Raw genomic sequence first — 72,089 nt, forward strand, 5'->3', positions numbered from 1 at the left:
TGTATAACACTTAATTTATGGCACACTACCTAATGCAACAAAGATACTAGAATCAAGCTAGCAAACTACGGAGGGGGAAATGCTATTGGGGGCAGAGGCTTATGAGGACCAGCAAATACCAGATCCATTAAAGGGGTGTAGTCCACACTGTCAGTTATAAATGGACAACCATTCTTCAAGCCCATGTAATCTGACTGCCAACCTTCAAGAACCGTTTGACTCGGAGAACATTCACCAGTCTGCGCATCATTGTATCCACCAATCTGCTGCAACCATGGTTCGAAGACTCGGCCGAGACCGAGACGACTCGGCCGAGTCGTCACCGTCTCGGCCTAGTCCGAGACGAGACCGCGACGAATCGAGACCGAGATATTCATCTCGCCGAGAAATCGGCCGAGACGTCACCGCGATGGATTGACTCGGCCGAGTCACACCGAGTCACTCCGATTATCCCGAGTCAAGACGAGAAATCGGCCGAGTTACACCGCGACGGATTGATTCGGCCATTTCTTTGGCTATTTTTTATTATTTTTGTTTAGCATACTTTTTTTATATTATTAATAATTTTTAGAATATTAAATTCTTTAAAATTTGCGTCTCACCGAGACCGTGACCGATATGCCGAGACCGATGTGGAACGTTCCAAGCCGCGGCCGCGACCGCGACCGCGACTTTGAACCATGGCTGCAACTGCAAGCCATTTTCCATAACCGGATTGAAGTTGATCTGCTCAACGTCAGATGCTTCAGTCAGCCCAAATGCCATCTCCTGTGGTGGACCTGAAGGCTGACACATTTGATTATATTGTGGATCAAACGGTGCCTGGTTTGGATTGTAGTAGAGGCCCGAGTCAGTGAAATCGCGGTTTTCTGGGAAAGGTGGAAGCTGGCCTTTGTCATTGGATAAGTGGTTTCCCGGGAAAGGGGGAAACTCAGTCAGAGCTGGACCAGTTAAAATGGGGCTTCGAATCGGGGGATGGGCTGATGGAGATGGAGGTGGAGGAAAATGGGCGCCATTGCCATAAGGCTCGGCATCACCAGGACTCCTAGATGGGCCACATTCATCAACAGCATTTTGATTTTTCTTCTCCTTATTAGCAGTGCCTCTACTTCTTGTATATCTGGACCAGTACCCAGTCATCTAACTGCAGGGAAAGTATGCATGTTTGCAAGTGAGGAGAAGGAAATTAACAGCAAAGTTTCTCCGTCTCTGCATAGAAAGCTGGAGGCTGTTTGTACCCAACTGTGTTTTCGTGCCTATCAAGGATTGGTTCATCCGCTGCCGTTGGTCTCCAGTTTCCACCGCGAGCATTTCGGTCTGGTCTGCTCCCATTGGCGTACTTTTTATACCATTGTATCCCTTTCTAGTTTGTGCTTTTCTGTTGAAAATTCAGCCAGGGAAAAATTAATAGCAACAGCAACTCTTAGTGATTGCACGTCCAATTTGTATGCATGCATAGAATAAAAAGTGTGATAATTTGCATCTATGCTTGTCACTTTTTTTTTATAAAAAAGGGCAAATTATACTTTATTCCCTCGTGGTATAACTAATTTTCATATAACCCCTTATAATTTTAAAAGCTATATATAGTCCCCTTATAGTTTGGATTGAAGTGTCAAAATGACAGAAATGATCATCCGTAACGGAACCTATAAAAATATCGAAAATTACTCTTGTTTAAAAATTAAATAGTTAGAAGTTACCAAAATGTATAAATATAATATGCATGACACTCTAATCCCATATGGTTTTTATTTTACTATATAACCTCCTTATGGTTTAGTATTTTACCATATAATCCCCTTATGATTTTCGATATATATATACATAACTCCTCTTGCGGTTAATAAATAATTTTCAACTTATATAGGGATATTTTTGATATTTTACTTGATTTTGTTATAGATTGCAAATTCCATTACTTTAACACTTTAATCCAAATTATGAGAAACTATAGGGGGATTATGTTAAAAATACTAATCCACAGGCGACAAAGTGTAATTTATCCTAAAAAATAGGTAAAACATCATAAACCTTGCAACCCCTACACGATATTGGTCAACAAAAATGTGAAAAAGTAACCAGACAAGAAGATACAACAACCCTAAAATGATTATCGAGTCTTTGAACAACGATCCACGTTCTTGCTTGTTCTAGGGCAGAGGATAAACACTCCATAATATAAGTGCCAGCTCGATAAAAATCTCACATTATCCTACACCTCCTTAATTTGTGTATCACTTTTGCGGTAAAAATTCAGAATTTGGATGACAAACAGTGATTGATCCTACCCTTTGTTAAGACATAAAATAGAAGAATCCTTATGTTTTACCCCTTTGGTCATCTACAAGATAGTCTCTAGGATCCGTGAAATTCAGGCAGCTTGGCTAAGACGTAATAGTAAATAAATCAATTTTTGAGAATTAAATTGGTGATGTATGTCTTGAAATCTTGTCCGGAATGGTGTTTTGAATATAGATACCTACACAGCCCTATTGAATGCGTTCTTGGATTCAAACCCTTTCATTTAAAAAAATAGAAAAGAACATTTATATAACATGCATGCGTGAAACTTAAAACTCCAGTAGATAGTAAATAGCAGAAGATATATAGCAATCAAATACATTATTGGGGTAATGTATACACTGGAATTGGTATTGCTAAACAGAAGAAGCTACATCACTCTGATATTCTCTGATATTCAAAGTTGTGGTTAAGAGAGATTTCTGCTACTGCCCTAAACAGGGATTCGTCATTTTTTTTTAATCTCTAAAAATGAGTAAATATTATTCATAACAAGAAAAAACTCATGTGTAAAATCATCAAAATAAATTGGCAATAACCCTAGATGATAGTGTTTTATTACTAAAACTCAGAAGAATAATTATCCTCGCCTCTCCAAGATTTTCCCTTCAAATTGTTAAGAAGCCAAACAATAAGGAGCAAGATAATTTCATCATGAAAAAATAGGTATATATAAAGAACTTACAAGCTTTTTCTACCCCCGGAAGTTTCAATTTTCCTGGTTTTCTATAGTCGAAAGCAAGGCTTCGAGCTGAAGAAGCAATTGTTTGATGGCTATGGCTGTTGTTTATTCAGATGTATTAATATAACATTCAGAGAAATGAGATATCTTCCCACTTTCGTGCTTGCGAATCCCAATCCTAGGGAATTTGGGATACTAACAAGATGGCAACAAAGTAGAGTTGGGGTCTGCATGGATTGGTTGACTTTTTGAAGAGGTCAATCATGGTACCAGAGGGAGGCCCACTTCGCGGTTAGAGATGCAAATATACCAAAGGGGAAAAAAATCATGGGAAATTATCTAATTTCATTAACAAAAAAGAAAAAGGAAAAAAAAAAGCTTGTATCGGAATAATTAACAAATTCAATTTTTGGATGTAAGGGAGATCTTATACAAAAATTCACTATAATGTTGAGGTCTAAAAGATAGGAATTGTATAGGGTACTTAAGAATAGTCGAATGATTGCAAAGAATAATCACTTTGGCTATGATCACAATCACAAAGACTTGGTTTTTTTTAAGGATTAAGATTGTCCCTGAGATAGATAGTACTGTCAACCATTTCCTGAATCCGTGAACGTTGTCAAAATGATAATGAAAACGGCTAGTCTTATGATTTTTCTCCCTGTAGAGTACAATACCGTGAAGAAAACGTTTCCTGAGATAGATAGATTGACCTTTTCCTGGATCCGTAGGGTATAAAGGAAACCCTTCTTCTCAATCTGTGAACGTTGACAAAATCATAGACAGTATGTAGCATTATTATTCTGACTAGTTATATGCTTAATATTTTTTAATGTAGTTATATGCTTAATTCGTGGAAGAAATAAGTCCGAATTCACAATATTTGTCATTAATGAGAAGAGGTCTAGTTTTCTCTTAAGAAACTGGAAGTTTAACATGTACCTAAACTGTTATCATCAGCTACTAATTTGTCACAGTTTCTGCGGCATCAATATAATTTGGTGGTAAATATATGGGAAGTTACAAGAAGTTACAAGATTTATCAACCCTGGTCTTGTCGGTTAATTTCTAATTTGTGCTGTAAGGGTATCAAATAATGTGTCAAAGAGTGAAAAAAAAAACAAAGAATACCTCATCAAAGGCTGTTTGGGGTTGGGTAACTTATCAACAAAGCTTTTAATAAAACCACTTATTAAATGCCTAAGGACTTTTAAGTATATTAGTATTACCAAAAAACTCCCTATAGTTTATCGAATGTTCAATTTAATTCCTTTTGATTTAAAAACCTACATTATATCTCCCTGTAATTACGACTAAATTGAAAATTGAACGAAAAACATCCAATATAACGATATGTGAGGGCTACGCTCTTCCGGTGAGAATTAGATTTGCAACAAATAATATTTAAGAGAAAAGGATGCCTACGCTTGCTGGAAATACCCCTATATGGAGATTAAAAGTTGAAGAAAGATAGAGGAAGGGTATCAAATCCTTATTCCCTTATTCTCCAAATCGGTCTCCAAAGCCTTCTCCACTCTCGATCAAAGTCGAAACAGTTCGGGATTGGGAGTGAAATTGGTAATTTCAGAATCTGACTTGGGATGAGATGTCTTCTGAAATGTCTTCCTCAAACTATCAAAGTGGCAGCGGAAGTAGGGATTTGAGGTATCAATATAAGTTATGTAATTGTGGAAGGAATGCTAAGGTGAAAATCATTGAATTGGAGGAATGCTAAGGGATTTGAGATATCAGTACAAGCACAAGGATGAATTCTCCCTGCAATTGACACCTTATGTTGCTAGAATTCTCCACTGATTCTTGAAAGAATTAGGGAAATTTTGAATTTAAGGCTTTCTCTTGCTTCCACTCTCTCTCTCTATCTCTCTCGATTCTTCGAATTGCAAGTCCAAGAATGAAGAAAAATTCTCCTACTTTATGCAGGGGCAATATTGACATTTCACGTGCAACCATTAGATTGGATGTTTTCCATTTAATTTTCAATTTAGTCGAAACTATAAAAAATTATAATCTAGGTTTAAAAATCAGAAGTAGTTAAATTGAACATTAGTCAAACTACAAGAAATTTTTTGGTTTTTTACCCTAAGTACTTATTGTGTTAGATAATGCATAATTTGAAAATTTTCAAATATATCTATCTCTTTATTTGACTCATAATATAGAATAAAATGATTAAATTTAGTGTTTTATTTCTTAAAACATAAAAGCTATTCTAAAATACCAAATATGAACTATTGCTAATTACACTTTTAACACCAAAAACTTCACTATCAATTTTTTTTTATATAGAATTATATTCATAAAAGGCCTTAAAAGTACTTTTAGTACTCCAAAGTTCTTTTCCACCAAAAGCACTGAAATAGCAAACGGAGCAAAATCTATAACTACGGACGCACCACAAATGCACAACAGAGCTCCGCAATAAAAGAAAACAAAGGGAAAGAAAACGGGCCATGATTATTAACGTACAAATGGTTCCTTATAATAACATCTTTTGTAGATTCGACGAAATCTGGCTGCGGGGTATGGTCCAACCCGCATAATTGGTCAGGCATATTGCTTTGGTGATATCATTGAAATTGACATTTTGTTTCTTTCAAAAAAAAAAAAATTGACACTTTGTTTAGCAAATAGATCGAAGATCCACATCTTTGTCTTGTTGCAGTTTTGATAAATTTTAGCCAATTAGGTACAAATTTTGCAGATAACGGTGGTATCTTTCTATCCCATGATTTACTCCGTCAACTCTGAAAGAGTAATATGTCATTGCCAAGAAATTCACAAAGGTGGGCTGCAAGCAATAGTTGTGCTGTAAAGCAATAGTTGTACAACTTGTCAATTCTGAAGAATTTTGGTCTGTGTGCGCAAAAATTTGACCAAAACGTATGGGCATATGGCGCGGAGGATGTGGCAGATTCATTGCACCTCTTGGCTCGCTTGGCTTGGGATAATTTCGAAAAAGGGCCATTAGGTTTCTGAAGATTTCACTTGACGCTCTTGGAGTTTATAATATAGCATTTGTCTCCCCCATTTTGAGTTTCAAGGTAACAAATATAATCCACCTACACAAAAAATTCATGTAAAATACTAAAATTATTTACTTTTTTCATATTTCCTTTACATAATGCAACTACTATAACAAATATATCAAATAACGGTATGAAAAAGTTTAAAAAAGTATCTTGATAAATTACTGCAAAGAGTTTTGATGAGGTAGGTTCAAATGACGCTATTAAGAGAATTAAAAATCTAAATTATGATGCATGGAAATACTAAAAAAAAATTGTCTAGGCAAAGATAGTAATTTTAGATAGTGTGAAATGTGATCGCGTGATCTGCTTCATTATAGCTCATGAGAATTAATTTTTCTCACTTTTCATTTTGTATTTTTATTTTAATTTTTGTTAAGTTAAGCTTGTTATTTAAATTTATTGTAAGCCTAGCAGATAAAAGATATTTAATTGTCTCCATGGCTTTACTATCATCAACCAAACCTTTTTTTGTTGGCACAAAAAAACATGCACACAACAGAAATAATTTTAAATATGCATAAAAATATGTGGGAAGAGAAGGAAAATAAATATACAACAAATACTCAATAATTTTATTAACTTAAATTTTAATAACAACAATATCAAGTAGATATGGCCACGGTTTCAAAATTGTTGGTTTGATTTTAAAATCGACAATTCTAATTCTTCTAAAAGATAGAACCTAATCCAACCCTTATAGGGACAATTATAGTTACCATTCTTGAACAACCAGTTTCAATTACAACTCCGATTTGTTTTAGTTTCCTTCGATTATGATTTAGTTTTTTTATTTATTTTTAACTACTTGTTATTATAATATTGATTCTAAGAAAATATGACAAAGAATTAAAAAAATGAACTTTATTATATTATCATGTGCAAGGAGAAAGAAAAAATGATGCAAATTTTATATTATAAAAAATCTCACTATTAATTAGGTTAGATTGGTCTGGAATTTACATTAGTCATGGGCTATAGATTCCTTAATGGAACGTGACAATGGGTTGTTGGTTTAAGATTGGAGTTTTCTAATTTTATATGCTAATTATTGATATTAAATTTTAAACTTGTCAAATAGGTTTAAGTAGTAAATAATTTTTAGACAGTTTGAGCTTACCAAAAACCACCGGTTTCAATTCCCATTCAAAATTTTGGTGAACCTGAACCTGAACCTTTAGTCACGGTTGTGGTTCTGATTCCGATTTTCAAAATTCGACTCTAGTTTCAGTTCAACAAACCGTCGAGCTTGTTTCGGTTCAATCCGATTTCGGTTAAATCTGAACTATGGCCACCTCTAATATCAAGTCGTAATCTTTCGCTTACAATAACTCACAAATAATAATTTTTAGATGTTTTCTCTTAATTTAGCTTTTCAAGATTCAACTCAACTTTCCAAGATTCAACTCAAACTCTACAAAATTCAACTTTTCAAGTATTTATAGATATATTTATAGACTCACAACTTTCTTAATAACTAAAGGCTAATCCGAACCAACTAAAGATTACAAATCAATCATGGATTCGACCACTGACAACTCTGCAATAAGGAAGTAGACAAATCACGCGGTTTCGGACTGGACTTGTATCTAACCGCTTAGAACTTTAGGAAACTAACAATAACAGGCAACTGCCGTCTGCAAACTAGAAACTAGAAACTAGAAACCGGCCACATATCAATTTGGAAATAACTAAACTAAAGGTCTGTTTGATAACATAAAAAAGTGCTGAATCTGAACTTTTTTAGGCATTCAGATGAGTGTTTGATAAATTGAAATCCATCTGCTGCTGAATTTGTTAAGCAGTGCTAAACTTGTGTGTATTTTTTTCAGCATAAAAATCCTAACTGAATGTTTAATTCTAATAAGAATCAATAGAATTACTTCAACTATCTTATCTTGTCTACCAAATCTATCCTTGTTTGTTAATTATATTCAAAATTCTTATCTAATTAAACAATATGATATTTTCTACCTAACGGTTTTCGGTTTACCTTTTCTCCCTTTTTAGTGACTTTCACTTCTTCTCCGTAATCCTCATAAAATATATTTCATCTTTTATATTAATTTGATTTAAAAATAAATATTGTCATTTTCATACTTAACAATTTTAAACTAATTAAATCATAGGGTCTATTTCTTTTTTGAATGAAAAAATATAAGGGCAAAATTATCAATTTAAACTTATTAAGCATTCAGTTATAAATATTTATCAAACAGTATAAATAGATTTAGTATAAAAATTCAAACATTTATATATATCTTTTCAGTACTTAAAATTCAGTAAATTAATTGTTTCAGTATTCAGATTTCAGAATTCAAACTTCAGAATTCAGATTCAGTTTTATCAAACAGAATCTAAGAAAGTGTGGTTTAATTTCCTTCATTGTTTCCCTCAAATTAAACTCACCGTTATGATCACTTTTAATGCCATCTTGAGTTTGAATTTTCATGAATAAATCTGTCACTATGTAGATAACGTGAAACTCCAACTTACAATTAATTTTTAATTTCATCTTCACGTGTGATAGTGAATGAAACATGTACTTTTTAAATAATTTCTTAACTTGATCACATCTTTCAAAATATTCAAACATGTTCTCGCACTCTTTATTCGATACTCGATAATTTAATTCATCCACGTCACCAAGAAAATATTCCAATACCAGAAAAATCATAATATCTACAACCAAAATAATCAACTCCACTACAATAAAGGGGAAAAGGATGAGTTGGGTGATTCAAGGGATGGAGTATAAATGAGAAATCCGTGGTTCGAGCCCTCCCATTTACATTTAAAAGAAAAAAAATTGCCATAATCTTGCTTTATTTGATTCATACTGACGATACATCAACTTTAATACTATCACAATTTTCAATTAAATCGTCCACTCCACAATTATTCTTATCAAAACCAACTATTTGATTTTGTTCTTCAAATAATTTATCAACTCCAACAAAATAAGGGATTTTTACCCCATCATGATCTTTAGTCACATCATCATTTTCACTAATGATTTCGTTTTCCTTCTCAACCACTTGTGAAATTTCTTTTTTGAACTACAATTTCTTTATTTTCAAGTGCGCCCACATTTTCTATAATTTCTTCTCTCTTTGCCTCATCCGAAAATTCTTATTCTTCTTTTTTGTTGTAAATTTATTCTTTATCATGACCACAAATAGAATTCACCGAAGTTATCCAAACCTCTCTTACTGTTTTAGCATGCATGAATTTTTTGAATGCATGCAAATGGACTTTGATACTAAACAGTGAAATTCCTTACAATCCAATTGTCTATTCCTCTCTAAGTCTTTAACTCCATTGCTTCATAGTTTGGCGCCTTCTGCAGGTTTATTGAACTATGTTTGAACAATATCCTCAACTCCAAGAGCTTGAAAAAATGTCTTCATCATCAAACTCCAAATCTTAAATTCATTTTTACTATCGAATATAAAAATGGCACACTGTTATAAATAATATGGATCCATATTTTAATTTTTGTAATAGGATCAATTTTGTGTCCTAATTTCATGAACAAACTCTAGGATCAAAGCCCAGAATTCTGATACCACTTGGTACAAAAAAAGCACGCACAAAGGAAACTATTTAAACGTATACAAATATATGGGAAGAGAGAGAGAGAATAAAAGTACAACAAACACTCAATAATTTTATTAATTCAAATATTAACAATAACAACATGAAGTCGTAACTTTTTCGTCTAAGATAACTCACAAATAATAATTTTTAGAGGCTTTTCCACAACTTAATTTTTTAAAACTCAACTCAACTCTTCAACTGTTAATGTAATAGCACTATACATATCTATAGACTCATAACTTTCTTAAATCCTAATAGCCAAAGGTTAATCCGAACCGACTAAAGGACACAAAACAATCATCGATCTGGAAGGTTCACGGTCATGATTAGGCCAAAAAAATTTGTGTGGTTCAGATCACTCCGTGCAACTCGATTTTCACATCGTGTAGGACCTACAAAAATGTTATTCTAGTGTTACTCGCTGTTGTTCTATTGTTACACTTTGTACAGATGATGTTACACTGTATGCAAATGGTGTTACACCTTCCGGAACAGTTGCCCTGACAACCGTTCCTGCCTGGATCCCATGGATTCGACCACTGACAACTGTATCCTCCAATAAGGAAATAGACTAATCACGCGCTTCCGGACTCGAGTTGTATTTAACTTTAGGAAACTGACAATATGATATGCAACTACAAACGGGAAACTAGAAACCGGCCACATATCAAATTGGCAACAACTAAAATAAGAAAGTCTGATTTAATTCTCTTCATTTTCTTTTCGGCATAATTTTTTTAAATAAACTTTTCTGCCTTATACTTTGTTTTCCATTTTTAAGCCATTTTGACTTAAATTGTTAGTGTCAGTTCTTAATAATCAATTCAAGGATAATTGGGGAATAAATTTTTTTTATTTACATTTTATACAGATTTTTTTATAGGTTGACTGAATGTGTTACATCAAAACTCAAAATATAGGAGCTAAGTATAATGTAAGAAACCTTAAGAGAGCCAAGTCAAATTATTAGGAACCTAAGGAGGGGTTTCTAAATTTTTCCCTGGGAAATTGCATCTTTATTCATGAGGCTTGTCAAATTGTAGCTGACGCCACATCGTCTCTCTTCAACAGGGATGCAAGGAAAAGGGCAGTGAGAATGGGGACGGTTGGAAATGCAAGTTCATTTTTCAATTCCGTGATTTTTGAATGAGCAAAGAAGAATAGTAGGTTTTAGGTATATGAGGATTAAAATCACATCGATGTGAAAAGGCTTTTTTCCAATGGATTACCTCTAGATTTTTTATGCTCAATAGCCAATGGTCATATAAATTATGAAAATTAAAACTAAATTTACCTCTCTCAGATCATGTTAATTTTCATGAAGAACTGACTTTGGATGTTTTGTACAACTCAATAGTAATAAATATGGTACACTTTACAGTTACATAGAAATTTATAAGGGGAAATTAGGTCTTTTCCTTCATGGGACACTAAGCCCATACATTATTGGCTGCACTAATACTTTTAAAAAATAATAATAATAAAGTAGAGATATCATCTTAGATAATGAAAAATGGATAATTTCAGAACCTGCCCTAAAATTTTTGACAATTTCATGTGGCACCCAAAGTTTGAAAAAATCTCACTTGATTTCCCTACTTTAAACTTTTTGTAACGTTTGAAATCCATTTCAAAATATAATATTAATAAACTCATTTTGAAAGAGAGAATACAATTTTATATCAAATTGGCCATTTTCTTGTGATTTCTAAATTATCATAATGCACTAAATTTATCTCTTTATTTTTGTCAATTGATCGATATAGTTCTATAATGAAAATTTAAAAGTTGATAGCAAGATCAAAAAACTCTTTAATAGTTTTTGTGTCATTGGTATGAACAAGAAATGTTAAATTACTTAAAATTATGATTAATTTACAATCTCTTAAAAATGACTTGCAATAATTTACAACCATGAGAGTATCTTTTTACACCAGTTTACAATCAATCAAACAAGTTTATATATAATTTTTAGCATGTTATATCTTTTTATTTTTCAAGCCATCAATTTGGAAAAATTAGAAAATTCAAAACATGTAAAAGATTTATAAAACATCTTAAATTAACTCAAAACACTTTATAGTAAAGAAACTACTACAATGAAGTTTCATACTTTTTGTTTTTATGTTTTATTTGTTATTGATAATACTCACCATTTTGTAATAAAAAGTAAGACAATAAAAAGGCAAATTTAGAATGAGATTATATTTACTGTTCCAAAATGAATTTGTTAATATTATATTTTAAAATGAGCTATAAATGATACAAAAGCCCCGAAACGAGGGAGACAAGTAAGATTTTTTTAAAAATTTAAGAGCGCCAAATGAACTATCAGCAACCTTAGGGGAGGAGGTTTCTGAAATTATCCCAATGAAAATGGGTAAAGGACTCAAGGAAGCAGTTTCCTCAATGTGAGTGATTTTGGAAGTACTATTTTATTTATTTATTTTTTTTAACTTACATCGAACGGATTAAAATCCAAAATCAAGTTCAAATGTTGGGATGTAGGTTTTATTTACTGATAACCCAAGTATAACCTGTATATTTGGAGTATATAAGGACTAAAACTTTAGCATTAAATGTATAGAGAGACAAAATACACCCAAACTTTTTTATTACCCAAAAAAAAAAAAAGAGTTTTTCCTAATTTACATCAAAATCAGTAGTACTACAGTAAATTGCTTCTAGAACCACAGATTAATTGTAGTCTACTAGTCAACCACAAATTCTGAAAGTTCCCACGAAGAAACTTCCCTTGCATTGCTCAGCAAATTGTCTCATGTTCCCGGTTACTAATTCTGCACTTATATACTAGAAAAAGCGAGAAGGGTAAACATATTAATTGCGTCTGTCCAAAACCTAAAGAAAATGTTGAAATGCAAATAATTGAGAGAATCCAAAATCAAATGTAGATCTCAAAATGAAGAATTATTGAACTAGAATAGTAGAACTAAAGCGCAAAAAACTTTGGTTATGTTAAGAGTGTTTTGTAAATAAAAAAAATTACTGTAACACTTTTTAAGATGTGATATACATGCAATTAAGAGGCAGTTGATAAATGTGTAAAATAAATATTTACAGAAAACATTAATTTTTCTTCTAGAAAACTGCAATCTAAACAATGCCAAATTTGACGTTAGAAGGTTCTAATTTCTGAATTTGCCACAAAACTCATCAATTTGTCAAATGGTCAGCATCTACCACAACGAAAAGTAAAGCGCAAAATTCTGTTCGATTTACAATTTGGATCCGCATCATTTGAAAATTCTGTATAGACACTGATGAATAAAAGGACATTTGAACAAGTTAGGGATTCTGTCCGGAGGAGGTTGGCCAACTTTACTATTTGTCAATTGTCATGTCCATGGCAAGTACAAGGATATTCTTGAAGTTTGAGTTATACATTCAACATAACTAGTGTAATCTTTGTGAATAAAAATATTTGTACAAGCCTTATTTATTTTTTGGCTAGTTTTCTTCTTTTTGATGGATTTAGGATGCGTTTGATAAAAAAAGTGAAGTTGAAATCTGAATTTATTAATTTATTGAATTATTAAATATTAAAATATTAATATTTGAGAGTATTTTGTATTAAGTTATTGAATTATTCACTTATTTCTTATTGTTCTGAATAAATTTTGCCTAAACAATTACGAACAAATTAATTAATTAAGATTTTTTTTTTTGTTAGCAAACACATTTGAACATATTAAGCTTTAAACCCACAAAATATAAGTGTTGAATTAAAATTAAATTATCAAACTTGGCATTATTTATTTTTTGGCCAATTTACTTCTTTTGCCACATTCTTAACTTTCTTATCCTCCAGTTAAATATCATTAACGATAAATACTTATTATGTAGGAGCAATACTTTTCTCTTTTATTAATGCAGCTTTTACATTCTCCTAAAATACTTACGATGTAGTAATGCTCATCTCTTTTTTTTTTCCTAAGTGAAAATATTTTAATGCTTATATAAGCATACTTTGAAACTTTGTTATTACGGACAATTTTTATATAATTTTATTTTTAATATGTACCTGATTTAGGATTATTGTGGATTACATTAGAAAACAAAAAGGATTAGTATGCATCACATGTCAAAAAAAAAAAAGAAAAAAGAGTTAGCATAGATTAAAATAAGTAGGTTATTAACTGAAAAATGAAAAGAGATGGAAAATTGAATTTATTATCTAACTTAATACGAGAATTCTGCACATACATTGGATTTTTTTTGCGGGTAAATTAAGAAATCAAACGAAATTCATTTGTAAACCATCAATAGAATGAGTGGCTCAGAGGATAACATATTAATTATTGCTTTGCTCGTGGGCTAGGATTCCAATTCTACATCCCCAAGGCCCCAACTTTCACGGAAGCCTCCGTATTAAAACCAATACATATATATATATTGCCGAAATTTGCCCTAATTTGAGGAATTTTTTCTTCAAGAATAGAAAATATAAAAAAGAACCCGACCTGGTCTTGTCCAGTGCGTGAACTGAATGAGACCAAAAAGCCACCGCTCTCCTAAGTCCTTCCTTCTGTTGGCTTTGGCCCCCACCCCGCCTGCCCTGCCTTCTAGCTCCCCTTACCCATCACCTCCTTTGCTTAGGCTACAAATAAAGCCATGCTCCTTAAGGTTTCTTCCAACTTCCTCTTCCTCGTCAAAGTTTCTGGTCTTTTGCCGGCTTTCCTTTGACAACTGGGGAGTGGGGAATCTTTATCTAAGTCGAATTCATCACTCAAAGTGGTTTCCTTTATTGACCCTTTCTTGAAATTACTCTACTTCCGTTTATATTCATTCAAAAGATTATATATATATATATATATATATATATAGAAAAGAAAAAGAAAAAATCTAGCTTCTTGCCCCTCCCTTTTGTAGCAGGTATTTGATAATCCCTTTACCTCAAATCATGAGTTTATGATTAGGCTATGCTGTATTAAGGTTGTTTTTTTATGTTATTTTCCCTCTTCCAGCTCTGCATAAACAAACACGGACGTAATTCCTTATGAGGCAGCACAATGTGTTTGATATATTGTTTTGTTGTTATTATGTTTGTGGTATTTTACATTGTGTCGAACAACCTGATAAATTAGCATCAGGGCTTTTGTTTATATGAACTTTTTTATCACATGGCGTTTCCAGGTGGGGTTTTAGCATTGATTTTGAAATCAATCCAAAAAAAAAAAAGAGAGAGAGAGAACTTTGACCCTTCAAGAAGGAAAAGGCATTAAAAATGGAAACTTGGGATGCATTCTAAATTTTTATATCAATCTGAGCACTTGTCTACTGAGTTGAAAGATTTCGTTGCAATGTAAGATCTAGGATCAGGGATTTATTCGAAATCTTGTTTCGTGTTTCAGTCAGGGATTACGTTGAAAAAGAGGAAAGCTTTTTGTATCTATGGTGAGTTCTATGATCTTCGATTGGTTTTATTGGAATGCATAGAATTATAGTGATTGGTTTGTCATGATCTGATCTATATCTTGCTGCAAAATTCAGGGGGAAGCTCCAGCTTTCGTTGCAGATGATCTACCTGGAGATTATCCTAATGGATTTGACTTGAAATCCGAAGGCCACAATACGGTTGTTAATGTTGGAAATAAAACAGTATGGTGCTCCCTTACATGTATTTAATGCAGTTCTACAATATAACTTTCTTTTGTGACTTAATCAGGTGATGGCAATTCTGAATGATTGCTTTGTTCCTTTTTTTATATATATATTTTTGGTTTAAATCAGTATTTAATTGGTGGGACTGACCATGGATCAAAATCCACGATTGAAGTTCGGGTTTCTGATAAACGTACTGGAGGATGGTGAGTTTTGATTCTGAAATATAAAGTTTTTTTTTTAACTTTATGAATTATAGATGTTGGGTGATTTAATTTTACTTATATTTGAAGGGTTACACCCACTGTATTGGGAACAAGACCGAAACCATCTGAAGTGATTTCAGCTGTGATTTTGAATGAGGATCGGATTTTCATTCTCAAGGGGGATTCTAGCCCAGATGACTGCTTTTGGTTCCTTGAGGTTAGTAAATAGTGGTGCTTTTGTTTTTTTTTTTATTTTCGTGGCTGTTAGATATGGATCTTGGCTGGGTTTGATAAAAGTTAAATGGCGATTGGCGTAAAATATCTTAAAGAGCCTTAATTAAGATGGCCAGTTTAGATTCTGTAATTAATGCACACGAATTTGTTTTCTGAAGTTTGGTCAGTGCACATGGTTCTGTTTTTTATGCTATAGATCCACCATGAACAGGTAGACACACCCTTTGTCCAAGAGAAGAGAAAGGAATTTGGAACTGAGGTGGTTGCATGGAGCAAAGGAGTTGTAGGTGATGCTAAAAAGCCAATCGTTATCAGTGGGCCTTCTGGAGTTGGTAAGGGTACCTTAATATCTGCACTGATGAAAGAATTTCCATCAACATTTGGGTTTTCTGTGAGCCATACTACCCGTGCTCCGAGGAAGAGAGAGCAGAATGGGGTCCACTATCATTTTACTGAACGAAGCGTCATGGAGGAAGAGATTCGAGACGGAAAGTTTCTTGAGTTTGCTGAAGTTCATGGAAATCTCTATGGAACCAGCATAGAAGTGGTTGAGGTGGTTGCAGATGCTGGAAAGGTAAATTGGCAACCCTTGTTGTGTCTTCCTGATTAAATTAGCAGAGAAAAATGGTGTTTATGACCCCTTATTGTTATATGTATACAAATATGGGATCTGATATTAAGAGACTATCAAACAGATCATTCGGTAGATAAAATACCATTACAGGTTATTTAGCTGACCTTAGTCAATAGCTTCACAAAATCAGCTAAACTTGCACTTTCCTATGCGATACCTCCTTTGGTTCCAATATGTAGTTTTGATGTCTGTTAGCAACCTTGGAGCCTTTACTTTTTGGTTGTCACCTTTAAGTTAGATTCTTGACACGACCTGACTGGTTAAATTCCTGTTTCATCAATGTTTCATATTCAGTTTCTGTTAAAATTCCTGTTTTTGCTAAATCACTACAAAATTTGGAGCTTTAATGAGTTGATATGCCCTTGGGATCAATATTCGTTGGATAGAAGATGAAAAAATGAATGGCGTCATGGTTTGATGTGATACGCATCCATAGGTGATTACAGTCCATCATGATTATGCCAGTATCTCGTAGTCAAAATTAAGTGCATGGCTAAATTCAGTATTGCAACATTGAAAATGGTCTTGTATGATTTTGTGTAGAGATGCATCCTTGATATTGATGTTCAAGGGGCAAGGTCCGTGAGGGCTAGTTCTCTTGAAGCCATTTTCATCTTTGTTTGTCCTCCCTCGTTTGAGGAGCTTGAGAAGCGCCTTCGTGCAAGGTGGGCTCACCTAGACATTCAAATTTTGCTGTCCTCACATCATCTGTTGGATTGAGATGAAGTTTATTGACTTTGACAGGGGAACTGAAACTGAACAACAGATCCAAAAGCGACTACAAAATGCAAAGGCTGAGCTTGAACAAGCCAAGTCACAAGGACTCTTTGATCACATTTTGGTGAATGATGACCTGGAGACTTGTTATGCGAGCCTTAAGGTTGGCTCTCATCCTCCAGATTGCCATTCACTCCACATCGCCCCTCTTAAATCTTACGCTCACAATTTATCTTGTTATTGATGTAGAAACTGTTGGACCTTGATGAAGCTGTGGAGATAATAAATGAATCATGTATGCCTTGTCTTGTACATTCTTTTGAGTGCCTCATTTTTAGTTCCAACTAGAGATTTTATTTATCTAAAGCGGGTACTTTCTGTTGCAGCTCCGCCATTAGTCGACTTGCCAAGGGACCATTCGGTATCAAAGATTGATAAGAAGATTCTTATAAGTTGTGGCACTCGAGAAAGAGCTTCCAAAAACATGTATGTGGTTTACAGGTAGGCCTGTCTTCTTCATGTCCCATGAATATTTCTAACTTTTGGAACTTACGTGCAGATTTTTGCTGGATTTGTCCTCACTCAAAGGAGGGGCACCAGGAAGGACAAGAGGACTCGATATTTATACCAGTGATTCAATGACAAATGGCATAAATGGTCATAAACCTTAGCCAACATCAATTTTCTACTTGACTTTAGTTTTCTCTTTCCTCTCTTCTTCAGTCATTTTTCTTTTCAGTTAACCTAAGACAAGTTGAAGCTTTTCTGAAGTTCTGATTCCCATAAAGAATCAATTTTACTTTGAAAAGTCATTTTTCTAAAGCATAGATGATTTGGAGAGGTAACCATTTCAACTTTTAACCTCCCGCCACACAGTAGATAGAATGCCTACTCCATATATATATATATTGGTTGAGCTTCTAGTCTCAAACTCTTGCTCCTTTTCCTTTTACTTTGAGAGATGATGAAGCAAAAAGATTGACGTCTTGAGTCTTGAGTCTTGAACCATGGAGGGATTTATTTGGGCATGCATCTTTTGAGTTATTATTCGTGTTTTTTTTTTTTCCCCTCATGCATGGACATGTATTCGACTTCTTTATCCTGGTTGGTCTTTTCAATTTTTTGGGTGAACAAATACTGTTGATCTAGCACTTTGCGTTGCCTTTAGAGTGTACAAAATGGGCTGCTAATTGCTTGGCCAGATCAAGAAATTAACTCCCTTCACTGTCTAGGAATATCTAGTACTAACACAAGAAACTCAAAAAGTGTTCCCTTGCCATAACAGGGTATCATCATTGCATGATCCAACTCTGTCTTTTGTTTGGATTATGTTTGCCATAGTTTTCACCATAATTGACAAAACCTGATGTAACTAAAACTGCGCTTTTTAGTGGACTTTATGCTAATTATGTGTGTTTTAAAACAGTCTTGAAATTCCCAAACTAACATGAATAACTTACTAATAAAGTGGCTGTAGAAGGAGATGGAGAGCACTTGCATGAAGTTGAAGTGATTCAAGAATATGAAATTGAAGATGAGGGACCATCGATTATGAAGTGAGCGAATGAAGATCACAGATGTCTAGCAACTAATTACGATCAAGAATTCAGTAGTGTAACAGCCAGAAGATGATCATGATGAACAGCGGATTACAAATCCCTGATCTTTCAAATCACAATTGATATTCAACATGAGCAGCCAAGTTGATTTATGATAGCTGCACTAGGCACAATATTTGATTTCTAGGTCTAGCAGAGTATGTTTGCCGACAATAATCGCGCTTTTGGCACCGTCCATCAAAAGTAGTGAGATCCACAATTTTTTTAGCTCTCTGATCTTTGATGGTTCCTGCATGGTGGAGAAATTTGTGATGTACACAGAAACAAGCAAGTTGTCCGTGAAGAAACAGTTGTTTGGCAAATTTTACCATCAAACGGATCAAAGACAGTGGGAAGGGAATTTCCCCTGTGACTTCTTGCAAAGGAGGCACGGTGGGTCATAATTCATAGACCACAATAGTGTCAATCACCACAACACGTTTGCTTCAAGAATTAATAATCTTCCCTGAGCTGGAAGAATTGAAGTTTAACAGAAACTTGAACTTGGTAGTGATATATCAATCACATGCAAGCAATCAGGCAAGGCTGTTGGGATGAATGATTGAGCATGTGTGGATCAACTCCTTAATTGGATGCCTATGATAAATCTACCTTAACATATCCAAGTAGTGCCCAAGTTGCAACTACCCTAAAAGAGGAGATAAAAGATGATTTCTTTGCATTAAAGGACAAAGGAGTGTTAGGAATCTTAGGAGAAAAAAAGCTTTCGTTGTAGATGACTAATAAGATGGCCTTGCTTAGCTTTTATTTTTACAATAGAATCCTTTCATAAAAAGTTAAAAGGTGATGCATCCAACCATCATATGTTTGGAAGATCAAGTTTAAACGATTTTCTGAATTTCGAACATCAAATTGATAATCTTTTAGATTTGTGTTTTGATAAGTAGAATGTTTTGAATTCAAAATCTTCTACTTATAATTCCCGTCATCTTACTACTCAATCCAACCCTTCCCTAATGATCTTCTAGTTTTTGAGAGTACGAATTGAGACTTCACGCTATTTTGGATGACCAAGTTGAAACCTTTCAACTAAGAGGACCAATTTAGGATTTTATGTTATTCTTGCAAGATCAATACAAAACTTGTAAATTTGAGGGACCAAATTGAAGTTTTGGCCCAAGGAATTAAGTAATTTTGCAATAGGCTTCTAGAAGCGTTGAACAGGACTTTCAAATTCGTTTTAAAAACTCAGGGCGGTGGCTGGGGCCGGGGGAGAGATCCAACTTGTCAAGTGACGGAGACAGCCCAGCCGCAGTGCGGTGTCCTCGTTTTATGATAGGATACTCGATGTAGAATTGGCCCATTCACGAGGAGGGCCCCTAGAAAAGAATTCTGTTATGTTTCTCGAAAGGCTAAATGGGCCCCTCAAAGTTTCAGAATTTTGCAAGTGGCCACATGTCTGTCCGGCCTGCTATTATTATCTTCCCGCTACAAGTTGCCAAATTCTGCCGGCATTAGTAAGCTTTCTTCTTTGGTACAAGCTTTTCAAAGCTAGTGTTGACTGATATTGGAATGTGGACCTGATGATAATTAAGACATGTCTTTTGTTTGAAAATTCTAGGAAATTTCCTGCTAGTTTTTCTTTAATTGTGTCGTTGTTTCTTCGGTTAAGGAATCTTACTTTCTTTAATTGTGTTTGGATTTATTAGTTGAAATATTTATTAATATATTTTTTATGATTTGATACATGTGAAATGAGAAGGCAGTTAAAAAAACGTATTTATGTTTCAAGTATAATAATATTTTTTTTTAAAAAAAAAAGGCATTCAGATGTTTTTCGTAATACCATGGCCCCATTTGACAAGTGAATTTTTTGGATGTTTGTCTAAAATTTTACTGTAGTTTACTGTAGAATTTTTAAAAAATTTTTTAAAATGTGTACATTTTTTAATATTTTGAAGTGTATAGTTTGAAATTTTTGGGATTACTGTAGTTAAAGTTTTTAAAAAACTTGTAGCAGACAAACTTGGTAAAAAACTTGCCTACCAAACAAGGCCATTTTTTGCATTCTAAATGCATAGAGACGTGCTTCCAAAATCCAATCCAACTGATAAGAACATATGTAACTCGTCCTCTTTCTCTACCAAGACTTCTTCATCTTCTCCTCCTCCTTCTTCTCCTCTCTCTCTTTTTTTTTTGGGAGGGGAGGGTGTTCTTACGCTTCTAAGAGTTTCACTTGAATCAGAAAATAAACAAATAAACAAAACAAGATGTGAAAGAGCATTAGAGTTAATAGAAGTCATAATTTCCTTTCCTTTTTTTTTTGTTTTATTTTCGACTTGGAGACTTAGGAATCAACTAATTTACAAATTTGGTTGGTAGTTGGTACTAGGAAATGAATAGACATCTTACCACCATAGATACATTGCTGATGATGGTGACAGAGTCCATTTGATTTGGATTTGGTCAGTCCTCCTTTCTTGCCTTTATTGATTCCATCCCCCACATCCACTCATCACTCATGTATATGCATCACAAATCACAGACAAAAGGCTCAACTAATTTTTGTGTGAGATCAAAGTTAGTGAATAATAAACTATAACACATTTTTGTAATATGATATACGTGAGATCAAAAAGTCATTAAAAAAGATGAAAAAAAAAAAGTTATTAGAAAATGCGTGTATGATATAAACAAAATATTTACAAATAATCGCCTTTTCAGGAGATCCAATTGCTCTCAATTTTCATATAGGCATTTTCTTCAACAACTACCAAGAAGTGATTATTGAAAACTTATTCAAAAAATAAAAGCAAATTTGTGATTTAAATGTTTCATAAAGCTAAAGGCTTTTTTAAAAAAAGAAGCACAAGAGTTGCATCTTAGTTCAAAACTAAGTAATGTTTTATTGATGAGAAAAATTCGTATCAATCAATGACAACGATCACATTAATCGACTTTTTACTAGGACTATTCAAATTAAATTTGAATTGAAGAACCTGATAAACAGTACGTTTTGATTTTGCTCAATCCTTTTAAAAGTTTGGTCTTACAGTCCAGAGCAGTAGTAGTTTAAAATTTTTTACCTTCGTTACAATTTCAGAATTGCCTTACAATTTTGCAATTTACAATTTTACCGTGTACTCCTTGACCTAGTAACCAAGAGCATCACTCTTAGGAAAATTTGGACTCCAAATGTTTTTTTTCCAAGCTTGCTAGTGACCTTTTTAACTATAAAGCTCAAAACAGTTCAGATTTCTGACTGCTGGAATCTAGAGTAATCTGACTTAAGTTTTACAATAACAAAAAAAAAAAATCCAGCAATGAACACGTACTCCCCCAATTCCCCAAAAATGTTTTACCATGGCCTCAAACAAGGCCGCAAAAACCCAAGAATGGGATCCAACTGGGCTTGACTTCGCTTTGCTGGGTCCAAATTCGAGGTCAAACTTGAACATTCAAGGTCCGACTCGAATTCAAGTACAAGTATATATGAGCTTGAATTCGAACCTGATTAACCTCAAATTAAATTGAAATGAATTATAATAATTATTTTTTATAATAGATAATATATATATGTTACTCTAAATACATATAAAAAATAAAATAAAAGGAATATATGTTATTAGGCTCTAAGAGCATTTATGTCAAGTATCGAACAGCTCAAAAAATTCTACTAAGAACCTCGTCAAGTCAAGTATTAAACAGCTCAAACTCGACCAAAAAGCTCCGTCGAACTCAACCCGACCCGGATTAGTGATTAGTGATTGAGCAGGGTCACAACGATTAGTACATTGATTAGTGACTGAGCAGGCTGACAAGCTCTCACAAGTTAGCTCGATTCACTTTAGCCTCAAGCATTTTACATATCACTGTATTGGAAAAACGTAGTTGTAGTTTTGCAAAAATATTTTTCCAAAAAGTTTCACACACAACCTTGAGCCGTGTCCACATTGTAAAGGAAAGGGGGAGGCTGGAAGCAGCAAAGTTCGAGGTCCATCCCGCCTATGAAACATTGGCCTTAAACAAGAAGTGCATTTGAGGCTAATAATTATAGTGTCATAAGATTGTTTTGATAGCTAAGCAGCTGCAGCCATGCTGCTAAATACATCAGTAATTGGTTCATATGCCACCAGAAATACGTTAACCATACAACCGAAACTCTCAGACCAAAATTTTGCTCGTAAGAACGATCCATCCCTCTTATAGAAACGCCCGTTTCACAGCTGCAGAATGTGTCACAGTATCACACACAACTTTACAAGCTATCAACATTGTATCAAGCTAAAAGACACTTTTTAGCAGTGGTGAGGAATTTCTCCATCCCAACTTTCCAGTCCGATGGTTACCTGGAAGTCCCTATTGGTAGTTATTGAGTTTTACAATGGTATTGATATCCCCATTCAAAAGTGTTTGTGTTCTGCATTTCTTGGAGCAGAAACCCCCTCACTTCGTTACAGCTCTTCTGAGAAGTGCTGGAAAAGGGATGCTGAGAACCAAGTGAATCCTTCATCTCTGTGGGCGTAGCATTAAAATCGATGCTCTTCTTGGAAGCAGCACGGCTATCTGATTTATCAACATTCTTTTTGCTCAGGAACCTGCCTCCGCAACCTCTGGCTCTTCTCATAGCATGCAAGTGTCGAGATTCATGAAGATACGGCTGGAAAGCAAGCAACAGAAGCCTTAATCATACAACATGATCTCTAAAACCATCAGTGGACGCTGGAGAGTGCATCACATGATCCACTGAGATCAATTAAACAAAAGCTAAAACCAACCTTTCTAGCTTTCGCCACCTTATTTTCCAACTCAGCCTTTGCGCGCAGTTGTCTTCGCCTTAAAATCCCATGGTATTGTTTCGCGTTCACATACACTGGTTCCTCCGCCAATTCAAGAGGCAATGCCAACCTAGAGTCGTGCATACTTTGCAAGTCTGGATGCACCTAAAACACAAAATATTATGTAAAACATTACATTAGGACAAAAAGAAAAGTTTGTGCTGAACTAAGCTGTCTCTGAAACTGGAAAGTCTTTGTGTTATACTCCTCGCAAACAGATCAAACAACAGAAGGAAGATAACTGAATCAATCTCCCCACTCAGCTCCACATCAGAAATTCCATACAGCGTGCCCCTATGCTGGACGAAAAGTAGTTTAAATCTCATCAGCTCTTAGAACCATTTCTTTAGTAAAATACATTTGCATATCATCCTTTCAACCAACTCATGAAAATATTGATGGATTTTAGGTCCCGCCCCCTTTTCCCATGGATACCGTACCACTTGCTTGGCATAGACTGATTGATGCACTTATGACACATTAAACATACTTCACAATCAAACTAACACATAATTCTTCAATGCCATCAGACCATTATAGATGTTACCTTATATCCATGCAGTCAACTAGATCTAAACTCGGATAGAGTGTAAATTTGTTATAAAAAATATTCTACGCTATATTAACAACCTCTAAACTGTCATCTGAAAGCAGGAAACGGTTGCCAGAATCACTTTTTCCATGCATGCCATTTTCCTGGAAAAAAAATTTTCAGGTGAAGACATAAAACATCCAAATGAAAACTGTTATCTAAATCTCTCTCACTGGTTTTGTTCTTTCTGGTAAGTTATGTTGATGTAGTCTTCTTCCAAAATATTTAATTGCACACCAAAAATTATATGTTTCTTCATCAAGCGTAATTCAGACATACAGAACTAAACGACTATCAAAAAGAACATCAATTCGAAATTCTGTTTAGGCTTCTTGAACATACATGTAAGGAAGAGTATATAAGTTCATTGATCCACCAGATATGTTTAATTCTAAGATGGCCACCCATTGTTAGCCATTACATCTTAGTTATCAGGCACTTTATAAATCAAAGGCCGTTAAGCACATTAGTAAAGAACCTTTATATCTGGAAGCACTAGTAGTACAGTTTCTCCAACAGCAAATCCAGCAATGATCATACTCATCATTGCTAAGTTGCATTAAGTACAAAAAAGATTAAGGATAACATTAGAGCAGAGGATATCGTTACTTAAAGAAAAGTTCCAAGTCAATGAATCAATTTTTTAACTACTACTTTAGTTTGCTGATCAGCATACCTAGGACATTTGTCACTGCAATTGCATATATCCTCTAATTGGAGAGAGAATCTTGTTGTGTGTTTAAGTTCTCATATTGTGTTAGGCTGAAGGCCAAGGGTAATTCAGAAAATATATGTAAAAGGTAACATCAAAAGGGCTCCTCCTGCTTTATGTTTATGTTGATGATATGTTAGTTTTTTGTTACTTCTACCTGAATCTTTGTACGGCAATTTTCAAGACTACTCAGCAAAACTAATGAAGCTTCTGTATATAACAGTTGGATATCTGTTCTGCAAATCAAATCTGATGTTATAGTTTATATATAGTCAAGTATGACTTGTTAGTTGCTGTAATTTACTCAAATTTGAAATTATTGGTTGCAGTTCCACTAATTATCACCTTGAATCAAGCCCTGTTCAATGTTCAGTAGTTCTAGTGATTATAGTTGTCCACGTCTCAAAACTTGATGTTCCTGAGATGACATTTAGATTTCTGAAGTGACATTGATCAATCTATCTTTCACATGGAGATACAAAAGCCAGCAAAAACTGTTAAGATTTGGAGTCACTCTAGACCGTTTCATTCGTATTAATGCTTAATCCAGTGAAGCAAAAAATTATTAACGCATCATGCATAGCAAATGGTTGAGCATAACAAGTTTACTTTACAGTGCACAAAGAAATAAATCAAGAATCGGAGTAACTTCTTTAAGGATTTTCAAATTCATGGAACATAAAAGCTATTGAAACCCCTAATTCTGCAATGATCGAAGTGGACCAAGAAGAATGCTCAAGACAGAGACTGACCACGTTCACAGCATCAACATTAGCAGGCACAAAGAAAATGCAGATTCAAGCCAAGCATATATCCAAAATGTGTATATAGAGGAGAGAGTCCGGCTTACATACCCAAGTTTGACCATGACAAGGATATGTTGTGCACGCCTGGGAAAGGAAAAGAGAAGAAAAAAAAAAAGCAAAGATTTATTAGAAAGACAATGAGAATAATAATTTCAGGTTCACGAAAGAAACATATTAATTTTAGATGCAAACAAAAATTCCAATTAAATTATGGAAGCCATGGATTCTCACATATGTACGTTGGAAGAAGGAAGAGAAATACATTGGATGATTGCTTACAAGTTTCAGTTGAGTAACTGGTATTAGATGTTCGCTCATCGTCGGAGAAGCTATACTTGAGAATTTGAGAAGTTCTTGTGCACTATTTTGGTCTAAACATTCAGACCAAAAAAAAAAATTATCTTGACATCCGTATCATGTAAATCAGTAAGTACTTATGATTGCTCATTGTAGCAAAAAGAAGACATAGCCCTTATACTACACTTAAGAAACTAATGAACTACTTCTTTATTTTACTCACAAATTAAAGAATACACAAGATTAACAATTGTTGACATCATTAACAAAGTTAGCCAAACAATTGAATTGAATGTCAATGGAAAGATTATGGTAATGTGGTGTAATCATAGTAAGGATGTCAATGGCAGAGAGTGGAAGACAACAATTAGACAAGCATAAATTAAGACCTTTTTAAAACACGATAAACACTAATTGATAGAAGTTATCCAAGAGGAGCCTTGGAATGGTAAGACATTGGTTGTTCCAAGACGTTCGCTTTAACTTTTGGTACGTATGATATAAACAAATTCACCTATCAGCCACTCCCACAAAAGTGCCAAAAGGACACAAGAAGCACAATGGATACAGTATCAAACATATTGGTGATGGAAACAAAACAAAAATGTCCCTTTCAGAGCTTTCCTTTCTTCCCCTTTGCAAGCAACATACGTCTTGTTGAGACTCAAAAAGACATTTTGAGTGTGCTCTATTTTTGCTTTTTTATACACATTTAAATGAACCAACCATCGTTAAGAAGCAACAGCAATCACCAAACCGCTATTGGATCTTAAAAAAGGCCCGACTTACAAAGAATCACTTGTTACATCCTGCAAGTCAAAATTAAAATTGGAAAGCGGGAAAATACAGGAAGTGTCTTGATACTACTATAAATCCTTAGTACCTGATTCTAGGAACTTTGCAGTTTCCACTTCTCTGTATATTTCACCTCCACTTTTCTCCAAAAACTTTGCTTCTAATTCATTAGATGTTGTCACCAGTCCAGCATTTTGTTGGCTTGGCAAGGTTAGACTTGATCTGCTATTACCAAACACTAATACTTCTGTGGAGACACTACTGTTATTTTCAAAACCACTCAAATAACTCCGTGAATCAGTTGATGCATGTGAAATGCTTTTCACAGCGGACTCCAGCTTGTCAAATGTGCCTGATTTTTCCCGCATAGTTTTGATATTTACTCTGCTGTAATCTGCTGATGATAATAACAAAATTACCAGGATGTGTTAGCGTTAAATAAAAAAAAAATTCAAAGGCCATGTTCTTAGCGTTAAATTTCATGGAAGTGGGGCGACTCATGATGGTTCAGTTACATTCAGGAAAGGATCTCTCATCGAATTCCTCGGTATTTTTTTTCCCCAAAAGAACTCTTTAAAATATGTTGAATACAGTAGAATTTTTGGATCGCATTAGTTTTTCTCTAAAATTAATTATCGATTTCCTATTTAATCCTAACCAATATTTTGGAACTCAGACCGGTGATCGAACCGGTAAGGTAGTCGAGTCAAGGTTCGACCGGTTCAATCCTAGTTCATTGATTTTATTTATTTATTCATTATTTTTAAAAATAAAAGATAACAAATAAGCAGAAATATATAAAATCAACACCAAAATCCTAAATTTTGTAATATCTTATGGAGCAGATTTACTAATCTGGTACCTTCTAATTCATCCGCCAAATAAAAGAAAAAGCATTTCATAAAGAAATAAATAATCAACAAAATTATGAACAAATCTATCCAATATTTTACATGAAACAAGGAAGAGTTTAACTTTCCCAACTCAAGAATAAATTTGATAGGATTTGTAAAATTAACTCCAAAAAAAGGAGAAAAATATGAATATGAAAACAAAAGATAGAAGGGAAAAGGAAAACAATTGTGTTTCTTTATCTATTGAGCTCAACTTCATTATCATTTTTATCATCAATAATGTAAAAGAAAAAATAGAAGAGAAGAGGGGGGAAAAAAGAGATAAGCGAGGCTTGTCGAGCGGCTGCTGGAAGTGGAAATTCTTAGAGGAGGAAAGAAGATTGAAAGTTTCTTTAGTTTTTAGCTGGATTAGTTATTTTGCTTTTAAGTTGGGCTAGGTAAGTTTTTTTTTTCTAATTTGAGAAAAAAGGCCCATCAACCAACTTAATTTTAGTAGCAGACAATTAGTTGTAGTTGTTAAGCTTTGATAGAAACTAAAAGCCCGAAAAAGTCAGCAACCATTAGGAAAAAAAAAAAAAAAAGTTGAAGTCACAAGTAAAAAATTCAAAAACGTGACTTGACCGGTTTAAGCCGTTCATTTCGGTTCGCCGGTTTTGATTGATTTTTTAAACTTTTGTTCGATCGGTCGAATCGACTGATCCGATCCAATTTTTAAAACATCGATCCTAACTTTCAATATTCCTGAATTTTTGGAGACTATCAAAAGTGAAACATAATCCATCAGAGAGATACCAAAGCAAATCGGCCTATGAGGTTATGGGCTTGTTCTCTGCTTACTTTATTTACGCGATTGTAGTTTCCGATTTTGGACATAACCCATCTTCTTGTTTGCTTTTCCATCTAGATTATTAAATTATCCAGTTGCCAAAAAAGATAAAATCCTGAATCTAGTAAATAGTAGCTATAACTAATTCTTACTATTTTAGCCTCGTCTTTTCACAATCACCTTTTGCAGATTTACCTACAGCAAATTAAACAAGACCCATATATGCTACAGCACATTTCGGATCACGCAATAGAATACTCCTAACAACTAAACTCCTCTTGATGTCCAAATGAAAAGTCAAATTACAGAATACTTTACTGAAGTGGTATATGTGAAAAACTTAACACCATAGATATAATTCAGATATGTCAGAGTTTGTGTAATTTTTGGCATTATTTTTGGAGTTTATTACTGTAAACTGCACCTACAAAAATAATTTTTGGAAACCATAGACACATCCATTTTCTTTGTTGCACTAATAGATGTTAAGATCGAGACAATAATGCTCACTAACAAATGCATAACCCCAACATGCAGCAACAAACGAAATGGAGTTAAGTTATGCATCCTCAACTCATTATCACACTCTGCTACATGTGTAAATTTTTTAAGGAAAAAAAAAAAAAGAAGAGATATGAACTCCCCAACAAAGCAAAAGTGTCGAAAAGAAACTGTAGTACATATAAAAACCAAAACATGCAGATATCGAAAAGGGATTAATCTCAAGAAGACTTACACTAGATGATCATGAGCAAACAGGTTTTGGATTCCTTTCATGCATGCAATCCCATAAGGCTAAGAAGATAAAGAGGGTTGATGGAGTAGTTTCAGTATCTGAATGCCGTGTGAGGTGGGGTTTTTGTAGTAGCAGGAGATGATGATGAATATGGAAAGACGGCCATAGACTGGCAGGTAGATAAAAGGAGAGGAGAGAGAATCAAGAAGCGAAGGTAAGAGAGAGTGACCAGATCGAGTGGCATGCGAATGTACAACTCAATCTTAGGATCAATCTTAAAGACAGCGATGTCTTCTGCTTCCCTTTCTTTCTTTCCTTCCTTCCTTCCTTCCCTGTTTAATAGTTTAATAATAATAACAGTTGACAGGTATTACCACATCTAGCAGCCACTTGGACAGACTCCGCCCTAGATTTTGCCCATAATGACGTTAATGTCCAATGCCTTCCTCAAATAGTAACCCTATATATATTACCCAATCATGCAGACTGGATAAACAAATTTGATGTCATTTTCTGTACAAAAAAGTAGAAAAATATTTTAAATGAAAAGGTTAATTTAACAAGTAAGATCTAATTTGCCTATGAACACATTGGCTATACAACTAGCATATGGAAGTAATCAAATTCTCGTGACATCCATTCCAAATTTGTTTTGACAATTCATATTATTATTAGCAAATTGGAGAAAGGCATTGGGATTCACCATTCCCAAGTTGCTTTATAAGGAAGGCAAACTTGTGACTAAGACAAGAATTCTAAGTTATCTTGTCGAGGAGGATATGTTGCAGATTGTCTTTCATCGTAAATAAAAGAATTACTTTTTTCAAAAAAAAAAAGTATTTTTCAGTCTTTATTGTTTGAAAATTGAAGTATTCAAAATTTATTTCAAGACAATGGATAAATTAGTAGACCAATTGTCCTTCTAAACTCGTTTGGATTGCTATTCTTTGAAGTTTTAATAGAAAAATATATTCTGGTGATTTAATATATGTGAAATAAAAATATGATTAGAAAATATGTTCACAAAAAGAAAAATGAAGATCTGAACAAAGCATGTACACTAACCAAACAACTCAGTCTAAATTTAAAGGGACTATTATGAGATAAGATTCAAAATACGTAAAAATGGAAATATGTACATACAATTAATTATGATCTATTTACTTACAAAAAAAAAAAGAATTTCTCAAAACAAAAGTTACATTACTCGTTTAGTGCTAAAAACATACAATTTTTTTTTAAATACATCCGAAAATTCAAAGCCTAATATAAAGTGAAGCTTTCTTGTTTGGATTATGACTTTTTAACAAAAAAATTTTATGTTTTTCGTGAATGTATTTCTCAATCACATTTTTATCAAATATAATCAAATTGTTAAGGTACATTTTTCTAAAAAATTTTAAAAATAGCAATTCAAATGGAAGCTTAATATTTAGTCAAATTCATGAGGCAAGTATACCAAGTAACTAGTCATGGGGCTAAACCATCTTGCCACCATAGGCAGAAAAATGAAGGGGTAGAGTCGTCTTTAAGAAGTGACACTACTGATAACCTGTGGACTTGTACCGCAAGATGACATTAGCGTGATTAAGATAATCAGAGGCGACAATAAATTGATTAATGATTAACATTGATTTGTATTATTGGTCCAGTTTTGCATGTGCTGGCCCTCCAGCTTAAGCCGCTACGTGTCGAGAAATGGTGGGGCCCGATTACCTACTTCCCCCGGTGCGAAGGCCAGGTGTTGAATCGGTCCCCTTCCTAATTGATGACTCAACCGCCAGATAACGGCGTCGCGCCGTTAATGGGGCCCGTTGTTTTGGAGTTGGGTGACAAGGCTTACCGTAAACCCCCTCCAAAGAAGCAAGACGACATCGCACGGGTCTGACAATAGCGACCGTCAACTTTCCACGCGTCCCCTGACTGGTATCAGCGAACGTCATCAACATTGTACAACCCTCAGTCAACTTTCCAATTTGTGATGGACTCTAAACAATGAATAATTACTCGGGATTAACTTTTCTTTCTTTTTTTTTTTTTAATATTACTGGATCAATTTTTCTTGAAACGTGTTCCTAGCCCCTGTTTGCTTGATTGTATGGTCAAGTCCGCTTCAAAATTTAGGGGCTCTTGTTTCTCGAATGGCCATTTTGCTCTTTCTCGATATTAGTAGATACATTTAAGGTTGCAAACGAGGCTAACAAAAGTAAACTATTTAAAGTTCAAACTTGTTTATTTGTTTTACGGAATTTAAAATCATGTTTAAAAGCTAGGCTCTTTTATTTATCAAGTAAAATTCGGATGAGTTTCTATTGAGTCAAAACCGAGTTGAGTTTGAGTAATTTGACTAGTTCACATGCAAATTTCAATATTACGTTAATCGAGTCAAGTTTGAGTAGACTTTGAAATTTTACAATGTATAAAATTGTATTTATTCTTTATTTGATTAATTAGCGAATCAAATTCGAACTTGCTTCAACCGAGTTGAACTCAATTTGAATATTGAACACCTTGATTTGCCTTTCAGTCTATGTTTTGAAGCTAGATCAATCGGTTCAATTGATTGAACCAAAAACCGAGTTGACATCCGATCTTTAAAAAATCATGAAACAAAACTTGGTCGAATCCAATCAAAAGTCGGGTTTGACCGAAAGAACCGCTTCAACCGGAATGAACTGTCTAAGATCTAAAGAAAAGTAAAGACGGACATTGGTTTGTGTAGTGGGGACCACTTAAAAACTAAATGCATGGGGCATGTGCTGTACACAATTGCCGCCAACATTGTGTGCCGTTTTTGACCGCCGTTGTATTTTTGAGATTTTTTAATTTTTTCCATCTTTTCCTTTTTTACCCTTTTTGTTTTCCTTTTTTGATTCTTTCTTTTAATTATTCTCAAATCTCTTCACATATCCTATCGTAAATCTCTCTCAAACAACTTCAATGGAAGATCTAAGTTAAAAAAGGGATAAAATATTAAAAAAAGAAAATAAAAAATTCACCTAGAAATATTTTATCAATTTTATGATTTGACCCTCAGAGTACTAGAAAACTATTATTACACCTAGAAACATTTTAGAACTTATAGCTATAGTCCTAAATTATTGTATTACTTTTCAAATAAGCCCTCCAATTTGGTTCTAATTAAATTGTAAATTGCATAAATTGCTACTTAATTATACTACCTTATTTGTATTTTCTTGTAAAGTATCTTAGAAACATCAAATATACATTGAACCTACATTTCTTAGTATTAATATATTTTTAGAAATTTTACATAATATATTAATTTTTAAAATTAAATATATTTATGATATCATAATGATGTTATCCGGTTCTTGGATGGGTTTGACCAACCCATTGATCCCTAATTCTTGACCTCAACTGAGTCGATAGCCAGTTCGAGTTTCAAAACATAGCTTTTAGTGAGAGAAATTTGTTTTCTTCGGAATCGTCTAAAGCGGGTGGGTTTCAATTCTGCTAACTTTTGATCTAAGATGGTATGGCTTTAGGCCCATCAACATTCAGATCAAGGGTAGGGTTTTTTTTTTTGGTCAAAGGTCAACTTCTATATATATGTATGATCAAGGGTAGATATTAGATAGAGGCGATTCAACGTTTCCTCTTAGGTATGATATCCTTGCCTAGGTCTATCTTAGGTATGATATCCTCTTAGGTTTCCTCTTGACCTCTTCAGGTCCTTCCCTCCCCATAGCATCGAATAAATGTAATTCTATCGGCCAAAAAAAAATTATATCCTTGCCTAGGTGCTTCTGCCACAAAATAGTGCAGCGAAATATTTTCCAAGAATAAAAAAAGAGAGGTGCTGGGAGGAAAGACCTCGCCCCATTTAGCAACCCATATCTGATCAAAAGTTGTGCGGGCGATGGGCTCAACTAAAATGAGATACGGGCTCAGAATGAAACGGCCAGTGCATCCATGGTTTGAAGAATTTTGGGCTTAACTGAGCATTCCCACCAGAACATGATACTCTTTTTCTGTGTTATGTATTAATTATGTTCTTTTTTTCTTCAAACGAGACAATTGGCTTTAGTTTAATGAAAATTCTACATAAAATTCTTACCTTTGACATCAGGTATACCAAAATTTATAGACAGCCGACCCACCGAACCTTCTAACTTTAGCATGGCCATGGTTCCATTTGGAACCGGGAACCGGAACCAAAACCGTGGAACCAGAATCGTGGTAGAACCTTAGATAAAAGTTCCGGTTCTCTAAAAAATAGAACCAGAACCAGAACCGTTAAAAAATAATTAATATAAGTAATGAGATAATTCGAAAAAATTAGTTGTGTTTAATAGGTTTTATGAAAGTTTAAATTTTAAGCCCAGAATTAAGAAAGTTTAAGAAAGTACTGAGACAACGTCGAGGTTAAGCCCAGAATCACTAGAAATTCAAGCATGCGTGGATGATTGGACTAGAGCAGAATATAGACAACAAGAAATGGAAAAAGATGAAGAAGAAGAATTCAATTATACAACTGATTCTAGTGTCGTCGCAAGCAACGAAGATGATTAAATAATTAATGTTTGTTTTGATATTTCATCTCAATTTCAATGAAAAAATCATGTATTTTCTTTTCCCTTTAAAATGATTACCATTTGATAGTGTAATGTATTTTTTAATTCGACAATGTAACGTACTTTTCATAAAATTTGTATTATCTATTTATTACTTTGTACTTTGTAGAATAATAATAAAATTAAAATATGATCTTATTTTGTATTTATTTTTTTACATCTATTTGAAATTTTAAATATATTGTTATATTCGTATTAAAATTGGTAAGGATAAGGAATTAAATAAAATTGTATACAACCATAAGGAACCAGAACCAGAACCATCTTAGATGGTGCGGTTCTGATTCAACTCTTTGAAGAACCAGAACCGACGGTTCTGGAACCGTGGCCATGCATCTAACTTTAGGAAGGAAAGAGAAGGAGGCGGATGCCGCTGCGGGTGAGAATTCAATTCATTCGCTTGTTCGTTGTGATTGGTTATTGAGTTTGATTGTTTGGATCGGTTATTTGATAATTTAGATCAATTTCAGTGGCTTTTTGGTGGTGATGTTATAAAAATGCCACTAAAATTGCTCAAAATACAGCAATCGCCACCGAAATTGGACCAATCAGAGGCTTCAATTTTGCAAATCAGCAATCCAATTGCAATCCAATTTCACTCATCCACGCTTTTATAGTAATAATAATATAGATTTGGGTTTTAAGCATGTAAAGGTGAAATCAGATTCTTGACTAGGAGTTCATCTCGTCAATCAGGATGCAGATGATCAAATCCGCTACAATATATTGTGAAAATCCGCAAGTTATTAGATCGGAATCATGAATGCAAATTGAGCCATTCTTGGAGGAATGGCAAGGCTTGTACCCATGCATTGGCTAAGGCAAGTCTTTTGAGTATGCAACATGGGATTATTTCCACAGAACCGGATTTGTTACTACTTATTAGCCAAGCCACGTTTTAATATGTAAGTCATGAAACTTCTTCTTTTCAATTTGGTACTTTTGTATTAATCTAACTATTGGATTGTTTTAAAGAAAAGAAGGGAATGGGGGAAACGAAGGAAAGATTTCACTGTCGTTGTTGTTGGATATTGCTGTGTTATAATTTAGCAACTCAATATCAAAGCATAACTGCCATTTGAAGATTAAATGGTAGAATCCAAGTACAGGCAAAAAATTTCACTCACACGCTAACGAGGTAATCTAAGTAAAGCGGAACTAATATTGGTTGGATTCAAATGCTAATCATTTCAAACTAAAAATCTTCTGAAATGCCCCTAAGAAGAAGACCTCAATGTCAGGAGGAGCAAAATATGCAATAGTGGTTGATGATCTTTTTGATAAGCACTGATCAGCAGCAGCTATTCTTCTCTTCTTTGGAGCTGATGGACATGTTCTAATCTCAGGTATTCTAAACCTCTTTGCCTTCGGTGTCGAATAAACAGCAGCATTCACCAAAAGATCTTTGCCATTATCCTCAATAAAGTTAATCTTCAAAGACCCTTTGCAAGTCTCAGCACTGCTGCAATGATCACAAGATAACTCCATGTTTTGCTGCTGCTGCTGTTGCTAACTGTTTTTTCTTCTGTTTCTTCTTCTTCTTCTTCTTCTTCTTGTGTTATATACTGCCATGATAAAGGCTAATTGCCAAGTAATTAGTCTCCTCTGCTGTTCTTATCCAAAGAAACAGTTGAAAAGTGCTCATACTTTGTCAAAAAACGACACTTGATTTGCTCCTGCTATATCTTTGCCAAGGTAAGCAATGAGATAATGAGCTTGAAAAACACAAAATTATGGGTTTTTAGCATTGAGCGATACCCCATTGGACTGTTGAATAATTGGCTTCTTGGAAGAGGTTATGTCATACTCGTAATAGGTACAAGAAGAACACTACAACAGCAGCAACTGCTACCACTAATAAAGAAATTTCAATTTAGCACTTTTTGAACAATTCTAACTTTTACCCTTCTACCAATGTACCTTGAGACTTTGAACTTTTGTAGGGTTTTCATAGCTGTGAAAAAAAAGGTTTTGCGGACATGCATTTACACTGACATAAATAAAGGTATGTTAGGTGGTGTTAATGAAATTTGATTGCTGGTTAAGTGGTTGGAGTTATCATACCTGTACACCAAATTTTATGTCTATCAAGATTTTTTTTAAAAAAAAATAAGAGAACAAAAATTCTAACTATCAAATCTATTAATGTGAAAATAAAATAAGAGAGCAAAAATTTTCATGTTTATTAATTTGATGATCTCTGTTCAAATATTTGAGTCTTTAAATTAAAAATTAGTTACTGTTTCTCTCGAGCTTAAATGTATTTTTCTCAACTAGGGTGGAGTCTGCCTTCTAAATCTTTTTGTACAGATAGGCCACTACTAGAAGATGGAAATTTTTTTTCTTTTTTTTTTTTGGATAAGGACTTTAAACCTCCCGGTGGGAAAGGAGAAAAATTAGTGTGTTCGGATAGAAGATTATTTGGGAAAATTATTTTTTTAAAAAATATTATAGCATTTTTTTAATGTGATATATGGGAGATGAAAAAATGATTGAAAAATATTTTAATGATACAATCAAATAAATTTTTACAAATAATAAGCTATCCAAACACACACACATAGGTGGTATTTTATTTCTTGTTACGAATTATGAGAAATAATGAAAATTTTGCAGGATAAATCATCCAGCCCAGACCACATGCATGTTAGGCTCACAACTTATGTTAGAGGGCCAGATGGGCTCACGTTGCTCCAGTGAGGCCCAAATTGTAAAGATGTGATCTATCCAATTAACCGAGAAAAGAAAATGAGAGGGAGTTTAGGCCGAAGAAGAAAAGGAAAAAGTAAAAGAGACTGAAATTAATTGTGTTGATGGCTTGGTGCTATCTTATGTTACATGCTACAATTGGTCTTGACTCTTGAAGCCACTGGGTTAGTGATCTGACATGTCTTCGGTTTAATTCCCAGCAATTCCAGATTTTGTATTAGATTCCCTGTATACTTCTCCAACCAATTCCTGGCCCAAATATAAATTTTTTTCTGAGAGCTCAAAATCTTCATTTCAAGAAAGTTTCTTATATTTTAGAATTCCAGTTCAAAAGCATTTAAACAAAGAATTAATCTTTTATACACTGACCGTGTATGCATTTTCACCACTGGATATATGACACATAATCTGAATTTGAATTTGAAAATCAAAATTTTGCATGTATATCGTACATTCAACCGTAATAATAATATATATGCTAACAGTGTATATAAGATTTACTTTTAAACAAAAGTCAGATCAAAGGAAAGAAAAGAGACCCTAAGCTTGGGAGTAGCAATGAAATTATTTACTTTTTTTAAGAAAATCATGAACTGAGTTTTAATTCTTGAGACGGTACAACTATGCAGAGAATAAATGAGGATGACATTTTTACTGCTTTGTTACGTATACTTTATCAAAGGGTTAAAAGCACGTTCCCCTAATGTTTGGTGCCATTTGCATTTTCTTTCTCGACGTTATTTTTGTTGCACTTTGCTCCCTCTGTTAAAGCCGCTTCAGCTTTTACGATTAAAAAATGTCTGAAGTTTCAATTTTGTCCTTGTCTTCGTTTTCCTCTATTCTTCTTTTCCTCCCCCAAACTTCTCATGTCACCCACTTCTGGCAAATGAAATTATTTACTTTTTTTTTAAAAGAAAATCATGAACTAAGTTCCCAAAATATTTTAATTCTATTAAAGAAAAAATCTAGTCATATTAAGTAAATTCGAAACTTTACAATTGTTAAAAATATTTCCTCCTCAAATCATGAACATCAACAAATGGACATAAGATATAAATATGGTAAGATATCTCTCATACACATGTCATGAAAATTTTTAATATTTTGACACAGAAGTTTTGTTGTTAAAAGTACATGATATTCTTTTTTGATAAATATACATAAAATGATTTTATTTTTATTTATGCAATAGATTTCAAGTGGATGTAATTTTCTTAAGGTAATTGGATCCCATTTTTATCAAATTCTATAGGTAAAACGACCTGTAGATCATTGAAATTCAATGACCTTTTTGGTAAAATGACCTTCGGCAATAAGTTATTTTACCGATAGAATTTGGTAAAATGACTTTGCTGGCCATTTTTTACCAATTTAATGACTTTTGTAGCCACAAAAAAAGTTTGATGACTGACCCATACCATACTTAATAGTTTAGTGACCTTTTTTACCATTCACTCTCAAAGTTTTGGTGCAAAGCTATCGGTGTCATCCAACATTTCTCTGAAAGTGCAGTAATCAACTAAGTACTTGGAAAACATGCAATCCGAACTTTAACCCTCTCAACCAAAAAGAAAAAGGACCGCCTAGCCTTGAAGCACGATGAGTTATAGTTACTCAGTGTCAAGACTTTGTCGTTGCTATCACTTTTTTCTGTTCCCTTTTGGGCAGAATTTGCGCTCACTATTACATTTCCCTGAGAAGCGTTATTAGGCAGCAAGCTTGACTTTTGTAGCCAAGAAGTTGGGAACAACTATGAACCATCAAAGGTGAGCATCAGTTTGAGCAGTCAAATCCAACACTGACTGCAAAAATAAAAGACTTTTTTCTAAACGTTTTATAGTTTTTAGCGTATCATTTTTGTACCTGATAATCTGTGTTGACAGCCTAATAAGACCTACAAAAATGTCCATTTGAATGTCCAATGGTTTAAACTTTAAAGCAAAGAAAATATCAATTCATGCTACACTGAAAAGGAGATCCACTACAAAAGAACAACACTAACGACAATGAAAAATTATAAAATTTCTGCACAGGCTTACTGATTAAAAAAATGCATCACAGAAATTCATTGCTCAAAATGGTTGCGCCCCCTTAAAGCTGAGCAAAGGATGGAATATGCTCATCAGAGATCTTCAGATGATGGAATAAGCATATGGACTATAAAGGGTACAACCATGCATTGATACTTGCATTTGCGCTGCTGTTACAATGAACTTAACTATACAATTGAGGGGGGAAGAGCAACTTAAAATGGGAGGGTAGAAGCCTTTACCCCGATTCTGCATTTGATTCCAGTTTTTCTTCTGATGATGTCCTAGAATGGCAATGAGAAAAGAGTGGTGGTGGAATATCAACACTCAATGTGCCTTCTAGCACCTTAACTACCTCGCCCATTGAAGGTCTCATCCGTGCATCAGCTTGCAGGCACCAGAATGCAATTCTCAATGCTCGTTGCAACTCATCTGAACTCACACTTCCTTCCAATCGACTATCAACTATTTCGTAGCTTTGGTCAGCTAGCCATTTTTCATATGCCCATTCACAAGCATCATCTGCATTTTGGCTTCCACTCATTATTTTCACCAACATCTTCCCAAAATCTCTAACATCTGCCTCTGCAGTTTGTTCGGTGTCTGATTCTTCACTAAGAAAAGTCTGCAACCCAAATTCACTCACCTTGACTTCAAAGTTATCATCTAAAAGCACATTTTCACATTTTAAATTCCCGTGACTTACGTAAACTCTACATCCTGTATGCAAGTAATAAATAGCCCTTGCCACTGCTAAGCAAATGCTTATCCTTCTTCTCCAAGTCAATCTCTTGCACATTTTTGGATCTTCCAAACAATCTCCAAGTGAGCCGTTCTTTGCAAATTCATAGACCAAGAGCCTGTTGCTTGAATCACAACAGTAACCATCCAACTTTAACAGATTCTTATGAAATATACTTCCTATTTTAGAAACTGCACTCCTGAACTTCCTTTCTTCAATGCTTGTAGCCAAATCTTTGATTGCAACTGGTCGTTTATCTGGAAGTACACCTTTGAACACCTTGGGACCAATCTTGTGCTTAAAATTCTCTGTCAGCTCAGTAATCTCAGCATATGATAACATGATACAACCTCCGGTATTAGGATCCACATTACTAAAATCAGTTTTCTTCCTGATATATTTTCTTCTCCTCAAAAAGTAGAATCCAGCACAAAGTTGGATCACAAGAATTATGCCAAATGTTCCTGCAGCAACTCCAATAAGACAAGGAATGCAGATTTTCCGCGATGACTTTTGAATAAGTTTAGATTCAGGGGATTGAGGTAAAACTGCAACAGGATCTGAACATGTCTTTATCAGAGATATAGAACCCAATGAAGGATCAGACTTGCCACTCATATATCTAGTGTTTTTTATTCGGCATTGTGGAGTGCCATTGTTTATGAAGGTTACAGCAGTACAACGTGGGTCTTTCTCACACAAGGTTTTACATTCTTGCAGGTTGGTATGGACAATTGTATCGTTAGGCGGGTAAATTCCATATAGAAAAGTATGCTCATACAGAATCAGGGAAGAACCAGAATCACAATTTTCATCAGAGGAAGCCAAACATTTTGAGTTAAACTCACCAGCTGGCATGTATGGACATTTGCAAACTGGTAAGCCAGACTCGTTGAATACACAAATGCCATGGACGCCACAAGTTGCAAATACATCACACTGATTGTTGACAGCTTGCCAAACAGATCTCCATGAGCTTGAAGCATTTTGCCAAGAGTACAACCGAAGATTTCCATCAGCATCCAGCCTAAGAAACCGAAAATGTATGTTCGAATCATTGTGGTCGTCTCCAAAAATGGACCAAATAGACTTGGATGTTTGGTCAATTAATTGCAGTGTTCCATCAGCACTAAGTATTGCTCGATGAGCTGACTGGGATGGATTCCCACTGGTCCAGTAAATGATGCTAGTTTCCCACCTAAGTTGCAATTGACCAGAGTCACCCATATAAAGACTGTAATAGCTCGAAACAGGACTGTTACTAGGAGGCCGGAGTAAATGGGAAGCAGAGAAATTCTGGCCTGGGAGAAGTGTATCAGAGGGATTATCAAAACTCTGCCAAACAGTGCTCTTTTGTTTGTTCAGCAGGACAAAATTACCATCATCACGAAGAAGAGCTGATACGACAGATGCATTACTAGTTTTGCTTGTCCAAGCAGTTATTCCAGTGTCAGAATCAAAAAGAAACAATTCCCCACTCTCATCAAGCTGGAAATATGACTTGTTACCAACTTTAAGGTCTGCTCCAGCCACCCAAACCACTGTTTGCTTATCTATAGGGATCGAACTTGAATTAAAGTGAATGCCAACTTTATATAGGTTGAAATAACTAAAAAATCCAATTGCAAAATCCCCATTGGAGGAGACCCAAAAGTTGTTATCTTCTACCGAGATTTTGGAGCCTAGTCGAATTTCTGAACTGACAACAAAGTTAAGGAGCAGGGTAAGAGAAATACAGAGCTGGACTGCTGTACTGAAGATCAATTTTTCTTGTCTAAGCATATCTGCATATGCTCAAAGATGAAGATAGCAACAGAATTGGACCACATCCAGCTGCCGCAGAACAAGAAGCAATGATTCAAATCTAACAGGGCAACAATTAAGCTAACAAAATTGCTAAGCTTTGAAACACGAGGAAACCTGTAGTTGCTTGGAAAAGACAAGCAGAAAGAAATGGCTATCATTTCACCATAGGGAAGAGTATTCTAAACTGTCTTTATCATTTTGAAAGGACTGAAGTAATTTTGTAGAACTATTGGGTAGAGGAATCAAAAAGTCTTGTAATTTAGGTTTATGTTAACTTAGTCAATATCTAAACCAAATGCACATGTAGTTGAATGAAAGATGTAGAACGATAGAAAATAGACTGCAACATTTTAGAATATGATACCTGAAAAGGTATTCACAGTCCTCAAGCTTCAGGACAACTCTGGTAGATGCTTCTATTGGCAAGAGCTTGTATGCAGCCAGGGATACAACACTGGTTTGGTCCTAGTTGAAAAATCAACATGTTAGAAACAAATGAATCCACAGATGATGATTACACCAAAGAGCTCATGACCTAAACAATTCAATCCTGGACCACCATGTATTCCACAAATGCATTTCAACATATATTTATTTTATGGATTTGATTGGGCCTGGTGTTGAAATCTTGGTTCAAATGGGACCCAATACAGGTCAAAATTATGAGCCTAAAGGCTTATACAATCACTTCGTGAACCTCAAACAGACAAGAAGAAGTGTTTTACAGGTATTCAAAGTTGTAAAGATCAAGGACTACTGCAACCATATGATATTGATATAACAAAAGAAAAAAAAAAGAATATACATGAAGATATTATCACAAGTCAACACATAAAACAAAAGACTAATCTACTTTATTGGTTGGTCATTGATGGTAATTTTTACAAAAATTGCAGCTATACAAAACATTCTTTGTACTAAAAACTGTAACTTTTTCAAAACTTAAACCCAAATTTAGGCCAATGGCCCATTGAAAAGAGCATTTGTGCAAGATCAAATTTTTATGTTCAAAGGAGAAACTGCAGGCAAAAATAAGTGAAGAATCAGTGTGAAGAATGTAGTTAAACCAGTAAAAATGCGTACAACTTCTTCTGGGATGGAACTAAATGCAGAGAAAATGAGAACCCATGTTTCAAACACTTCAAAACAATTGAGCAAAATACAATAATGTGGCGTTTTTCTATTTTCCTTTGTTGCCAGAGTGAAAGAGGGAATACTATGTAAGAGAGATGTGGCCTAGTTGGAAGGTTGAATCCACTGCAGATTTGGTTGCATTGTCGCCGGAAATGGGAACGGAAAGTCGTCGGAGTCAGTGGAGAGAATTTGCCGGAGAACCTTTGGCTTTGAGGATTTTGTTGTTGAAGAGTGTGAACTGTGGAAGTGTAGTCAAAGAGAACAAGCGAAAGTCTAATCCAGACATAAGTCTTAAATTAATGTCACATAAATAGAAAATAATGCAGGCGCAGCAGCCGGTGGCCCCACCATTTGGGTATCCATTATATATAACCCAAAAAAAAAAGAGAAAGAAAGAAGATAGAGTTAGAGTTGACAATTGACAAAAAAAAAAAAAAATAAGACGTAATATTTGTTAGATGGAGTTATCAAATGGTAATTCTGCATTTTATAAGTTATAATCAGGACATACAAAATTCTCGCATAAATGCAAGATAGGGAAATAATTGTAATGTACAAAATTTTCACATAAATGCAAGATAGAATGATCATTGCTTCTCTTGCTTTCAAAACCTTCGTGACAAGGTTTAATTTATTCAAATTATCAACTATTTTTGGAACTCATTTCACTAAATTTTCTTTGACAATTTTTAGACAAATTGAAGTTTCCATATGTAACTATTCTTTTTTTTTAGTAACAAAGTTTTCCAATTTCAATAAATCAAAGGATAGTATCGTTATAGAGAGATCAGTGTTATTTTTTTTTCATTTATTTTTCTGTCCTAAAAGGCATGGTCACCTTCTAAGTTAATTGCAAGTTAAAATTTTTATAAGAATATAAAGTTAATGTAGTAACCAACTCGTTTAGAAGGGGGACTCTCATTTTAATGTTTTAATTGTGTAAATAGTTAGTGGAATTATACTGATGTAGATAAGGACCTTTCCTTTTGTACAAACTCTTTTTGCACATGTTAATAAACTATATCGATCGTGCTTAGATTGTAATTTTTTAAAATTTTTGTAGAAAATATACTGTAACGATTTGATATATGCGAAATAAAAGGTGATTGAAAAATATGTTCACGGAAAACGTAGAGATTTTTTTGGTGAAAAATCCCTTTCCAAACAAGAAGGTTCAATTCTTGCTCAAAACCCAAAAAAAAAAATATTCGTTTAGGGAGTTGTTTATCTTTGATGTATATACGGAGTATTTTTTTTGTTCAGGGAGTTGTTTGTCTTTGATGCATATACGGAGTATTTTTTTGCAACTGGGTACATTAGGGTGGACACTGGACACTGGACTCTTGGAATCTTCAATAGGATCTTTGACAGTTTGACTTTCGAGGCTAGGATGAGAATGTCGGGAGCACAGTACCCGACCTCTGTTCACAAATGCAACCCGTGTTATGGGCTTGGTATAATTTCAGAAACCTCCCTAAAATTTTTGACACTTTCACTATTCTACCCTGAAATATTAGAGATCATACTAGCCTTCCTTGAACTAAACGTTTTGATAACCTAATCGGTCCACGTCATGAAAAAATTGTTTTGAGAAGTGAGATGATAAATTTGTTCCATGCATGCCCTTTTCTAATTGTCTTCAAGTTGTATTAATAAAGAATGAAACAATTAACAAAAATCAAGGAGTAAAAGTGAAATTGAAAAAGATGCAGTAACAAGAAGCAACAATGATCTTTTACAATAGCTAGTGCAAAGTGCAACAGCTATATTTTCTGTCCTTTACAGCTACATATAAAGAATACGAGGTCTATATAGCTATTAGATTATCAATATAAGCATCTGAATCTGGGGTAAAAAAATTACCCTTTTTTATTGTAGTTAGTAAGGTAAAAGTAAGGTACTAATACAAAAACAAACATAGGAGTAACAAATAAGCAGAAAGGCATGAATAAATTTTGTCTCGACACAAGATTCAATAAAACTAGTTAGTCAGAAAAACCCTTCTATTTCTCTTGCTCATAAAGTCCTTGTCTTTGTCGAGCGATATCAATAAAAAAAAAAATAGCACCATATTAGGATAGCAATTAATGCCATTTTGTACTGTAATTACGGCTGTTAATTTGAGATTAAATAAATGTCATCATTCTGATTTAATTAGTTAATTTCATTTATTTAGTGCCCTTACCTTTTTTTTTTTTGTCAAATATCTATTTGTAATAAAGTATAATATCTTAGGATAAAGCAGTACTTCCACTACATCTTATTTTTTAAACCATAAAGTCCAAATTTCTAATAAGAGAAAGTCGGTGCAATTTTTAAAACCTCAAATGGAGATCGGTGAAACCTCAGCAGAGCTCTTTGCCCGGCAAATTGCAGAAGAAAAAGAATCACTCCCTCCCCTCGTATAATGTTTTGATGGTCTCATGATTTTGATTTGATCATTTTGCGTCATTTGGAATCCATTCATCATTACTTGGGTTTATGTTCAAAATTAATCATGAAGGTTAGGCCATAGGCAACCATGACATTTTCCGATGTCTATTTCAAAAGCTATAAATCAACAATTACGCCATTCACGTTCTGGCTGTAAATCTGAATGTCCAAACACGGATTTTTTTTCCCCTTTTGTCTTTTCAAAAAAAACCGAACTTTTCCATCCGTCAAAATCTTGATAATAACATTGGACTGTTAAACACTTATTAGTTGTCCGACTAATAAGTGCCCATTGGGAAAACATATACATTGCTCCGAATCCAAATTCAAACAAAGATTAAAAGCATATATGAAAGGTTAGATGTCTAATCTATGAACTAGCCAAACAAGAAAAAAAAGAAAAAGGGAAAAGGTCTTGGTTGGTCACTTGCTCCAAACCTAATGTCATTTCTCAACAAGAAGATAAAAATATACCCTAGCTGTCTCTCATGGATGCCATACTTTCTTGATGGGAAGTAAACAAACATATAATATTGCTACCAATAGTTACCATGGAATTGTAATAGTAGATGATATGATGATTATTTAAAGAAGAGAAGCGGACAAGTACTAGTAACCAGCAGAAAATGGCCATGCCGTGCATGCAGTCCAACAAAGTGGCTTTTGATCTCATCTCGTGACATCTCCACCACCGTATCTCTGGCTAATCACATTATTGGGAGAGCGTATCATTATTGGGAGAATCACCCTTTTGCACTTTTCAGGGGTATTTATCCGGATTACTTCCATTGCCCGGTAGAGTTTTCCAAGAATAGGTTTATGAAATTTTTTTTTATATATTATTCTTTTTTATTTCACAGATAAGTTTATCCAAACACCAACGTAACGGCATATAATTAATCTTTTTTAACATAACAAGACTACTACAATACTACAAGTTAATCTGATGATAAGGACGAGCCACTTTTTTCACAAAAGGTCGTGTATTTAAATTATGCTGTCGATGTGATTAAGGGTTGTGTTGGTGAGTAATGTGTAAGAATTTTCATAAGCGATGTATGGTTGCAACAATATGCCCTGACCGATGAGGGTGATCGGAGTCGAATCTGTCCAAACTTTTTTTTCATCAAAAGGAAAAATAACATAAACTCAAGTGGATTTAGAGGAATGTAAAATAGAGTGACTTTTAATTGCAAATTCAAACTCATTTTAACCATAAGATTAGCATAAAAACAGGATCATGTCCTGACCTACAGTGATAACCAGAGTCGAATCCATTCAACTTAAAAAAAAAAGAAACACCCTTATATTTGTTAATAACATAAACTTAAAGGGGATTTAGAGGAATGCAAAATAAATTGACCACTAACTGCAAATTCAAACTCATTTCAACCATGAGATTAGCATAAAAATTGTCTTCCAGACAGTAGTGAGATCTGGTACATTACCAATCGTGATGGCAGAGATTTTATTTACCAAAATAACCATCGAAACGAAGTCTTTTTTTGGGCTTCGGAATTTGGACATAAGCACGTCTCATACACAGCCATTGCTCAAAGTTTGTGGGCCTTTTGGTTTTGCCTTCAGGTAGCCCGTCTAATTCTTATACAGGAAGTACAAAAGAAGTGAATCTAGCGTGATCAGCCCAACAAAGTTTGCCTTGATTCCATCATAGCTAACAACTTTAAGGCCCATAGTTTTTTATTCGTTTCTGCGCGTGACAATGTGATGATTTGAAATTTGGATACAATGTGGAAAGATGCTTGGGCGACAATTTGGGCCATGAGAGAGCCCATCCTATGTTGAGTTGCCGTCGCCACACCAAACTCTCAAGGAAGCGTTTGAAAGACTAATTCGACATTTAATCTTATTCTACATTAAGGAGAAGGGATGGACCCAAAAGCGTCAATAAGGGATCCAGAGAAAATCCAAAAAATTTTGTTTGGATGCTATTTTCTATAATTTTGGTAGAAAAATATACTATAATGATTTAATATGTGTGATATAAAAAAATAATTGAGAAATATATTCATATAAAACATAAAAATTTTCAAATAGAACTCTTAAGTCTCTCTGGATGCATTCCAGGAAGAGTATTTTAGTGCAGTTGCCAACATCCAATTTAGTTGATGATAGGAACATAAATTTGATTATGTTTGGCAAAGTTATGTATGGTTATTTTATCCTAGATCTTAAAATCTTATCTTTTTTATTTCATATTTGTTTTTTTAACTTTGTAATATTGTTTTTTCTTTCTTCTAAGAAAAGAAGAGAAGGTGAAAGAAGAGATAGTGAGAGAAGACATTTCTATCATTAACAGACAATGAACCAAAATATGGAAACAGAAATTAATTGTTACAAATCACGAATTCTTTGATGTCTAAATATCGTACAGATACTCCTCTTCATTTTTTTTTCTTTCCAACCTTTCAACAAAAATATCTTTCCCCTTTTTTTTCTTATCCTTATCCAAATTCCCAAGTACAATAGTACCCCTGTTTGTTTGCACCACAGTGATACTTCTTACCAGGTAGCTGCCAGACAAACAAACTGTTACATGACAATACAGTTTATTTAATGCATGTAATTCATGAATGTTGTACATATCAATGTACATAATTGTAATGTTTTTTCTAGCTGACGTACACAGAGCATTCGTTTATCTAATCTATCATGTGTACGTACATTTTAATAATTATTATCCATCCTTATATTTATATATTTTATATATTTTTTTATTTTAATTAATTTTATATTTTTTAAAACATAACACTTGAAATATATCTTAACGTAATTTTATATTATTATAAACGTGATCGAATGAACGATGTAGATCAGCCCATTTGGTGAAATTTTCACCAAGAAGTTCTCTTCAGGTGAAGTGGGACCTTATAATCCAAATTCCGTGGTTGGATGAACACTGCTCAAGTAAATGCACTTGCAGCTTTTTTCGCAGGCCACTACTAACAAGTGCTAGTACAATGAAAAAACATGCATTTATACTTTCAGGCTCTGCCTGAACCTAGATTTTTTTCATTTTTTTATTGAGGCCAGCCAAACAATCAAGGCATGCCATGTGTTTGCAGGCCTCAGTGCCTATGGCCCGAAGGGGACCCATTTCCTAGGGTAGTACAAAAACTTTTGAAATCCAATGGAGCCCATTAATCCTGAGACATTTCAATTCCTGTCATTCCCATATGAAGAACCATACTAGGGAGTCAGATAAGAGTCCTAAATTAATTTCATGGCCCACCAACTGGTGGAATTGAAAAGGTTCCTAAATTGATTACGTACTTAATATAGAATTGACATTTTATACATTAACAGGATAGTAATTTTTTTGTAGTAACAATTATATATATATACCCTCCCAATTCTTCATATATCTTTTTCATTCCTAATTATTAGGTATAAAATTTGAACCCTAAGCTTGTAAGCGAGAAGAATTTTAGGAATTCTCTCTTGATCATTGGGCCTAACGAAGGCGCTAAATTGCAAAGAAATTGCAAATAAGTGCCCTTGGACATCGAGCTTTGATTACGGAAGAAAAACCATCATAAGTATAGTTACGGATTAGATTCACCCTCCGGTCCATACAAAGGCCGAAACCAAGCAAAATCCCCCTGCTCAAGTTGTATTAAAAAAAGAGTCCATTTATAAAATGCGATAGAAAATCATGACATTTTAAATGATAGATATAAATATGAAAATTCTTTAAATCAAGAAAGTAGATCATCTTTTAGTTTATTTCTATTATTTAAATCTTATGTCGCTTAATATAAGATTTTCTTACGAGTAAAATCCAAGTATCCGAATAGTCCATTTTAATTCTTTTAATTCTATTCAATTAGATATGTCGCTCAAGAGAGAGGATATACGTAATTAAAATAACAACTTTCACACACGCGCACACAAGCACAACAACTAGAGAGAAAGTCAATAGATGTTCACAAGTCTCGACAGGTTTTTTTATCTTCATATCATGCATGAAGTCCTTTAAGAATTCCTTCCAGAGAGGTATTAATTTTGGTTTGATTCAAATGATTCATGTGAACTAATCAAACTTTAAAAAATTTTAGCTGTTGCAGTTTTGATTGATTATCCTGTTTTGATTTTTGATTTCTTTTGACTTACTAAGGCTCTTTTATTTAGGTAGATAGAAGTAATTGATCAATCACTCGATTTTGATTACGAACTTATGCCTTCAAAACTATTTTTTTTCTTTAGGAGTCTCAGGTAAATAATCTAAGATTCGCGAACATAATTTTCTACATGAATCTCAAGCAAATAATATTTGTGTTTGGTACCCCCCCTTTTTTTGAAGGGTTTTTTTTATACAACTTTTTAAACATTTTTGTCTACAATAACCTCTAAAAACATCACAAATTTTTTAGAATACATACCTCAAAACAAACATATGTATTTCTCTCTTCTACCACTGTCCTTCCACCTCAACTCACCACCACCTTACCCTTCTTATTTGTATAGTTTGAAACATTCTCTTTTGCGATTTCAGCAGCTAAAACTTATTTCAAATCTTATATTCTTTTCACAATTTGGACTTGTTTCGAATTCTGGGTATAATTCCTACTCTATTTTTCAATTTCAACATATTTTTGAATAGACTATTCATAAGTACTCTTTGGAAATAAACTTCTTGATGAGTTTCCTAAAAGGTTTAATGGTACTATGTAATGCATAATGATCCCGTGGAAATTGCAGGGGAAAGAAACACTTTAATCGAGTAAAGGTAAAGATTTGGTTGACTTTAAAGTAATCTTTCGTTCACCTTATTCCGTGTAAGGTTTATAATATCCTTTAAACTGAAAAATTGAACTGCAACCTTGCTAGTATTTTTTTTTCTTCCCTTTCTCATCTTAACTTTTTCCTTTTTCCCCGCCTTTCTGATCCCAGCTTAAGTAACTTGACATGCTAAGGGTGCAGCTGAATTTACTTTTAGATACGGATGCTTCCATGTCAACAATGAAGATAGAGAAAAAGCAAAGTTCTAAGCTTTCTGGTCCCGTTCTTGATGTTCTACGTAACAAACTTTTGAAAAAAAACAAAGGACATTATTTGGTTGATAATGTCCAGAAATCTTATATCTCCAATGAATTTATTCGCTGATAGAGATAGAGGCGAACATGAACGAAGCCAATTTAATTGTCGGATTCTTGAAGGGCCAATGTTCACAAACTTGAGACAGAAAGCGTTGTTATCATTCTATCGTGTGAAAGCCACCACGTTTCCAGCGGTCATTTCAAGATGTTCGTATTCAAATACCAGGGCAAAAAGCCCATTTGGCTCTCAAATTTTAATAAATTTATACTTTAGCCCTCAAACTATTAATTGTACTTATTTGACCCTTGAACTATTAAAAAGGGACACTTGTAGTTCTTTCGTTCGTTTGAGGTGTTAAAGTTAATGAAAAGAGTATCAAATGTGATGCACGAGGAGGGAAGGAATATGTTGGATGTTTAGAGGGAAGGAGTGTAAGTGAGAGATTTTGGGTTTGAATCCTTCCGTTTACACTAAAAAAAAAATGCAATGCACGAATGAAAATGGAAATTTTTTCTTGCAAGTTAGTAAAGAGAGTAACTCTGGTTTAGGATTTTTAATTCAACACAAAAGTAAGACAAATAAGTCATGTATCCAAATTCTTTATGAAATGGAGAGTTCATCGATATAAAATAGTAAAAAATGGACATATTAGGTTTTGAAGTAAATGCAAAAGGTTGAAAAAGTACTAGTTAACTCGTGACAATTTGGAGCATTTTATGTCAAATTCTTTCTTGATTTAAACTCTTCATGCACAAAGGAACATTTTGATATAAAATCCAAAAGACCTAGTGAAAGATTTGTAAAATGGAGATAGAACTACCATATTTGACTTCAAATCTAGTCTTATCTAGTGAGATGCATTGAAAACTAAGCCAAAATTTGAAGTATATGCAAAAGATGAAATCCAAGGGTTTACATGTCAATGGCCTTTGATTGGTAGTGAATAGATCAATAGCCACCGGTTTTGATTTGAAGAAGAAGAAGATCAAAACTACGTCATTTTGAAATATATTTCCCTAAAGTTAATGGTTTAAATTGATGAAAGGGGTATGAGTACACATTTTAAATAATTTTAGGGGTTAAAAAGATACAAATAATGGTTAGAGGACTAAAAGTATGAGACCCTTAAAGTTTGAGGGCTAAATAATCTTTTTGCCCTAAATACTAACTTCTACATAGTGCCGCATCACATTTAAAACATTTCAAATTCTACCTTATGTTTAAAATGAACATTTTACCTTTCTCTATTGTGGTGATTGCTCCCAATAATTAATAGATTTGACATGAGATCAATAGAGGCACAAAAAAAGTGGTAGAAATTATAAAAAGAAAAATAGAAAATAGAACTAGTAGTGATGAGTATGTACAAATTTGTTCGATTGGTTTCCTTTAAAAAAGTCAAAATTTTTAAAATAAAAGCAATAGAACTGACCCTCAAAAGCACATGAAAAAATAACTCCAATAACACTAAAAAAAAAAAACACACACACACACGCAATAACCTTTTATCTTTCCGTTTTGACTATTCTTGGCCATCCCTTGCTTTGTCCTATCTATGCAACCCCCTTCTCTCACCCTTCTTCTTTAACAATTTTTCATTTCTCACTCTTTCCCCTAAACTCCCCCGTCTCCCCTCCCGCTTTCCCCGCTAGCGTCCATGTTCATTTCTTTCCCATATCTCCCGTATGCCCTGCATCTCCAGCCTTATTTAACTTTTTCCATTTCTCAAAACTATACTTAGATTAGGGTTTTTGGAGTGAAAAATTGAGGGAATAGGGAAAGGAGTGGCGGGAATTAGTTGTAAGAAGGGGTAAGAAAGGAAATGGATGTATGTCATGAAAGATAAGTCAACAATGGACTTTATAAGCTTGTAATGTGGCTTGAAAATAATAGTTAAAAAAATAAGATTTTCAAAAACATTGCACTTAAGATCGTATTCCTTCCAAAAGTTGCCTCAAATTTTGGCGTGGCCTTAAAAGATCTTTTGTGAGAACTCGTAAATTTCTGTGTATACTTTGAATTTATTTCATTACATTTAATCTGTCATTAGAAATATTATATGTAACAAATGAATGGTTGAATTAAATGCATAATTGAATTTCTATAAAACTTAAGAATTTAGAAAATATATATATAAATATATAATAAATAATAGAATGGTGTAGAAAATTTTAGGAATCAAATAAATAAACGATAGACATATTGCGAATTGTGACATTTCAATTCATTATATAGTTGAATAAATACATGCCTAATTAATTTTGTTTAAAACCAAATGTGTGGAAATTTACTGGATCGATATAAGGGAAATTTTTCTCAAGGTACATACAATTAAAACAAAAGAAATATCGAGACAATGTGTGAAATAATAAAATTATGGACTCATGGTAACCAAATGAACTAAGATGAAAATACCAAACCAACCTTAGAATTTTGATTAAACTACCATGCAATCACGAAACAAGCTATCAAAATTTCATAAAACAAAACCAAGTGAGAGGAAGATACTCGTAGGATTTGGAACCGGATGGAAGCTAGGCAACTAACTGCTATCTAAGCGGTGGAAGGGAGAAACATGTAGAAACTGGTTTCTAGCTTAGGCGGTGAACAACACCTGTTAGGCCAGCTGCCATCTATCTACTAAGTAAGGTGATAGCCAAGGGAGAAAGGAGACAGCGGTGGCCGAGTGAAGAATCACCTTTTCACTTCCTTTCTTACCAGACAAATATGAAGAGCAAGACCGAGAGAGAGATCAAGCCACATCTCTTTCACCTCAGTACTCAAACAAGAGGCAAAAAAAAAAAGAAGAGAAATACCAGTTGCAACTGAGAGAGTGAGGAAGAGAGTTGGACAGTTGTGAGCTACATTTCCAGCTTGTAACCTTAGAACCGTGAGCCAAAAGAAGGTACAAAGAGGAAACTGTTGCAGTTGGGAACTGAAGCAGAAAACCACACGTACAGTCTGCAATTTTGCAAACTTTAGGAGGGAAGAAAGAGGTACGTGATTGCAATAACCTTCAGCTCATCTGGTATAACTGACTTTCTAGGTTGCATGTTGAACTTTAGCAAAGAAAATGAGTTCCCAGCTAAGGTAGAGTTCTGTTTTGAAAGAAATGAAACTATCGGACAGAGATGAAAAGAATGAAGAGCGGTTGCTTGTAATTCAGCCTGTGAAATGAAGGAAAACTTATGTAACAACGTCTTAATCAACTGGTACCCTTGTGTATACAGATTGTGTGATGGATTTTGGTCAAGAAAAGTTAAGTTGGGTCGTAGGAAAACTTGTTTAAGAACTGAGGAAATTTCTGTCCTCTAGCCAAGAGATATGTATGAATTAAACTGATAGCTATCAGAGAAGGACAAAACAAATAACTGGAAATGTAGGAAACCTACTCACCTTGAATAACAAAAACAGGTTACCCGTAGGAACTTGTAGGAATTGGAAATTTTGCATGGAAGAAATCTGATGCAGGCTGCATCAGTTTAGCAGTCTTGTGCAGAACTGAGTTTTCGTTCAATTTTCTTCTAAATTCTGGCCATAATCTCCCATGTTTTGCTTAGGATAATTTGTGGTGGAATCAATATACTCTGTACGTTTGATTAGCATATGAAGCTGAGGAGGAACTAAGAGGAAAAAATTGCTACTAACTTACTACTGAAACCTGTTGGCTTCAACTGAGCAGAACAGTTCGGAAGTTCTAGATATCCCCTGCAACCCTTAGCTCTTAAACCTGTGTGGTAAGCTGTAAGATATCATAAAGTCCATAAACTTCAACAAGAAAGACAGAAACAAGTAGAAACTCAACTAAACATTAAGGGAGGAATGAGTGCAGATGGCAAAGCAGAATGTTGGCCGAGGGAGTGAAGCAGAATGTGCTTCTGTCCGGCCATTTTTTACCCTGAAAATGTGAGAACTGGTGTCGATGTCTTCATAAGAAATGTAGGACTATATCTTAGCTTCGAAACGCTATAAAATTTGCCTCAAGCCGATAAGTGTAGCTCCAGTTATGATCAAAACACCAGAGGTTGGCAAAGCTGCCTTTCTCGTTGCCTTTCTTTTGTTTCCCGAATGCATTTTTGCGATAATGCTAGCCGTGAGAATCAACTTTTAACCAGCATTTCATCTAATTTCCAACTTTGTAAGCTTTCATAGATGATAGCTAAGGCTACTTTGTAGCTTAATGAATATGAGTTGCCTATCTAGTAAGAGCATGAGATTGAGAGGAAGGAGTGGAGGGAATAATGAGTACTGGACCGTGTACATTGCTAGAAAAATTAGTGGTGAATTTATACGAAACATCTCATAGCATTTTGACACTAACTATATGATCAATTTTGAGAACTTAAAACTAGAAAACTAATAAATTTAACAAGACGTAAACCACAAGCAATCTAGTATTTGATTTAACTTAAAAAGGAAGGAATGAAAGGTCTATTTATTCTAACCTTAAAATAATGAGAAGAAAATAGTTTACTCCTAGTCCAAACATTTTACAAAGCTATAAACCTGAAAATATATATCTTTCTTGATTTGAAACGAAAAGTTAATAAGTTCAAGAGAAAATGTGGGATAGGTTGTTGGATTTGTTATATCTTGTTTTATAAGCCAAACTTGACTTTAGTGGTTTAAATTATAAAGTAACAAATGATAAGTGATAATATATAAATTGTATATTATTTTAACACTTAGAAAACTAGTGTAAAGAAATAACATTTAAGTTACGAACGACTTAAAGTTAATTAGTTAAAACGGGGACCAATGGAGTGTTCCTAAACTTTAATCTCGGAATCTTAAGTGAAATATAGTCTACTCTTAATTTAGACATTTTATAAATTATAAACTTGAAAAATAAGTATATTCCTTGGTTTAAATGATAAAGTCAATAAGTCGAAATGACATATAGAATAAATATAGAATATATTATACTTTATATTTTAAAGTCAAACTTGATTTTAATAACGTCAATAATAGGACAATAAAGTACCTTAAAGGTAGTTATTTCTAAAATTCACCTTATTAAAGGTTAATGTTAAGTTCAGTTGATTTAAAAAGCTATAATTAATGAATATTTAATTGAGAAAGATATATTCCATATGTAAATATTATACAAGGATACAAACCTGGGAAAAATGTATAATTCTTAGTTCAAAAAAATAAAGTTAATAAATTTTGAAATAAAATGTAAAATAATTATTAAATGCTATATTTTGAATTTTAAAGTCAAACTTGACTTTAATCGATCAAATAATAGGATAATAAGTAATATGTGAACATCTACAAATTATATATTCACTTTGGAATTATGAACTTGTCTCAGGAAGTAGATGTGAGCCAGGAAACGAACCCGTGGCTCGAGAATAATTTATTTGAATATTTGGTGAATGTTTTCCGAATTTATGTGTTTAACTGTTTATGTGTATCTAAGTGAAATTGTGTGACAAATGTACTCATTATGAATTATTACTAAATGATTCCTTGCGAAGTGTATCTCAATTGTCTCTCGCCTTCTAAGTCGAGAGTGTATTTTATCGCACTTGGTTTAGTTGAGCTTGAAAGCCGATAATTGACTGAATGTTACTGTAAGTGTGCATGAATGTAAGCCGTATGTGTGTCTTGCCGCATCGGCTGGACTGGGCCCCAAAACCCTCTGTTCAACGGACTATTCGAGCCAGCAAAGGGCTTGGTCGGGTAAGACGGTAGCTTTGGGTAAATGTTTCGGTATACTCGAGTATTACCATGAGGTTGGGAGATTATTGAACTGATTATTGAATGTAGGGGATTGTTTATTGTTTTGAAGGACATAAGGAGGTGAATTGGCTGAATGTACAATGATATTGAAATGAATGTACAATGACAGTGAAATGAGTGACTCTTGACACTGAAATGAATCCTCAATGACATTGAAATGGCTCTAATGCGAACACCGTATCCTTTTAAAAGTGATTGTTTAGTAGAGTGTTTCCCCAATTACTTAATGAAAGTGATTGTACAGTGAAATGTGCACTACTTGCTTAATTGTACTGATTTAAGCGTTTATTAAATGTTACTTGCTCGGCAAACCTCACTGAGCATTAGCTCAACCCTTTTAGCTTTGTCTTCCTTACAGGAGTTGGTTGTCGGGGAACGAATGAAGGATCTTAGGGAGTTAACGTGAAAACTTTTGTGATTGTAAATTGTCTAGTGCCATACTACGGCTGAAACTTTTGTACTGAACGTGGTATTGTATAAGATTTGAACGTGTGGTTTTAGTATGCCATACTACGGCTGAAACTTTTGTACTGAACGTGGTATTGTATAAGATTTGAACGTGTGGTTTTAGTATACCACAATGTTATTTCTGAAGTTAATGTGAGAGTTAATGAGTCCTGGCGAGAGCCAGGCAGACGGTCCACTAACTTTTAGGGTACACCCTAGAAGGAGGTGTGGCCATCACATATTTGACTCCATTTCAACTTTTATCATCATCACTGGAGGGATTTCATCATTGAATTTTCTCTTTTTTTTTCCTTTTTTTCTTCACATTTTTTTTTCTTTCTTTCTTTCCTTTTTTTTTTGCTTCCTATTTTTTTTTTTTTTTCTTTTTTTTTTGTCAATACTGAAGTCCAAATATTAATGGTAGAATCAAAACCCCTTAACTTTTAGAAAATAGATGCATTTTTTTTAATACTTCATGTCTTTTTCAAAAAATTTTAGCATCTTTGTAATTATCGAAAATTCTGAAATCTCCTACCCCTATGTGGGATGCGATAATAAGTGCTTTTGAAATGAACCACCAATTTAAATTCAAATGAGGATGCAAAGGATAATCAATATTTAGATAGTAGAAAAGATGGTCAGAGCATCATTCTTACATTACATGTGTGAGAACCCGAGAAAATTATATGTATGCCCTGAATTTATTTCATTTATTTACTTTGATATTAGAAATATTATATATAACGAATAAACGGTTAAATTAAATGCCTAATTGAATTCCTATAAAATTGAGAATTTATAAATACCCTAAATTAGTGTAAGAAACCTTATAGGGATACACCAATTAAAATAAGGTGAAGTTTTGGGGCAATACTTGAAGGTAATAAAAATACAACTCCATAGTAAGTAAATTAACTAATACCAAATGACCCTTTTAACCCTAAGACTTAAATTAAATTACCATGCAACCTAACATCTAACAATTCTTACTAAGTTAAAACCGAAATTGGAGAAGGAAGGCTCGGCTGTTTCATTTGATAGCAGAAACCATGAGGAGCAAAGAGAGAAACAGAGTGTGAAGCTTTCTTCCTCCTCCAACCTCAAAACCGTGAGCAAAAGTGCGAGATAGGGAGAGAAATCTTGTGCGTTTCATCACCTACTAGCCTCAAAAGAGAGAGAGGGATGCAAGGGAGGAGAAAGAAAGAGACTGGTGCATTTATCTTGAGGAACCGAAGCAGAAACCAAGGCGTAGTCTGCAATTTCAGATTTTGGGAGGAAAGGGAGATACAATGTGCAGCAACACCCTTCAATCTTCCATTACTTTTAATCATGACTGTTGCATGTTAAGTTTAGCTAGGAAAAATGAGTTTTGGCTGAGGAAAAATTCAGTTTAATGACTGATTAAGAGCTGCAAGAAAACTCTGTGATGGCCGAGAGAGCGGAGCTGGAATTGCAGCTTGTTACCAGAATTTTCTTTGGAGAATTATGCTAGGAATGCATGAAATATGTTCATCTCTGATCTTATAGGATATCTATTTGTGGAACTAGTAAAAATGTTGATAGATTTGGCTTGAAATGTTGAAAGAAAGCTGCTGGAGTTTCTTAGCTTTGGTCGAGACAGAGAGATGAAGAATTTCCAGCTTCCTCTATGAATTTTGGTTCCAAACTTGTATATTGAGGTTCAATACATTACATAATACTTTAGTCTTAACATGCATGTTAGATTTAAGTGTGAAATGGAGAGATTATTGGAGGAATTCCTTGCTTTAAAGATTGATTGCTGCTGAAATTTTTCCGCATGGCCGAGAGAAGGAAACAGAATTTTATCCAGCATTCCCTTTGAATCTTTGGCTGTAAATTTCATATTGTTGCACAAGATACACCGTAGCATGATAACTACACTCTGCATGTTGAGCTGGAGTGAGAAAAATGAAGAGTTTGTGGAGAAAGTTTCACATTTAAACTGTCAAATTGCTGGAAGATTAAATCTTAGCTGATGACAGATTTATGGGGACTTCTTGGTGGAATAATTTGCTGGAATTACCTGTTATTTGATTCATTTCATGTTGGACAGAATGAATGTTAAGTGTTTAGTGTTTAAAGCAAGCAAAGGATGGAAACCTTGTTGAAAATTTTGAAGTAACTTTGCTGGAAAATCTGTTTTGTTGGCCGAGAGAGTGAAGGCTGAAACTCTTATATTAATTTCGAAAATTCCATGATAATTGGATGTAATCTTAATTAAAACATCTTATAACATCTTGTCCTAGTTTTCATGTACATCTTATTGATTTTAACACTTGAAAAGCTGGTGAATTGGAGCAAATTTAAACAACAAGTAAACTAGAATCTGGTTTAGCTTAAGAGGAAAGAAATGAAAAGTTCACTAACCTTAATCTTTAAATTTGGCATGAAAATAGTTTAACCTTAGTTTAAACACCTTACAAGACCTTAAATTTCGTATACATGAATATTTCCCTTGTTTGAGTTGATAAATTTGATGAATCTTGAAGAGAAATGTGAGGAAGGTTGCTGGAATTGTTGCATCTTGTGTGACAAGCTAAGGGACTTGAGTTCTAGTAATTTAAACCTTAAATTGGTGAGTGATTAGTAGTCGGACATAAAGATAAATGGATAAATGGATGAGAAAGTTGTTATATCAACTATAGGGATCTAAAAGGCTATAAAACTTATATGAAAAGATATACAAATAAAACATGATTCAAACGGCCTTATAAGCATTGTATGTTCACTGTTAAGATAATAAACTAGTTTTACTCATGATCTTAAGTAAGTAAAAGACATTTGTAGGACAGTAAAGTACCCTAAAGGTAGTTATTTCTAAAATTTACCTTATTAAAGGTTAATGTTGAGTTTAGTACGATAAATCTAGCAGTATAAAAGTATTGAAGTCACAATACTGGAATTGCTACTTAAACTTCCTCTCTTTTGGAAATTAAAAGTTGAAGTGACGAGTGAATGTAAGAAATGCACTAGTCGCCTCATTTAAACAAAGCAATAATTGAGAATTCGGGTGGAATGGTGACTTAAGGCTAGAATACAACATGTATGTTGATTATACTTTAGAACTTCACCAAATGAGTAGTTAAATAATTATGGCAATTATAACTTGTCTCAGGAGATAGCGGTGTGCAAGAAAGCAATTCCGAGATCAAAGTGTAACTTTTGATTAGGGTGAGTGTTTTCCGAATTTGTGTGTTTAACTGTTTATGTGTATCTAAGTGAGATTATGTGACAAATGTGCTTATCATGAATTATTACTAAATGATTCCTTGTGAAGTGTATCTCAATTGTCCCTCGCGTTCTAAGTCGAGGGTGTACTGTATCGCACTCGGCTTAGTTGAGCTTGAAGGTCAATAATTGACTGAATAAGTGTGCATGAATGTAAGCCGTATGTGTGCCTCGCCGTATCGTCTGAACTGGGCCCCAAAACCCTCTGTTCAACGGACTATTCGAGCCAATAAAGGGCTTGGTCGGGTAGGACGGTAGCTTTGGGTAAATGTTTCAGTATACTCGAGTATTACCATGAGGTTGGGAGATTATTGAACTGATTATTGAATGTAGGGGATTGTTTATTGTTTTGGAGGACATAAGGAGGTGAATTGGCAGAATATGCAATGGTATTGAATGAATGCTCAATGACATTGAAGTGGCTCTAATGCAAGCACCGTATCCTTTTAAAAGTGATTGTTTAGTGAAGTGTTTCCTCAATTGCTTAATGAAAGTGATTGTACAGTGAAATGTGCACTACTTGCTTAATTGTACTGATTTAAGTGTTTATTAAATGTTACTTGCTCGGCAAACCTCACTAGCTTTAGCTCAGCCTTTTAGTTTTGTTTTCCTTACAGGAGTTGGTGGTTAGGAAGCGAACGAGGGATCTTAGGGAGTTAACATGAAGACTTTTGTGATTGTAAATCTTTTAGTTTCATATTATGGTTGAACTTTTGTATTGAACTTGGTATTGTAAAAGATTTGAGCGTTTGGTTTTGGTTTATCAAAATGTTATCTCTGAAGTTAATGTAAGTGAGTGAGCCCTGGCGAGAGCCAAGCAGGCAAACCGCTAACTTTTAGGGTATGCCCAAGGAGAAGATGGGGTCGTCACAACATGACAACCGAAGTAAAGAATAACTCATTAGAAGAATCTATTCCCTTTTGACATTTGAAAATTTTCTCAATGTAGGATTGTGATCACCAAGACTTTTATTTGAAATGAAATTGTACTTTTGATGGCTCGAATGTGAGAACAAATGATAAAATTTATACAAAATAGAGAAATGAATGCCTAAAGCATCATTCCAAATTCTCAAAACAATTAGGAGTAATAAACATTTTTGCTTTCAATTAGATATGAATTGGATCTAGTTTGACACATCAGACCTTTCCAAAGTAAAAATTGCCTCACTTTGATTAAGGTGACTGATCTGGAGGCTTGATAGAGTTAGGCAAAATGTGAATAGTTAAAATGAAAGTGAAAAGCCCACACACTTGATCTCTTAAGACAAACTAATAAGTTTGAGTGGTCCATTTGGGATTTTAAGTTTCAAGTACTCTCATTGAATATTCTGGGTCACAAATCTTGTGCATGCAAAGATTTCAAAAAGCTAAACACACACTTGTGAATTTCGTGCAAGAGATTACAAAATTGGGAATCTTAACTTAGTTTTATTTCTTAAAGTCCATCACGAAGTCTCCCAATGAGCAAAAAAGAATGAAATAAGAATGAAATGCATATAAATAGATGCAAAACTACAAAATAAAAATAGTCTAAATGGAAAACTTTATTATTGCAAATGTTTGAAACAAAAATTTTGGTCAACCAGAATGCAAATGAGAAAAGAAAAATCTCTAACGAACTCCTTTTCACACACACACACACACACACACACACTCTCTCTCTCTCTCTCTCTCTCTTTCCTTTTAGGACAAACAACATTACAAACAATAAATAAAGAATATTTTTGATAAACAACTATTTCACGAAATCTCTTTGATGCTCTAAACTGACACTTGCAAATGAATTCTCCATGTTTTGCATTGTAGGATATACCCAAGAATCAAGTAATACTTCTAATTTTTAGAATTTTATCAGGCCAAAATTATTGTCAAGTATGGGAAAATTATTTTTGCCTTATTGAAATATCTTTTATCAATGCAGGGACGAGGAAAAAAGAAAAAGAAAAACACCCAAAGTTAGTAAGCAAAATTGAAAATCTAATATGCATGTCCTATGGGAGGCTCTTTTATGCCAAGGGTTGGGCTAATATAAAAAATGGGGTATACCATACAATACCTAGTGGATCTAATCAATTTACTGATATTTGAATGAAAAGCAATTTGAAAATTTGGCTAATTAGAACGGCAGGAGACATTTGACCGAACAAGATGAGGACGAAGTCCAAATGGATTGATTGGTTTGGTTGGCACATGAAGAGATGTCAAAAGTCAACTTAGTATAAAAAAACCTACTCTTGAAAAGATTGCAATGTCTCGACTAGTTTTTTTAGTGAAGCATGGATCAAAACCCTACAAGAGAATAAACTAGTCAAATGGATTAGTTGTAATTGATGGTTTACTCAAAGATCGACTAAATTATCCGCCCATTTGTAGTTTCAAATTTTACAACTTTTGTTGCAATGTATTAGTCTATCAGTTTTCTAAAATCAAGATTTGATCTCAATATATTTATTATCCCAACAACAAGGAATTATTTGTGAATTTCTTCAACTTAGTGTCCTTACACAAGGGATTTTACCAACTTTGACAAAATAGCCAAAAAGTGAATATTTGACACTCGTATTCTAATATGCAAAAACTACTCCATAATCTTCAATGCCATCATTATGGGAAAGATCGGATCCTACCTTTACCTTGTGCACTACCCCTTTGGATAGTATAAAAAATATAAACGTGCAAGTCTCATTGGATTATATATTCGAAACAAAAGGGTAGCTTAATCCTAACGTAGGATTCCCTATGTAACATTCCCTTTTTGGTTGATGCATGATGACAGTTTATTAAAACGAATAAATATGCAGCACGATAATTGAAACATGACCTAAAAGTACCCTATTTAGATGTCGGGGTAAGTCTAAAAATGCCATATAATATAAACATAGTATTAATGCGACAAATTGAAATTTAAACATGTAATAATCTATTTATAAAAGGTTGTCTACCCTAAATGAATACCATGTCAAGACTCTTATTTCTAAGGCTTACGAATGAGAGGAAAGAGAGAAAAAAATAAGGTTAGTTCAATTGATAAATAAAACATAATACATTGGAACAACAAAATGGTACAGAAATATAAGATAAGAAGGGTGAGATCTCTCCCCTTGTATCTTAATATTCTTAATAGGGTAAGATAGATTTTATCCTAAATAATTTCTAAATGGATGCGTGAGGTTGAAATTCACTAATGCATCTAAGATTCGATAAGGTTTCAAGTCTCTAAGCCTTTAAACCAAAAAGCAAACGGTCATCAATCCCAAGGCCTCTAGTCAGTGGCTCGAGCGATCCCCTTGATACCGCTATGAATGCAAGGTACACCATCCACACACCCAAAAAAATTAATTCTAATCCTACAAGAAAACGTGGGATGGAGCCCACGAAAAATAAAAATAGGATAAAAATAATGTATGCACATGTAAAGTGCTTCCTTTGAGGGGAGGGATTAAATACCATTAAACATGCATAAAGGCTCTAGAGTAATTATGCCCCCACCCAAGATGCAATGCACGATACAGGTAAATAAATACAAGTAAACGAAAGTAAATAAATAAACTATTCATCACATATATGGATGACGAACGAATACGATTGGAAAGTGTAAAAAATCTTGAAAAGGGAAATACAATCTAAGATATCCAAATATGATATGCAAAAAGTGTTAAAAAAGGAAAAGGTGACTAAACCAAGTGCTCGAATTTACTAGTAATTCTTCAGTAGAGTCGCCAAGCTATCGTGCCTCATTTTTCACAATAAAAAGGTATTTACAAAAAGTGTATTTTTTCATTTAAAAAAAAGTGAAAAAGGGCTTAAAATGGAACTTTAAAAAATGTGACAGTTTTGGCGCAAAATTTAGTCTAAAAGGGTTTTAGAAAAAGGGAGTCATCACTTGGTATCGAATTTAGGTATACCAAGTCCCCCCAAAGATATTTTTAACAAAAATAAAAATAAAAATAAAATAAAAACCTTTTTTGATAACTTCAGGTCTTTGAGAAAAAATGAGTTCAGGAGTCACGATTGAAAAAAGGGAAAGCAGAGGTTTAATTGATTCAAAACTAAGGCATTCTTTCTATGACTACCCCACCTATCCCTAGGGCGTACCCTAGGGTTTAGCGGACCGCCTGCTCAACTCTCGTCAAGACTCGCTGTAACAGCCCCACTTTCCCCTAAGGCGAACCAAAGGGGTGAGCGGACTGCCTGCCCAGCTCTCGCCAGAACTCACGATGCAGACTAGAACTATCTATAGCGATCCGGAACTTACGAACGAGCGTAAACGAGTCAAAATGGTAAAATAACTCAAAATTTAAAAAAATGAAATCCGAAGTCGGCCATGAATAGTGACCGACCCGTCAGAACCCAACCGAAATAGCCAACAAACATTCACATCTGAACTTTAGCGTTTACAAATCAAAATGACATACAAAAGTTTTCAAAAGTTAATATATACACACGGTTTGCCAAATCAAAAGAGAAAACGCCCCAAAAGTATACTTAGGGTTTTAATACATGAGCTATACAAAAGATATGTTCAACTAGCTCAATTTGGCAGCCATTTGTCAAATCCAGACCAAAAGGGTTTATTTTCCTGTAAGGAAAACAAAAGGAACGGAAAGGGGTGAGCTTGCGCTCAATGAGGTACCAAACAGATAGCATTAAATCATGGCATTTCACATTTAACAAATCAGATACACATGTCAGATGTAAAGCAAAGGAACCAATGATTCAAATCAGAAGGATACGGGTGGCTCTCAGGAGCCAAATTTCCAGCGCAATACTTGATCCAAACCGGTTGACTCTCCGTCAACGTATATAGAACCAACGCGTCCGTAGACCCCTCTTATCACCGAATTCCGTCCACCAAACACCCCTTTACCGGGCCCGCTCACCTCAAACGAACAAAATGGTAATACTCGAGTATACCCGGAATCAAGGGTCTCAATACCCAAAATCCCCGAACAGACTACCGTGGTTTGTTATCTAATCGTCCAGGCCCTTGCCGGCCCGACTCGAATAACTTAGCCACAGGATTGAGCTCATAGGTCATAGAAATCCGAACAGATGCAGACACAGATAACAGATTCAAATTTTGCATAGTAAATTGGCATATGAACAGACTAGAGAACGAGTGTGATAAAGTACACCGTCGTCTCGAACAAATAAACAGATTGCAGAGCAGAAATCAAGTTAAACAGCAATGGAGGGGAGTGGTACACTCACCGGCTCAACTTCAAAAGTTTTTACTTCAGATTGGCCTTAATCGCCAAGAAACCCTAAAATAATCAAAATAAACCAATTGAAGGTTTCATATCCAAATCGAGCAAACGGAATGCACAAGTGAGGCTCGACTACACGTCGTATGCCTTGCCAAATAAATACTAATGCAAGGGTGCAAGAACATGATTTTCTTGGAAACAAAAAGATAACATGAAGACCTAGGGTCAACAACCCAAAAGCCCTTCATTTCCATCAAAAGGCAAATCTAACTTAAAGAACCAAACGGCCTAGAAAATCGGACAGCATTTCCCCTAAATTTCTTACTTTTCCAGCCATTAAGGCTTCATGATTTCCTCAAATCAGTCCCAAAACCTCACACAAAAGTCATCTCATTCCCAAAAGCCGTTCACTAGGCTCAAAGCAATACAAGTACAAAAGTTAGCTAGGAAACAACCAAAATGAAAGCAAGCCCTAAGAGAGACTCGACGACGAGTCATAAAACAATGCTGAACACAACCCCAATAGGGTCTCATATGCATAAATAAGCATGATAGCAAACCAGAAATTAGAAATAGCATTAGTCTTGGCCCCAAATAGAAAAACTGTTTTGCCCTTATTTTACGGTAATGGCGTCAAATTCACTACGATTATCGGATGGGGGTGTAAGACCCACCGTTTCGAAGCCAAGAAACAGAGCTACAACAATGTAGAAGGTCACTCAATCCAGTTCCTAACACAACTAGGTCAAATATGCAAAATACTATACCAGAATTCCCAAAACAGGTTTGCAAATCACACAAAACTGTAATGAACACAACTCAGTCTATACAAGTCCCAATGCCGAAATTCCAAAGGCATAAGTTAGCTAAGACATCCAGCTACATTTCATCAGAATACACGAACTTCAAAATCCAAACCAATACCAGTCAAAATAGGCAATTACTATCGCAGTTCCGCACATTCTGTTCACCAAAAACAGCAACAGTAAAAACGGCATAACTCTCTCTATACTACTCCAAATTCCCTGAAATTTTGCAGGCACTTCATACTCACCAATACCTACAACTTTCATGTTTTGAGAAAAGTCCAATTCAGCCGCTAGCTATGACCTAAAATTTCGGACAGAATAGGGGTTCAAGAACCCTAACTTTTCACATTTCATCCCAAAGCCAAAATTGATTGCATTTACCAACAATTCACACCTACTAGAGTCATTAGAGTCCATTTCCCATCATCAAAGATGGCTACAACATCCATTTCATATTAAACCAGAAAATTCATCATAAAATTAAAAACTCCACCAAATCAAGCCAAACCAAGAAATAAATCATATAATCCAACACTTTAGCCACTTCTAAGCATAAAATAACCATCATTAGGTGTAATAGGGGGGTTCAAGCATCACTTACCAAGTAACAAGAGAGAGAGGGATGATGGCCACCTTAGAGCTTCAAACAAACTTCACTAGAGCACTCACTATCACCAAAAGAAAGGATTTTATGGAATGAAATCAAACCTCAACTCTTGTTTGTGGAAGATTGAGTGATATGGAAGCTTGAAAGTTGGGAAAATTTCCTTTCTTCTTTGCTCAAAGAGAACCGGCCACAAGGAGAAGAAAAATGGTGAATTTTGTGCATTTTTTTGATATTTATTCCTTTGGTCAAAAAAAGTCAAGAAAGTGAATAGTAATTCTTAAAGTCCAACGAATGAGACGACGACACATGTCACCTCCTTAAATGCAATCCTATCTTTTCTTTTACCTCTCACATCAATCATTCACCCACTCTACTTATCTCTTAACACCCGATCAATTTTACACAGTATCCGAAACTTAACCTTATTGGCCGAATTTTTCCGAACTTATCGCACTAGTGGGTCCCACGTCCAATATATATTCTTAATTTTCTAAAAACTCTCCAATACTAGAAAAAATTATCTAAAAACTATAATTGCTCATAAAATCCACCAAGAAAATATTCCTAGGCCAGAAAATGCAGAAAACATGCAATTAAAGGGGAAAAACCCTAGGAAAATATTAGGGCAATACGGGTTCTCACACCCGCTCACTCACTTCAAGAAAACAAGTTACAACTTCAAAAGTAAATAAAACATCAGTTCCCAAACTTAGAATGTACATTTATACCCAGTTCTATCTCAAAAATTCATACATTCCCACATATAATAAAAGATTCAAGTTCTAGATAACTTCCAAGCCTAATCGAGCACTAGCGCGAGTACAATTACAAAATTTCAAAAAAAGACTATGCTAGCCTGTACCGGCCTCACGCCCACGCTCGTACCACCTGTAAGGAAAACAAAACTAATAGGGTGAGCCAAAACTCAGTGAGGTTCCAAAACATCATGCAACCCAAGTAGCAAGTTGACCATAATATAAAATGAAAATATCAAAGTAGTGAGCATAAGAGTTCATAAAATGAGCAATATCACTTCACATAGCAGTCATTAGGTACCCAACATTGACAGGAAAAAGGATACAACCACTTTTGCAAGCTAACTCGGCCATAGCTTTATCAAATAGTAGTTAACACTCCGTTAACTTTCAAGTAGTATAACCAGTCCAGTAGTGTGCCACTTAACTCTAATCTCCATCCACCATTCAATCCCCCTACCGGGTCCGAACTCCAATATAAATAGTGGTGGTGATACTCGAGCATACCAATTAGTCGAGCAGATAACACTCCACTCGACAGAACAAGACACACAGGTCTCGTTATCTAATCGACCAGGCCCTTGCCGACTCGACTCGATTAACTAACCGCAGGGTTTCTGAAATCCCAGACAGTATTCAAGTCGTACACATGTATATCAAGTCAATAATAACCAGTGAACAGTAATAAAGTCACATTAGGGCAAGTGCGATAAAGTACACCCTTGCCCATCGAAACAAGTCAAGTACTATCCAATTGCAGTAGCCAAGTATTTCATTCAAGTACCAAGTTCAGTCATGCACTTGCAACACTTACCAATGAGTTATTGCTTTCCAAAACCAAGCTCAAGTTCAACTCCTTGGCTGGAGTCCAAATTTGCGATAAAATACCGTTTAACAATTTGCAATCAACTAGGATTTCAAAATATGGGAGTTTCGCTTAAAGAAAATCAAGTAAATAGAACTCATTTAAGTAGTACTCATTTGACTTATTAAACCCTAGAAAAGTCATGCTCGCTTTTTTGGTTTCGATAAAGAAGCGATTAAAACGTTTAAATTTGCAACTTGGCGGAAGAAACTAGAAAATCATGTTTAAAGTGGTCATTACTTTGTTTTTGAGAAATATACACTTTTGGACAAAATTTTAGCTTATAAGTCACCCATAAGGTCAACTTAAGCATCCCTACATAACTAAGTCCCAAATCGCTCACAAGTCACACACTTATTTCCGTTTTCACTCACTTATCCCACGAAAGAAAAAATTGGGCAGCATTTTCTTTGTGTTTACCAATTTTTCCAGCCATTTCAAGGCTTCATTTTCTTTCCAAATCAGCCCCAAATCAAAACTACAAGTAATAAGATAAAAGCAACTCATAATCTAGGCCATAAAACCATCCCATTGTAGCTCATTTCTAGCATATTTCATCATATTACTAAAGCTGAAAAATCCCGAATAAAGCTGAAATTTTCCATTTAGAATCTAAAAAGTCACAATAAAGCTACCAATCACCTCACAAGTCCATAGCCAAGCTTAATACCAACATATTATAGTTAAACAACATAAATCAAGGCTGAAAATCACAAACCCTAGCTGAAATTTCGCTAATCTTCACCAAGTCTAGAGTATCATTCATAATATTCCAAGATTCAAGTCATCTTCACCATATTTTGCAAGAATAAGAAAGAAAAAGGAAATTATTCAACTTATACCTTCAAAACCACTTCAGAAAGTAAAGAACCAAGCTTTCCTTTCCAAAAACTCTCCGCTACAAGCTTCCTTGCTTCCTTAGTGCTAGTTTGTTCGGTTTAGTTGTTGTGATTCTAACTTAAACAAGGCAAAATCAAGATGGAAATGGAAGTTTTCCTTCTCTCTTTTTTCTCTCCAAGCTCTCGGCCAAGACAAGAAGAAATGGAGGAAAATTTGGTCCAAAAGAAAGATAAGAAGGAAGAAAATTCCTTTGGTCAAACCTATCTTGGATTGCCAACACTTGGCAACCAAGTTTTTCTTCTTTTTTTTTCTTTTCCTCTTGGTTTTAGTCAACAATTTTGGCTGACCCTTGGGTTAAATTAGGGAGAAATCTTGGATTGGCTGTCAACCTTGGCATGAGCTTGGAAGGGAAAAAGAGTTGGTGGATTGTGTGTTGAGTTTCATCTTGGTTTGGAAAGAAAAAGAGGTAAATGTACTAGATCATCCTTCTTTCTTTGTCTTATGTTTAAGATAAGTGAACTCTTGTGGTGAATCTTATGGTACTTGAACTTGATGCTTGAGTTCTTAGGGTTTGGATTGTGTATTCATTTACGGTGGTTTTTTTGTTAAGATTTTGGCTATAGGTATCTATTTTTATGTTGATGATAAAACCTTACGGATGTGTTAGCTAAGTTTGCTTGAAATTGTGGGAATTTAGTTGAGGAATGATTGGAAAAACAATTGAGAAACCATGTGCTTGCTAGCCGAAAACAGGGGCTGGATTTTTAGCCTTGACTTCCAAAATTTCATGATGATTTTTAAGTTCAATTTTACTCAAAACACCCTATGAGACTTTATACTACAAGTGTATGTTGAATTTGAGTCAAGGGAGTGAGGTTTTGTTAGTGAAAGTTGCATTTTCTCACCATTATTAGCAATCTGGAAATTTTCACAGGAAGCTCTGCGCAGTTTTGAGAAATTGGCTATAACTTCTTATAGAAAAGTCGGAATTAAGTTCTGTTTATTGCGTTTAAAACTAGACTTATAGAGCTTCCAACCATATAAAATTCAGGGTTTGGTTCAATTTCTATAAAGACCAGAAAATCTGCAAAGTTTCTTGAAAATCATAGCTGTTATGTTTCTGCACTCGTGATAGCATTGATTTATAACCTGAAATTTGACTAATCTATGAGCTGAATTTCATGAAGATGTCTTCTAAAGCCTGTTAGTGCTTCAAGTCTATTTTCTAAAGGTGTAAGTTTTGTGATTTTTGACTTATGAAACTCAAGTTATACCTTTTCAAAGAATGTCACCAAAGCTGAAAATTTGTTCGAAACTGGTTGAGAGAGAGAGCAATTATGTTTGGCTTTTCTCTTGGTTTTGTATGGTGAAATTCTCTTGCTAATGCCCTAAATAGGTGATTATACCATAATCCTAGCATGAGAGTGAAAAATGATATGTTTTAGGAGGTAACAACCTCACTTTTTCTTGTTTCAAGTGTTGAATAACCGGCCTAACAACCAATCTATTTTGGACAGTTTTAAACTCAAATTCATGGATGGAAACGAAATATTTTTGCACTATATTTTACTTGAATCATTGACCTAACATATAATTTTCCCCTTGAATTGAACTGGAAACTATATGATTTGGGGTGAGCTTACTTAGTTGACTTCGAAGTAATTTCCTTTAAATGTTGTGGCTTGGAATAGTGTGGCATCATTAAGATTGTACTTGAGTATGGCTAGGTGAGAAGGTAGCCATTAATCTGATTACTTGAACTAGCTTTGAACCTCGAGATTCTTGTCCCATTTTCTTCACAAGTTTTGGCTATCATTGACATGTTCTTGGTTCATATGATACGTGACATATTGATCTATCATGTGAGATTTTACCCCTAGATTTGAATAAAAAACTTTCACTTTTGACAGCTATATAGGGGTAAACCTGCAAATTGCTTTCTTGCCTAAATGAAGTTTCAAAATTCATAGTTTGCATTTACATTGGCATGAATTGGCTAGACTCTTGGTGTATGACATGACCACAGGACTTGAGAGTGACCAAGAGAAAGAACCAGGGGTTCGAAGTAAAAAGATTGTGATCAATGGGTAAGCGTTCCAACTACATGTTCAATGCTACTTGTTGCTAGGAATTGCTAGGCATTTGATTTGTCATTTCATAGGTGAGTGTATACCTTATCGCACTTGATCTAACTTGGTTAAACTCTTGAAATCTTGTTTATGCATGTACAAGTAACTTGATTTACATATGACCTATATCTTGACTTGAAATACTTGAAATGCTTGAACAACGTTGTGAGGACTCATGTTTTATTCTTAAAATAATTATTTTTATAATTATTTGCCTTAGTATTGGTTAATTATATTATCGTTATGTGGATTTCTTGTAAATTTTGGTTTATCGCGCGCGAATCGATAGTTCACGTATTTCGCATCAAATCAACAAAGTGGAGATTTAAGAAATTTATATTAGACTACTAAGAGTGAATAATTATAGTGTTAAAGGAATTACATTTGAGGATTAGTGCACTAGTGCAACAAACAAGAGAGAAATGTGGTAGTTGTGACAGCCCCACCTCCCCCTAAGGCGAACCAGAGGGTTCGGCGGACCGCCTGCCCAGCTCTCGCCGGGACTCAGGCGATCTCTTCAAGCAACCATCGGAATAACCATATGAATAACATAATAACGATCCAATCTAAACAAAACTTATATACATAGATATCTTAAAAGGAAGTACAACCGTCAAATATACAAAGGTTCTCACTTCCCCATACAACCAGCCAGTGCCAAGCACTAGGGCGAGAACCATTAAAAAAAAAAAAACAAAACTAGACCAAGCTAGTCTATGCCAAGATTTCCGTCCTTGCGCGCCTTCCTCGGCTAAGGAAAACAAAACTAAAGGAGTGAGCTAAAAAGCTCAGTGAGGTTCCGGACATATAAGCAACAATCCAACCCATACCTTAATATAGAAATCAAGAATTCATGTAACATGTACAATGGAAAGCAATAATAACACATACATTAAAAGGATACGGGCTCACAAGGAGCCAAATGTTCCCGCGGGCGCTCGTTCTCCTGACATTTCCTCCTTCCTTCAATCTTTTGAAAAGCATTTATTTTTTTTCTTTAAATGAAAACCCCGCACATTTGATCATGCATTTCATTCACCCCCTTCCTAGCCATTGGCCGGGCTCCACCAGACTTCAAGGTAATACTCGAGTATACGAAAACGTTCACCCAGGTCACCTAATCGCCCGACCGAGTCTGCTTCTTGCTCGAGTCGATCGGTAACAAGGGGCAGCGGCCAGTTCAGCCAAAAGGCTTACATTCATGCGCAACTAGCATTTCAATCATTAAATCCTTGAAAATTGCACAGTTATTTAGGTCGAGTGCGATAAAGTACACACTCGCCTAGAAAGCTCATTTTGGAAATCATTAAAAGCACTTAACACGTTCTCAATCAATAGTACAAGTCATGAAGTCAAGAAAATATAACAAACAAGGAACACTCACCTAACTATGCAAAATAACGTGCAAAATATCCTTCTGGATAGTATCCTTAATCACCGAGAAAACCTAAGATTCAACGAGAAAGAATATAGCACAACCAATTAGGTGAAATCGAAGAAACCCAATAAAGAATGAGGAAAACGCATAAAAATGACTTTAAAACGAAACGGGGCATTTGGACTGATGGTCGGAAATATCTAGGGTTTCATAAACCAAACGCAAAACTAAACTAAAAAGGGTTATAAAATTTTGCGGCAAAAAGCACTTGGACTAAAACTAGCCTTCAAGTAAAAATTTCGGCAGCAAATCCCTTGTGTTTACCTATTTTCCAGCCATTAATGGCTTCATTATTTCCTCAAATCAGTCCCAACATCTCATACAAAATAATCTCATTTCCAAAAGCCGTTCACTAGGCTTAAAGTCATTCAAGTACAAAATTTAGCTAGGAAATGACCGGATATGAAAGTCAAGC

General features: G+C 34.5%; 3 protein-coding genes and 1 long non-coding RNA gene across 5 annotated transcripts; 1 reads left to right on the forward strand and 3 right to left on the reverse strand.

The window, feature by feature from the left end:
* Positions 1-14,125: 14,125 nt before the first annotated feature.
* On the forward strand, positions 14,126-19,031 carry LOC113775034 (guanylate kinase 2). Of its 2 annotated transcripts, none has more exons than XM_027319752.1 (12): positions 14,126-14,529; positions 15,009-15,051; positions 15,148-15,255; positions 15,388-15,464; positions 15,552-15,681; positions 15,910-16,272; positions 16,876-16,997; positions 17,077-17,212; positions 17,299-17,344; positions 17,436-17,535; positions 17,609-17,706; positions 18,518-19,031. In XM_027319752.1, exons 2-12 carry the CDS (start codon positions 15,049-15,051, stop codon positions 18,607-18,609), a joined length of 1,275 nt encoding a protein of 424 aa, XP_027175553.1. In that variant the 5' UTR covers positions 14,126-14,529; positions 15,009-15,048; the 3' UTR covers positions 18,610-19,031. The 2 variants fall into 2 exon arrangements, with proteins under 2 accessions (XP_027175553.1, XP_027175554.1); XM_027319753.1 differs by having other exon boundaries at positions 18,527-19,031.
* A 3,582-nt stretch (positions 19,032-22,613) lies between these two features.
* Positions 22,614-25,634, reverse strand: LOC113775617 (nuclear transcription factor Y subunit A-7-like). The gene is made up of 4 exons (XM_027320570.1): positions 25,605-25,634; positions 24,077-24,142; positions 23,387-23,551; positions 22,614-23,268 (listed from the first exon to the last, which is right to left on the reverse strand). Exons 2-4 carry the CDS (start codon positions 24,131-24,133, stop codon positions 22,978-22,980), a joined length of 513 nt encoding a protein of 170 aa, XP_027176371.1. The 5' UTR covers positions 24,134-24,142; positions 25,605-25,634; the 3' UTR covers positions 22,614-22,977.
* Positions 25,635-25,834: 200 nt separating this feature from the next.
* Positions 25,835-29,201, reverse strand: LOC113776336. The gene is made up of 3 exons (XR_003468996.1): positions 29,065-29,201; positions 26,737-27,042; positions 25,835-25,927 (listed from the first exon to the last, which is right to left on the reverse strand). It is a non-coding gene; the product is annotated as an uncharacterized LOC113776336 (long non-coding RNA).
* Positions 29,202-38,413: 9,212 nt separating this feature from the next.
* On the reverse strand, positions 38,414-42,316 carry LOC113772899 (G-type lectin S-receptor-like serine/threonine-protein kinase SD3-1). Its single transcript, XM_027317401.1, has 3 exons — positions 42,167-42,316; positions 41,314-41,414; positions 38,414-40,976 (listed from the first exon to the last, which is right to left on the reverse strand). Exon 3 carries the CDS (start codon positions 40,923-40,925, stop codon positions 38,640-38,642), a length of 2,286 nt encoding a protein of 761 aa, XP_027173202.1. The 5' UTR covers positions 40,926-40,976; positions 41,314-41,414; positions 42,167-42,316; the 3' UTR covers positions 38,414-38,639.
* Positions 42,317-72,089: the final 29,773 nt, after the last annotated feature.

This window comes from Coffea eugenioides, chromosome 6 (assembly GCF_003713205.1).
Source record: "Coffea eugenioides isolate CCC68of chromosome 6, Ceug_1.0, whole genome shotgun sequence".
Classification (NCBI taxonomy): Eukaryota; Viridiplantae; Streptophyta; class Magnoliopsida; order Gentianales; family Rubiaceae; genus Coffea; species Coffea eugenioides.

Bases quoted from the DNA above. Each gene is read 5' to 3' on its own strand.
- LOC113775617 (XM_027320570.1), bottom strand. From the start codon at position 24,133: ATGCATGGAAAAAGTGATTCTGGCAACCGTTTCCTGCTTTCAGATGAC. The intron at 23,552-24,076 runs GTTGTTAATATA...TTTGTGTTTTAG, and splicing joins TTTCAGATGACAGTTTAGAG to GTGCATCCAGACTTGCAAAG. The intron at 23,269-23,386 runs GTTGGTTTTAGC...CTTGCTTTCCAG, and splicing joins AGGTGGCGAAAGCTAGAAAG to CCGTATCTTCATGAATCTCG.
- LOC113775034 (XM_027319752.1), top strand. The intron at 15,256-15,387 runs GTATGGTGCTCC...GGTTTAAATCAG, and splicing joins TTAATGTTGGAAATAAAACA to TATTTAATTGGTGGGACTGA. The intron at 15,682-15,909 runs GTTAGTAAATAG...CACCATGAACAG, and splicing joins ACTGCTTTTGGTTCCTTGAG to GTAGACACACCCTTTGTCCA.
- LOC113772899 (XM_027317401.1), bottom strand. From the start codon at position 40,925: ATGCTTAGACAAGAAAAATTGATCTTCAGTACAGCAGTCCAGCTCTGT.